Genomic DNA, 72,089 nt, shown 5'->3' on the forward strand with positions numbered 1-72,089 from the left:
CTCGCTTGTCACCAGCTTGAGCAGCTCGAGGGAAGGCAGCCCGGACAAGGCTGCTGCCCCATCGATGCTCTTTGCCAAGCCTGTGAGTTCGTGGATCCCATCAGCCCAGCTGAGGGCAGCTGCTCCCATCTCCATGGCTCACTTGTCTGATTTTGCTGCTTGGAGTGATCCATAGAAGCTTGCTCTATCTTGGTTACATGTAAAGTTTTGCATGAACAAAAAAGGAAAGAAAATTGATGTTGGGGTGGGGAAAAGGTAGCTATAGTAGTAAGATTTTACCTTGTCTCTGCTTTTTTTTTTTTTTTTCCTTCTCTCTTTCATGTCGTTAGTGGATGAAATTAGTGTTGAAATGAAAGACAAGGGTGGGGACCCTTCTCCTGGCTGTAACCCAAGTGTTGGGAATCCTTTTTTTGGTTTTTCTAACTGAACCCTTTTCGCTCATCTTGGGATGAAGGTTTTTCCAAACTAATGGAGGGAATTATAGCTTATGAGGGGATTATTATAATGATTAAGTAAATGCGAAACTGATATTTCTGCCCACATACAATTTATACTTTTAAACATCATATATTGGGAAGTTGGTATTTTTTTTTTTTTTTTTTGAGGCATTGATCTGCATAATTGAATTTGAATGTGCTTTTTACTTGTCTTTCGGGGCCACTGGCAAGTACAAAAACCAGCTCATTGTTTCCCAATATGCAAAAGGGCTTGTTTGTTTGACCGTTCCACCTCATCTCCTGCCCCAATCTGCTCCTCAATCTGCATTACACCATCATTGCAATCTCTTCTTTTTCTCTTCTGAGCTTTACCCAAAGGCAAGAAACATTCCCTCGCCTTATTCAAAAAGGAAGGAGAGGTGGAGAGATTCTTCGCCATTGATGACTTTATTTGGTTTGCTTTTGGACTAAATGGGTCATGAGTAGTTATCGCTTTGCTTGCCCCTTCTTTGTGAGCCCTTTCTGGCTTAAAATCCCTTTAGCTTTCTTTTAAACTCTCCAGTTGTAATCCTGGCCCTAAAAGCAATTCCATGTCTCGGTGTGGACTAATTAATCAATTGCCATTGATTGAGATTTGAGAGCGGGCGAGAGAGAGAGAGAGAGAGAGAGAGAGAGAGAGAGAGAGCTCACACGTACGTTTGTGTTCTCTTCTTCACACGTGGGAGCTCAATAGCAAATCTTGAATTCTCGGACATGCATGCTCCAGCTTGATTGCAATCTTGAATATTATGGCAAGCTTGGAGACAATGACAAAATCGTGCCGGAAAAGCTGGAAGAGATGTACCAAATAAAGGTGAATTAGACCTACGTTTCTCATAGGATTTGTCAAAAAAGTCTATGTTAATTAGCCGCCTAAACTGGTACCATTTGGCTCCAATTGCTCGTTCTGTTCCAGAATTATCATCATCTTATTAGACACAGTAATTCACATGCGTACTCGCCTAGCATCGGGTACCTCATAAAAGGACACTGATAAAAGGGTCGATGGGCTCATCCATGTAAATAAAATTTCAGCCTCACCCTTGTTTTGGCAACAGTTTAATTTAATGAAATTTCCCTAGGTCGGTCCTTATTATTATTATTTATTTCAAAAAATTATATTACGAGAAAAAGCTTCAATGTTCGAGTTTTTTCAATGAATATTTTTTATTGGTTATCAATTATAAAATTATCTCTATTAAAGAATTTAATAAATGTTATCTGTAAAATTTATTAGAGAGTATTTTTTGTGATAACTTTTAAGTATAATACAAGAAAAAAAAAATGCAGAACTATTCAAACTTGACAAATTATAAGATGAGAGGTTAATCTTCCTCATTATATATAGATATTAATAGACAATTGGTATAAGATTTTCATACAACATAATACATAATACCAATAACTTGATTGATTTAGGACAAGAGAGATTAATGTATTATTGGCGATGGCAATCATAGATAGATTTGTTAGGGGAAGCTTATCAGTCTGCAGCAGTGGTGAGGTTGGGTGGAGATGCTGCGCACAAAAAAGGGAATGGCCCTTCAAGTGATTGGACAATGAGGAAACAAAACACATATAAGGGGGAACACCCCAACGGCAGCCATTATATCATGGTTAAAAAGGCCACAGTGGCTGGATTTAATGGTCAAAAAGATTGCTTATTTGGTGGAAAAATACTGCAAATCATGACAGAAAGTTGTGATTAAGCTGATGGGAAATCCTCCATCTTTTTGAGTTTTTAGTCAATGGGCATCATTACATACACCGGTGTTGTTTCCAGCTTGGCTATATATGCCAAATAACATTTGTTTAGGACAACAGTTCACTACCAATAACGGGGTTTAATTAAAGAATTTATATAAAATAATATAATATAATTCATCAGCGTAATTATATGTGTATATATATATATATATTCAAAAAAGAAAATAAAGGATGTAATTTATTTTCTTCAGAAGATGTTAGTATCGCACAATGTGTAGCAGGAATGGTAAGTTACTAAATGATTAGAAGACTAGAGTTACAATAATTAAAAGACATAATCTAGAAAATCTCTAAATAATTTGTACCCAAAGGTTTCAGAAAAGGGAGAACTACATCAAATAACCGAAAGCTTAGGTTTCACGCTCTAATTATTATTATTATTATTATTACTATTATTATTTATTCCAGTACAATAAGTAGCATAGTTGTAGTAGTTATCATATGTCCTTAAGTACTATACAATTAATAATAATGTGACATAAGGGTTGAGGATAATTGCTGAGAAAAGGAGGTCATTAATTAAAACAACGCATAATTAAAGACCTATCACTATGGCATCATATAACATGTAAATTATACTCCAAAATTCTGTAGTATTAATACCATCATTTATCATTTTCCAATATTAAGCACCTGGTGGAGAGCAACAGTACTGGTTAATCCAAAGTGGAAACTTATATTAAAGAATTGAATTAGGGAGGTTATAAAATTGGAAGAAGGTGATCATGTGTGTGTTTGCCATCTTACATGATTTGAGTTGAAGAAATACTCCGTAATTAATAGATAAATGGTTTTAATTAAAGTCCTCCTCGTTTTTGTATAATTATATAATAATATTTTTTTGAAAGTGAGAGTTTTGTAGGTTCTATTTTTCTTACAAGCGGTGCTTGGTACTCCATGTTGATATTATTTAATTTTTTTTTTAAAAAAAAAAATGCAAGTGGCAAGCTTATAATGTGTTGATGATTGTCCTATAGTAGCAGAACGGCCAGAAGAGAGAAGCCATATGGATGTTCCTGCAGAGGAGGCCTGCTTCCTATTTCCATGAGATCAGATGCCACTCTTCCCTCTCTCTCTCTCTCTCCCCCCTACCCTTCCCACTGGGGCACTGGTCCCTCCCCACTTGCCTCTCCTTGTATCATCATGTTTTAATATCTGTTAATTAGTTACATGAATGAATTTTAATTTTGTTATTAATTAATAAAAAATGGTGATATGAGGCATAATGTTCATTTTTTGGGTCCTGAAAAGAGTGTCGAGAGGGACGAAATACTAAACTGAGATTTGAACTCCAACTTGCAGAATCCAGTAATTTAGTGCAGATGAACAGTTTATCTCTTTTAGTTATTTGTTAATATTGCTTCTTATGTAAGCTACATGAGCTAGTAATAACCACTCACTGTTACTACCTAAATTCGTTATGAATGGCTAAGCTGCAGGCTACTGGGTAGCCTCTCCACCCCTTTCAATGTTTTTTCCGTTCATAAAATTAGTTCAGATTATATATATATATATATGAAACTCATATTTTGATAAAAAAAAATTATAAAAAAGAAACAGTTTTCTTCGAAAGAGAGAGAGAGAGAAGGCTTGGGGGGGTGGAGAATCAGATAAAATTTACTCTCTGCGCTGAAGAAGAGAGGACGCCGTACCAAGAAAAAGGAGAAGAGAGTAGAGAGAGAGAGAGAGAGAGAGAGAGAGAGAGTTGTCAACGTAGGAAGATCTAAGCCCAAATCTTGTCGTCTCGTCTTTCTGTCTCTCTCCCCCTCCACTTGGCAGTGTACCACTGAGCTGTCCACTTTCTTTCAGATTTGTTATTTTTAGTTACAATAATATGAGCTGAGCTCGCTCTCTCCGTGTCCCCCCCGCGGCGCTTTCCTACCTAGAAAACATTAACAAAAATCACAATAAATTTAAAAATAATCAATTTTTTTATTGTGCTTTATCATAATCGGGTCATTTTTCTTGTAGATATTTTTATAATTTACTTTTAATATTATAAGGATAACTATACAGTACTTAAATATTTGTGAGATTTAAATAATTACAAAAAAATTAACTTTAATTTGAAAAATTAAAAAAACTTTTCTTAAAATTTGAAACTACTATTAGGTAACACCTTTATCGTTAAACAACACTTAATTTTTTTAAATATTAAAAATGTCCTCATATCTAAATCTCTCTCCATCTGTTTTACTTTCCCCCTTTCTTCCTACCATTTCCTTTTCTTCCAGTCAAAATAAGCCTTACATCGCGAGCCTTACAATGGAGGTGTCTGTAATTTTTCAATTTAGAGAGAAAATCTCTATAATTATATGAAATCTCAGTTATGCCTTTGTGTATTTTACTTTATTAAGAAAATACTCTCAACTTTCTCCTTTAAGTCATCCAAACTTAGTATTTTTCTAAAAAAACAGCAGTTCAATTTTTATTTAGTTTTAATTATAAGCTATCGTTTACTTTTATTATATTTTGTCAAATAATTTATCAACGAGGTGGCAAAACCCAACCAATTTTTGATTGATTAGTAAAACTTTTGCCATCAGTTTAGCATTTGTACGTACAGGCCCTCCTCAACATCTTAAGTGCTCATCAGGTAAGTTAACTAATATATTCATTTATTATGTTAGTAATTAATGATAAAATATAACGACAAAAGATAATCATTTAAAATTTTAACTGAATAAAAAAATAAATTTCCTAACTAATAATAAAATTAAGAATTAAATAGGGCTTCGCAATCCATTTCTATTGGCCCTTCTGCCAAATTCAAGTTTTGGACTCAAAATGAAAAACTACCATAATCTGGAGGCATTTTAGCATACCTCTCTTCTAAAAGTTCTGTAAATTTGAACATTTAAAAAAAAAAAAAAAGGTATTTTAGAATACCTCTCTTCTTCTTTTGTTCCTCTTCCTCCTACCAAGCTTTGAACACTTGACCCCAAGCATGCCATTGCGGCTTGCCAACCAGGAATCAAAGAAGCTCGGTACCAAGTGGCCTAATTTTATTAATTTATAGGGAGTGAGCTGGAATGTAAGCTTTATGGATTAGTCCAACCAAAGGCCCATCAATCACAATCAAGCTTGGTGCTCCATACTGGGCCAGGGCCTAGCTTATTGAAGTTATGGCCCTGTATGATGTTCATATTTTCCTTGACTTTTCTGATAATGAATGGCATTTGCAGGAAGAAGTCATGGTCCATGGGCTTCAACCTTGGGTCCGTCCGACCCACCACTCGTAGCTCGTAAGAGCTTTTGCCCATTTTAATTATGTCCTCCTCCCACATGGTTCACATCTCAGTAAAACATGGCTTGGCTAATATAGTAAATGGAAACCAATTGTCATTATTGGTCATGGAAAATGCTTGATCGGCAACAAAGGGACCTGGAAGATGCTTGCTCATATTCTTGGAGAATGCATCCATCGTAGTAGACCTCCCCAAGTTGAAGTTGTGGGCTTAGAAGAGAAAGTAAAATTAGTGCATGGAAAGACGAAGAAACAAAACTAAAGGAAGAGTTGACACTGTCGTTAGACCTGTCATATGGGTTAACACTGTATACATACTTAAGTGAATGAACGACGTGTTGCAATCTGGATCTGGGTGGAGATGTTCAGGATAAGGATATTTTAGTTGATTTAAACAAGTGACAATTTCTTTTTTTTTTTTTTTTTGGGGGGGGGCGCATGAATCATATTGCATTCAAACTGTTGGTTCACTTGTTTGAGTTTCCCAATTAAGCAACCCCGTCTCTCTCTCTCTCTCTCTCTCTACCATTTCCCTTATCCAACTTCTAAAGGGTTATCCAAAAAATCTGAACCTTTCTTAAAATGATAAACTCACAAATTTTTTTTATGTTTACCTAATCCATATGATTGCTGAGATATCAAGTGTGTTTGATAAATTTGCTTAATATAAATATGATTTATCATTGCTAAAGAATAATAAAATAATTGTATGTGTCTGGGACACCATGTTAGCAACAAATACCAATTATTTTGATGCCCAGCGTTAGTGTAAGGGCAAATTCATAACTGCATCCACATCTTTACTTTCATAGTTACAAAAATATGCATGAATTTCTCTACACATTTAATATATGAGGAACAAATTATTATTTAGGTATCAAGAATTGCAAGACTGATGTGGGCACAAAATAAATTTTATAACAAATAAATAATATTGCCAAAATATATAAATTTGAATGGCAAAATGAGGGGCCAAACCAAAAAAGGAAAAACAAATGTGGTCAGACCTTTGCAACAAGTACAATGAATCAGGGAAAAACTTTTGTCTATGTATTTACACAACCTCAGCTGAGTTGAGGAATAGATTTAATTTATTGGGCCCAGTTATGGCCGTGGTGGCCTTCAACTTTGGGCTCTAGCTGCTAAGGATGGACTGGGAGGCCTACAAAAAGAGGTACTTTAGAATACCTCAGATCATGCTTTGTGCTGCTGCTGTCCGATCGATACCAGTCCTCGAACTTGTGACTTGAGATCCAAGGTGAAGCAAGAGCCAGCCAGCCAGCCACAAAGAAGATTGGTACCGATTTGGCTTAACTTTTTGTATTTACATGTTACTTGGACAGGTAAAATGAAAAACATTTATATTGATACTTAAGACTTCCTATATATAAATTTTTATGGCAATATATAACTTTCTATTGCTGTAAAATGCCTTTATTATCAACTTCTAACTTCTAAAGGTTAGGTTGCTAATAAAAGATTACAATAGTCTTTATGTATAATTATACTATTCTATAAGCACATACTAGGCTTTGGTGTTTTTTTTGTGTGTAAATTACTAGGTTTTGGTGTTATGAAACTCTATCAATAAATTGTTTTTAAAATACCTTTATATATTTTCCTTAAAAAATAAAAATTAACTGTGTAACAAGATTTAAACTCATAACTTCTAAATAATAACTAACTTATCAAATAATTTTACTACTACATTAACACTTATTTTATTAAAAGTAATAAAATTTTAATTAAAAAATAAAATTTAAACAGGTACCCATCCAATGAACTTTCACTTACTTTTTTTTAACTTTTTATTTTATTTTTTTCATGTGCGTAACATGGACTACTCCTCTAGTATATATGTAAAGAAACTATACATAATACAACTATAAAAATAGAGAAAACCCTTGTCTGTTTGTGATTGGGATTAATCTAGTCGTTGCCAAATAAGCCAGTAGATCAGTGGAGGGTTCCAAATTGCCAGATTCTGGCTATGTGCAAGTTAGAAAAATGAGAGAGAGAGAGAGAGAGAGAGAGAGGGTGGTGTTGTTGCTTCTACTTTTTGTAACATTAATATATAGGCAGCTACTGCTTCTCTTTTAGGGAATGGCATGCATGAGGAAGGTGATAGACGACGGAGAACACTGGCGAGAAAAATAGGGACATATGTTAGAAGTTTTTAATGTGTTTTGAGGGTATATTTTCTTTCTCTTAGTCAATTTTATCTTTTTATGTATAACTTTGAACTTTGAAATTAAAAAGTTAGCCCTCACACCCTTTAAAAATGTTAGTGTAAAAACTCTTAAGTAGATAACGTTTTGGCTATTTAAAGCTAGTTAAATTGAATAACTTTTTTAAAAAGCCTAATTCGTAATATTAAAATTGGTATTCAAAATCTATGCTTTTGAAGTGTAAGTATATTAGTGATCAATTTTGCACATGCGTTCGATTTCACACCTGTTGTAACAATTATAATAATTATAATATTTCTTGAATATCTCATTATTTCATCGTACTAAAATTTGCATCATAAACTCAATAAAGTCAACCCACACTCACATAAATAATAAAATCAATTAGGAGATTCACCAAATCTCTAATTTTATTGTTGGAACCTAATGTTGTGCTCTATATCTTCACAGATGATACAATTCGGGCATGGCAGCCGTACTAGAGTTCCCTCTGCCCCTCTAGTAGGTCCGGCTGCCATGGCCGATTGAGAGAGCACAAAAAAATTTAATTAGGATTAAGTCATGATAAGGGAGTTAGTTAGTATAATAAAATTTGTGGAGAAAATCATTATTACTTTTAAAATATCAAAATTACTTGCTTGCATAATAATAATAATAATAATAACAATGAGGCTAAACTAAACCCCAAGGATTCCAAACATAATTAATTAATTTGAATATGTTATACGGCTTCACTATCGTTGGGGTCCATCCACCTCCCAGCAATAATTAAGGTTCCACCATTTAAAAATGCGGATAATAGTCGTAAAGTTTATAATAAATAAAAAGAAGCAAAAAGAGGTATTTTAGAATACCTCATCATCTCTCTGTTTCTCTCTCTCTCTGTACCGGTCTCGAACCCGTGACTTGGCGGTTTCAACCTGAAACCAAATCCAACAAGCCAACGGTGATACTGGTGCTAATGCCACTTAATTTATTATATTTATAGTTATTTGGAAGGTAAAACTTTAAAACACTTTCATTTTTCATTTGTTAATACATGGATAATATATGATGCACGACATCATGCCTTTTTGTTACAATTCCATATAACTTTCTAATACCCAATTAATTAATAATAATAAGTTGCTTGCATGCATGCTAGGACACTTGTGCAGACTTTTATCCTCCACGAGCTGTTATCTTTGAGATATAAACTATCCAATTGAAGAGGCAAATTTTGTGTGGTAGATAGAGACTAGTGATTTTGCAATAGAGGTGGAGCATCTACTTTCTCTTAGTACGATTGAATCAATAGGCACACATCTATACACTATCCCTATCATACATACATATGCATCTTACGCTAAAAATAGATCCATTTCAAAGTATTGGTGACTAGAAATATTGTACATAACCAAATTTATTTTTTCACAACAATCAAAAACACCGATTCTCTCGGCATCCTTTTGTTCTGACCAAATATGATCAAAGTTTATTTCTTTTGGTTGTTCTTCCTTTCAGATTTAAACTAATAGAAAAACATTTCATCGCAAAATATGGATGAAAAGTCTTCCTATTCTATAGAATGGGTGCTATGATTATAATTTTATTCTCAAATTTAGTATGAAAAATCTCTCCAAAGTAGATTTGGTCATTTTTATCTACCACGATTGTTTCTTTTACTACTAACGTCACTGTACTAAACCTTTATATCTTTTTAGTCAGTGTACGTAGACCATTAGAAACGGCCACAACTTTTCCCCTCTTCTTTGACACATCTAGCCAAAATAATTCTTTAACAAATATATGATAATGATATAATTTTTTAGAATTAAACATACTTTTATAATATTTTTTAGTTTTTATAATATAAAAAGTATAAAATCTTGTGAACTAATTTTTTTTTTGCTATTCTATTCCACCAAAATCATATATGACAATGGAATAGAATGTTGATTCCACTCATACCCTAGCAAATATACTGATAAAATGAAATGACTTCCTTTCTCTTTCAAGTTAAAAACATTCAGTCCAACCAAACATGACCTTCGTAAGATGGTTCTGCGGAGACTGGCTAAGAGATATTGTAGTGGCTCCCCTTTTGCCATCCACCACACCCTGGGGCAACCCCCCCCCCCCCCAACATATCTCTACCAATTAATCCTCGAACTTGTAGCCTGAGGTTCAAAAGCAACCCCAAAAGTCAACAAAGCCAAGACGAGGATCGGTAGTTGGTGTTGGTGGGCTTAAGTTTTCATATTTATAGTCAATATGGACATATATATTTACTGGTGATGATCATTAAGAATTATAAATCATTTGAATATTTTTATTTATTATTTAGATAATAATGAAAAATTGATAAAAAAAAATCATAGCATTTCCCTTGTCAACTTGTAAGGCTTAGCTAAAATTTGAATCTTCTTGAAAATAAACTCACACAAAATTTCTTTTATGTTGTTTTATTTTGTTGATGTATTCTTTTATATATTTACCTAAGGTATATATATAGTTTGTGAAATATCATGTGTTTTAAAACTGAAGAATATTCACTACCCTTCGTCGAGGAGGAAGACACAAATCATATTCAAAGGCACAATGAAATAAATGCATCTTTCCTTTCAATCGATCGAGCTACATAGATGATATGTGGAATTGAAGTTGATTACCTATATGGGCGGAATACGATAGTCGAAAATACATTTTTGATGTTTTTTTTTTTAAGAAAAAAGAGTGGGGTAACAGTACAGTTAATAGGGTGGCTGGAGAAATCTATCATAGAGCTAAGAATGGGTGAAGTTTCGAAAAATGCTATTAATTGTATTAAAAAGAGACTGGGAGTAGAAGTAGGGCAAAAGAGATTGATGATAGTTGGCAACAGTAGGAATGGAAGGAAAAAACAATGCCCTCAATGTATAGTTGTAATAGACAATTATAACTATACCAACCACAACATCAACATTCGATAATTCAACTCCTTCCAAATTATGATCAAGGAATGTTATAGCATGATCGTATTCCATTTGCAGTTTCTTTCTTAATGGAGAATAAACTTCACCTGAAAAAACATAAGTTATTTCAACCATTTGAGACAAAAGTCTTAGTCCCCCTAAAATAATGTTTATATCATGTCTAACAATTTGATGTGATTGACTTGGTTGCCTTTGATTCTAACTTTCCCATCGTGAAGTTTCAAGAAATCCGTTTTCTTGAAAGTTCTACGAAAGAATTCTATCATGGTTTGGCCGTTTACAAAGCATTTGTGGGTTACTTAGGTTTTTTTTTTTTTACCAGGTCTCTTTTGAAAAGATGTTTGTGCTTGTCCATGGAGCAATCCCAATCTTGGGTAAGATTTAGTCATTTAAAACTCAATATCCTATACTCTTTTCCATGAGGGTAACTACATCATTATTTTTGTCGAGTTGATCTACCTTTAAGGTGGCTTCTTGAAATAGAGTAAGAAACTTGCACAAAGTTTCACCTTTCTCCTATTTAATGTGCAGTAAGCTTGTGCAAGACTTCTTGACTAGATGATAATAGTTGAATCTAGCAATAAATTTCTTTTGTCAAGCTTCTAATGCTTCAAGGCTCCAAGGAATTAAACCAGTCCTTCAAAACTTTCCCTAGAGTTTGAGGGAAACCTCAATATAACAAAGCCTCAGTTAGCGCTCTACAATCCACTGCGGCTCGGTATCTTGTAATATATATGAGCTACGGAATCATCAATCCCATCATATTGATCTAGGTGCGAAAAATTAAAACAAGAAGGCAACTAAGCTTTCAAGATATCATCTATGAATGGATAATTGAACTAAAACTTCCTTTATCTCCATGGAGCTTTTTTTTCATCATTTTCATAAAATGTAACTTTTCGCCATCTGTTCCAGAAAGATATTAATGTCGCCCTTGACTACATGAATGCTTTCTCTTGTGATGATCCTCACAACCTCCATCTATGTTGATTTTCTTGATCTTGATAACTTGACTCTCTATGATGATCTTCCTTTCTTTTTCTATGAATTTCTTCTTCCATGATGGGATCCACTCTACTATATACCATCTCCAATCACATACTTTCTTTTTCGTATTTCTATTTCTACCAATATTTTATATTGTGTTCTCATCAAGATTTGCATAGCATCTTACATCTCATCCATTCGATCTTGCATAGCTTTCATCTTCTTTTCTTGCATATTGTCAATATATATCTATGATAGGACAAGCTCCACTTACATTGCTCGATCGACTTTGCCATTGAAGCGTATTAAGATAATCAACGGACCAACTCTAAGTAGAGGGCTCGTTCTTTGCTTTAACACAGTTGCTTGATTGCCCTTTACATCAAAACTCAAAAAGGCCCCATGGGTGGGCACCAATAAATGCAAGTGGAGAATTCGCACCAATAGATTTTACTGAATGTGTGTAGTGGTTGACCAAATCTCCTTTATCCTTTGAATTAACCTACACGCACAAGAAGTTAGAGGAATTGTTCAAAGCACTCTTGAAATTGCTCCTAGATATTTAAGTTTAGATGAAAGAAAAAATTTATTTTGCGGAAAGCCTGACCTCTTGCTATTGTACCCAATGTTGTTTTCTTCCTTTTAATTATTGGTGAGATTAATCTTATATATGAATTCCAAGTGGATAACATTCTTTTTTACCATTCTACATCTCATTTTTTGTTATATTACATAACTCCCGTTGATGTAACAAGAGTTTTATCCCGCCCTCATCAAACACTAAACTCTCTCTCTCTCTGTAAACTCATGTAGATCGTCGAGATAAAACAAATTAATAATATTGTTGATGATTTTTAATAATTATAAATATTTTATTTGTTCTTATATAGATAAAATAGATGATGAACAAAATTGTATCGTTTCCTTTGAATTGCTTATATATAAATTTTATGACAATATATGCTTTAGACTTTATCGGATTTATCAATTTCTAAGAGTTAGATTTCTAACAAAAGATTATAATATTCATATATGTATACACACACACACATATATATATATAATTCTATTATATAAATAAATACCTGATTTTTAGTGTTACCAATTTCTTCAACTTTTTTATCTTATTTTAACAAAATACCCCTTTTATGTTTTGTTTAAAAAAATATATGTATAACAATCAAAGAAACTGTTTCCTACTTGAACTATAAGTTCAAAATTATAATAAACAAGATTTTGAGTTTGTAAAAGCATATTTTTCTTACTGACCAAGTCCATTGACTTGCAACGACTGCAACTCATTAAATGCTGAATAGTCCGTCCATTCATAATTAGTGTTAGATAAGTATATTAAAATGTACTTTTAAAATTCTCACGTAAAAGTTTAGGACTTGTGACAGAGAGGGTAACCTTAGTGCCAACATGGCAATGATGATAAGCCCAAAAAAGATTAAAATTGAAGGAAGATAAAAAAACTGAGGTATTCTACGATACTTCTTTCTTTCCCTTTCCGTTCTGCCATTCTCCGCTTTTGACCAAGCTTTGAATCAAAGCATTGAAGCCATACCTACCAAGAGTCAAGAAAGCTCAGCAGCTCGGTGGCAATGGTATCTACTTTTGTTTAGTTATGCGCATGTCTGAGTTGATTGGTTGGTGCTCCGCACTGGGCCTAGTTTACGGCCCTTGTAACCCTTGTTCATATATTTTCTTGGGCTTTCTGACAATGGCACTTGCATGAAGAAGAAGGAATCCAATAACCATGGCCCATGGGGGCTCTCGCAGCTAAAGATGGACTGGGAGGCCTAGTAATGTCTATGGATCGGTCTTCTCTCAGCTTTGGGCTCGCAATCAAAACGTTCAATAATCTTCCAGAATTGGCGTGACAGTATAAAATTACTATAGTCTATACATTTTGTGTAAATTTTTTATATACTTATTTGGTATACGTAAGATATAATTTGTCAATATTACATATTTGTAATATACCAGCTGCGCAGCAGACAAAGACAAATTAATTCCATCCAGGGTTTTAAACAGGATTTAGTGGTCCGACCCGCCATTTGCAGCTGAAAGAGCATTGCCAGCCAGCCAGCCAGCCAGATGCCGTTGGGATTGGGAAGCACCATCTCTTGTCATTTGGTGCGGTGGCACGACATGGCTTGGCTTTGGCTTTGGCTTCCCCCCACTGGGGCCCTCATTTCATTTTCGGCTTCATTACCGCTCGGATCCACCTCTCAACAATTCGGGTCCCACTTCAACCGTGCCTTTTAAACACGCACGCCTGGCCTGGACACTAGTCCTAGTACTACAACATCCACACCAATTGCGCTCACAATTTTCATTATTATAAAATTATAATTTATAACAATAACACGCTACGCTTGCATCCACCAACTTTTAAGCCGCTTTTATAGTAGGTTGTTAGTAAATAATTATAACCACATTTATTATTATTATTATTATTATTTCAATGCATCATGAACACGTTTACTATTTGGCCTCATGATATTAATAAAAAATAAAATATAAATTAGAGAATTCAACGACCAATTCAATCTCTAATCTTGCCGTAAAAGTAAGAATATGATAATTAATTTTTAATTTTCAATATTACTCTAATTATTGAATTTTTCTCCCTTAAGCTTGAACATTTAACCTCGAGACCAAAAAAACATCACCCCAAAATGTAGTTTCTTCACCAGGGCTAGAGCCACCTTTATTATTGGATGATAATCTAGCAGCAAGTTGTTTTGTTACAACTTAGCTAATCCCCCTCCAGCCAGGCTCCACCAAATTTAAAGCTTGCTTTTTATTATTATTATTATTATTATTATTTTATTATTTATTTACCCACAAACTCTTAGCCAAGGCAAATTGTCAAAAATTATTTAAGTTCAACTTAAATGAATACATTTGCTTATATGTCTCATTTGGGTAGGTTAAATAAAAAAAAAAAAACTTTATTAAAAATATTTTATAATTATAAATTATTTTAATAATATATGAATGAATATTAATAAGTAATGGGCAAAATCATACAATTTTCTTTAATAATATATGATAAAATAAAAAACTATTGATAAGCCGTTACATTTAAAGACATGTTCACGTAAAAAAACATAAAGAAGCAAAATCGGATTGATACCTAAAATAGTCAAGTTAGTATCATCACAAGCAAATGAACTTCATTTGTAAAAATAACTAGTAGGTAATCTCATTCCTCATCCCAATCATCCCCATCTTTGATGGTAAAAGCAGTTAATATATCGACCACACCAAATACAATTGAGTGTTACACATCTTCTATCCCTTTCATATTGTTTGTACTTTTCTTAATTTGTGCATTCTTTAATTTAAGGAACCTTCTTGGTCAACTCCCCATTGCACAACTTGCATGTCACTCAATCATCATCACACGACTTAAGGTGTCTTAATTTCCTAAGGCCAGGCAATTAACACCATCTTATTTTTAGGACTACTAACTTTTAAAAAAATAATTAGTGTCTCCTAAGCATCGCTAAGATAATAACTCATTTTTTATAGTAAGTATTAAGTCGTGAATTTAAAACTTTTCATGTCCTATTATGAGCACATTTTATAATTTGTTATGTATGAAAAATAAATGATTACCATAATCCAACTCACTTCAAAATTTAAGCGTAAACGTATTGAGTAAAAGCATTAAATAGTACAATTGAGATAATAACTTATTGATAGGTAATAAGTGTATGTGAGATGAAAATCTCATATTTGAGTCCAATTTACTTCAAAGGTAGTAGTTAAAATCCATATTTTTACTTCTTTTTTTTTTTAATCATCACTCAATTTTTTTGATGTGCTTTTTGAGTTAATTGCGCACTTCACCTAGAGTGTAAAACACACATGCGCTGAAATGCTCAAATTATCCTTCACACGCGTGCAAACCCTTATTGTCAACTATCATTTCTAACACAACTTTTTTCGATAGTCGATAACTATTGATATGCAAAAAATGATGAAGAAAATATGTTAGGACAAAGAAGGTTTGCAAGGGGTGAGAGGTTAGGACGAAGGGATATGCAAAGGATGGAGATGGTTTATTCAATATCATCGACTATCGTCAACCCCTTGTAGTTGTTGTCGACTGCATCAGTTATTGTTTCCAATAATCGTGATTGTTCTTGTGCCTTCTCCGATCATTGCAACTAACCATTAAATCTTCTCTTGTTGGTGAGATATCTTGTTTCGTCTTATTTGATCATAGTCTTTCCAGTAAGTAATGCCTTCAATTGTTAGTCTTTTTCTTCAATCACACCAACTAATTGTTTGTTCGACTGGTTCATCTTCATTGACCAACGGCTCCTTTGCCTCTTCGCCTTCTACCATTGTCGACAATGACCTCTATATTTATTGTTTTTTAAGTTTTGCATTATGTTATATCAAATTTAAGTAAATTAATAATACTATAAAGGAACCTAGTAAGTATTACTTTTCCATAAGTGTAGATAGCACCAAGGTCTTGCCTAACCCTATATATAATACATACATGATATCCTGTGATCATTCAATTATTAATAGAAAAAGATAAAAAAGAAAAAGAAAAAGACGTAAACGTCTGAATTCAAAATTATTATTTTTCTTTCATTAATTGTAACACATTTTCCTAAATCTATGGGTCCAACTCACCTATTTGATGGGTTTGTCCATTGATGACATTATTTTTTAATACACAAAAAAAGCCAAACATATGTACGATCATAGAGGCCTACCCAACCTTATTACAATCATATTATTGGCTTGGAACAGAAATGGAAATTTTTTTTTTTTTTTTCATTTTATGGCGATTATGTATTGATATTACAGTGGGTATACAAATTGAATAAATGCATAAAAAAAATCTTTATGTAAATTAGTCCTAAGAAAATTTAGACACTTATCACATAAAATGCTAATTTAATATAACCTGTTATTTAGCCCCGGACTGGTGCAATTGATTCTTCCTAAATTAACTACATTTGGAAACAAAATTGTGTTGTAAGCTGGCAATCTTAAGTTATAAGTTGGAGAATTAAGTTTATTTAATTTATTATAATTTTATAATAGTATAACAATGATTAAAAAATTGGCTTAACTACTAAAGAAAAAAAAACTCAACTTTAGACCTAATTTTTAATTTTCTAATAAAAATAATAAATTTTCAATTGATTTCAATGGTGGACAAGTATTATTAGTCAATGTTTAATTTTCTAATAGCATCTTAGCAAGAGAGAGGTGGATGATGCCCACGAGCATAACCCAGCACTTGAAGGCGAGCACAAGTTGCTTTCAAAGAGATCTTGCACTGTAAATTGTTATATAGTCAGTTGTAGGTTACGTGTTCGAACCTCGATTCTGGATTATATGATTTAACCTCCCTGCAAAACTCTTAAGACTGAGTTGCGAGGACTCCCGAGACGAGAGATTTTACCTTTGCACCCAAAGAGAGAGGCGGATGATATGGCATCCTAGGAAGATAGAAACAAACAAACCCCATAAAAGAGAGAGAGAGAGAGATCAGTTGAACAAAATCATCTGAGGCACCGATTTGGGAAGGTGCTAGGCTTGCAGCAAACCAGAGCCTGGCCCTGAAGTTTCAATGTAATCTGCTAAAAATTGGACAATAAACTTTTCTGTCTGAGAATAACTCAAGTTTAATTGATCAAAGTTCAAATTTTGTCAAACAAACTCTTCTAAAATGTTTTAAATATTTTTTAGAAAGTCACTTTAATCAATCAAAGTTAGTTTTAATGCAATCGACCAATGTTGGATAGTAAGCTTTTTTTTCTCTTTAGAAATAACTCAAATTCAATCAAATAAAGTTAAACTTTGATCGACTAAACTCTTCCACGATGTTTTAGACATATCTTTTAAAAAGTCACTTTACAAAATCAAGAATCCTCTTAGATTATATGTTTTTCTTAGTTGTTTCTCATTCAAATTAAATCATATGGAACCTATAATTCTTTCTTTCTTTCTTTTTATATGGATCATTTATTGCAAAAATAAATCAAACAAAATTTTGACTCTTTTGGGCAAAACAAACTTGTATTTTTCCTCCTATCTAACTGTGCCTTTGATTAAAATGTTTTCCAATTGATGTCTAGCCTTAATTAGTTTTTGATCTATTGCAATATCTCTTATAAGTTGATATTCAATACGCAAACCGAACAATTTGATTTCTTGTCAGTCATTTCCCTGCAAAACTAAAGCATTCTCTAAGGCTGAAAAGGACATCACTTTAGCTTATAATGTTAAATTTTGATTTCTAAAGTATTTATGCTATAATATTTCCTACAAAATTTTGTACATCTTCAAAATGAAAAAGACAAGGCCCTGGCCTCTATTCATTTTCAATTTCAACTTTGCTGAGATCTTCTCTTTCAAACTTTACAACATTGAAGAGATACTTATTAGCTCTCAGATTTGGGTACTCAAAGAATGTGTTCAAAGCATCTACCTTTTATTAGACAAATTTTGATATATATATATATATATATATATTTATGGCACTACACACCTATGAGGTGAATTGGGTGAATAAAAAAAAAATGTGTTTTGAAAAGATTTGAATGACACAATAAAAGTTTTCAAGTGAAAACATAATGTAATGCTTGAAAAGATAATAAATGAGCGAAAAAAAAATACAAGAGATTTATAGTGGTTTCACTCTTCTCAGTTTACATCCACTACTCTAGTGCCTAATTAGAGATTTTCAATTCATTAGATAAGATTCGAACTTCAAAACTCAATCCAATATCACTAATAGCTATTAGCTAGTCTGTTAGCACTTCTAAACTTGGAAACTCTCAAAACCTATAATGAAATATAAGAGATACAATTCTTAGTACACATGAATCTCGAAATCTTGTTATAACAAGGCTAAAAGGATTTTACAGAACAAGAACAAGGTTGGATAGAATATTAGAAGATGAGAACAATGAAACTCAAAACAAAGAAATCTAAAAATCTATATAGCCCAATCCCTCTCCGGCTACTTTGATTTTTAAAATGTCTTTTATTTATAAGTTTTAACATTGCTTTAAATATTTCTAGCCGTTGGAAATCAAAATGGTAAAAAGATAATATGTAAAAAAATAACAATTTTAATTTTTTTCAAACAGAATCTATCGACAGTTTTCATAAGCAATCAACAATTTTTTCTAGTTTTGTCAAAAACAATCAATAGTTCGATGTAATCGGTAGACAATCTACTAAACTTTAATTGTATGCGGTCACTATCAATAGTTAGATTAGAGAGCATGCAACTTGATTAGTCAACAGTTTAAAAGAACCAGGCGATACATTATTTTGAACTGTTTATAAACTTATTTTTTATTATCAAAAAGACTTATGCATTTTTCTTTCTTTTAAGGTTTATTTTTTTTTTTTTCATTTTAAAACTTTGACCTAACACTTTGGAAGTCATCAAAATCAGATATTGTTCAAAATAGTTTAAGTGCAAGATTGAAGCAATATTTATTAAAGTTTTGTGTAAAATACCCATAATCAAAATCAAACCAACATCTTTGTTGCTCCAACCTTCATCTTTAATCTTTAAAGGATTGCAAAGAATTTGTTATTGTTGTATTTAACTCATCTCTGTATGAGGAGATATCACATTGTTGAAAGATTTATCTTACTATAAAAGTATTCTTGTTAATAAGGATAAATTATCGAGGTTCTAATTTTTGGACAAAAGCTACATTTCTCGTAATTTAATAGTGAAACTTTTAAGTTTTAGTTTGAAAAGAAATTATCTAAACTCTTAAAACCTAACCTTTATAAAAATATATATATATATGTTTGTACTTTAATTGTGTTCTAAAACGTGGTCTACATCTATCAACAAATAACACTCAAAATTAAACTCATTAAAATAAAAAAAATTGAAAAAAAAAAATCTTTGAATTTTCATAAAACTCAGTCATCTCTCCTAAGTTATTTTTCTGAATAACGAGTTTAAAATTGAAAACGTAAGTAAAGTTGAGTTTTTTTTATAATTAACCCTTAAAAATAATATATATATATATATAAGTATGACAATTGTTAGGATAATTGACACTTTTGCAATCAAGAAGCATTAGAGCCCCTCCATGTTTAAATGCTCACTCCATAATATATGTGCATTCACTTTTAATTGAATGTAATTTATGGAAATTGGTTACGCCACCTACCCTCTTCCTTCAATTCTTTCATCAAATCTGACCATTATTGTGTCATGTTTGTAATAACCATTGGAGCTGAGGGGTAGGATCGTCCTTCTAAATTGTAGGGGATTGTATTCAATATTGAATTCTTCCTTCAATCAAATCTATGGCTCCCCTTATTTATTTCTCCATGCAATTTATGTGCCCCCCACAAATGGTAGATAACCCTTCACCTAAATTCATGGGACTTTGAATCCTTCAATTCTAATTTTTAATTTTTTTTTTCCCAAGCAAGAGAACTTGCAGTTATTAATTAAAATTATAAAATTATTATTATATTATTTACATTTTATATATAGACCAAAGTGATGGTCCAATTAGTATAAGAGTTAAAATGCTCAAAAAATATTTCATTATGTCAAATTTAAGGGTAAAAGGTCAATAAAATTAGCTCGCTCACTCTTCCTTTTAAGGGAAAAGAAAAATGTATACAAAATTAAAGAATTATAGCCTCCACGAAGCCCTTGAATGATTAAGGTTCTATGTTTGGAAGGTCCTTTTTTTTTTGACTAAATCAGCCAAACATTACAATTTATAATTAATTTTAATGTCTTTTCTTGGCGTTGTGTCCAAAAGAAGGCGGTCTTAAAGTATGTTAACCTGTCTATTTGTTGATGACCGGTACGGCTGCTTGTTTTTCTCCAGCCCCAGACATTTGTCACCTCATCATTGTAATTTGAAAAAAGAAAAAAAATTATAATTATAATAATAATTTTTAAAAAAATTTCCAGAAACTATAACAATATTTAAATATATATATATATATCAACATTAAAGCCAACACCAACTTGTAGGCAAGATATTAACACTAGACTCTAGTTGCATCAGCTGCAGAATGCAAATTAACTGGGCTGAGATTCGAATTCCTGTTTCTTGGTTCAGTCACCACTCAATGCCTGCCTAATGGGGAATGCCCAGAGCCAGCTATTATCTAGCTAACCAAACACTGTCCAGCGAGAAAATTCCAAGACATACCACACCGTCAACGTCAGATGATACTATCCTCCCCCCCCATGTGTGCCCTGTCTGTTCCTCCAGACTCCAGCAAAATGAATCTCCCACATTCCCTTTGAAAGACATTCAGGTAGAACACACGCTAAGAAGAGATTGAGCGGAAATCCAGCCACCCACTAATCCATATCTCACTAAATTCCTTGTTTGATGTTTGGAAGACAAATTTTTCTTACAAAAAAAATAGAGCCAAAAAACCAAAGAATCCCAGAAAGGAAGATACAAAGAAAGATGAGAAGAAGCAATAAGTTGAATATGGTAATTAGAACATCATCATCACTATTCTTCTGGGTAAGATTTTCCTCCATCTCCAGAAGGAAGCTCATTCTTCTTCTGTCGTGTCAATTCCTCTTTCACCCAGACTCTTATCACAGCCCTCCTCTGAAAATCGCCCTAGCAGAGCAGAGAGTTCAATTTCCATTCAGCGCTGGGCGACGATGTTCCCCGTGCTTCTCCTACAATCCAATATGTACGCGTACGATGCCTGTAATTTTCATTTACTCCACCTGCTCCCCGATCAAGTCCAGCCCAACCAGCAAGAAGGATATACCCTGGAAGAGCAAGAAGTAGAAATGGATACCCTGAGCAGACAAGAGGCTCCTTGCTGAAGCTGTGAGGAGGAGGAATGCCAACGTTAGCTCTTTTGTGTACATCCGGTTGTGCTTCTTTTTCCGGGAAGCATTCTGCTCCTTCTGTTTGATTTCCTCGCGCATTTCCCCCAAATCAGGCTCCGACAAGCCCCTTTGAGGCTTTGGCTCTTTCTCAAGCAAGGAAACAAGGTCACCCTCGGAAGACCGACCTGATTTCTTTGTAACCACCCACTCGTATGCGCTCCCAAGTTGGAACAGGCCGGATATCATGGCGTTGAATTTGGTCACAGACATGGTGTTTTCAAAGAGAAGGTAGGGCACAATGAAAGGGAACGATTTGGGGGCCGGGAGTATGTTGAGAAACGACATGGTGGCCGGGACATAGCAGACCACCCAAGCTGGAAGCTCAGCTTCCGGGATGAACATTGTCATGGGCAGAATTATGCAAAACAGGGTGAAAGAATAAAAGGGCAGTATCAGTTTCCTAAGTAAGAAGAAGAGGAAAATCAAATTGGCTTTCTTCCCAACGCTGATCTGCAAGGGCACCAATGGAAACAGAACAAGTCAGCAATCGAAATCCAGCCAATTTTGTCATATATGGAGAGAATTTACCGGGACAAACGTCAGTAGCTCTATACCTTTGCTCGGATGATGTCAGGCAAACAAAGCCGAAACAGCTGCATTGGCCCGGAATGCCATCTGTGCTGCTGTTTCCGATAAGCCTCATAAGATTCTGGTAATTCGCATTGGCACTGAAAAGGAAGCATAACAAAATCACTGTCATTTTGAAAAAGAACAAGAGCGGCGGCGGCAACAGCAACAGCAGCAGTAGTAGAAAGATACTAAGTTTGTATCCCATTATGTAGAGTCATTTCTATCTATGGTCTATCTTTGTAAAGCCTTTGTAACTAATATCATACACTTATGGTAACAAACTACAATGAAATACCTCAACATCGTTGAGGAAGACGAATTTCCACCCATGGAGGTGAGCCCGAACGGCGATGTCCATGTCCTCAACCGTGGTCCTCTCAAGCCACCCACCAGACTCCTCCAATGTCTTTATCCTCCAAACACCAGCAGTCCCATTGAACCCGAAGAAATTGAGGAAAATTCCATTCACTTGTTGCTCAACTTCGAAATGAAAAGCTAAATTAATGTTCTGCAACCGTGTTAGAAGGTTTTCATCCTTGTTCACAAATGACCATCTCGCCTGAACTAGCCCTAGATCCTCATTATCCTGAAAGTACAACCAAATCAAGGATTGATTCAATTAGCTCGGTCGCAGCCAAGTCCTTAACTATCCGCATAAACACACGTTCAAGCAAGTAGAGAATTATCATAGAAATAAGATTCAATTCGGGAATTGCAACAGAAACCATCTAGTACCTTGAAATGGGGAACTGTTCTTTTGAGAAAATCAGGGTTTGGCTGAAAATCAGCATCGAAAATGGCGACAAACTCATAATCTTTGACATAGCTGCAATTCATGGCGGACTTGAGATTACCAGCTTTATAACCCTCTCGAATCACCCGATGCCTGTAAACAATATTGGCACCCTCTTGCTGCCATTTGTGAACCTCGTCTTTTATCAGCAATTGGGCCGTCGGATCATCCGAATCATCCAGAATTTGTATTAGCAGTTTTGACTTTGGCCAGTCGATATTGCACACAGCCGCAATACTCTGCTGATAAACCTGAGATTTTTCCACTATAAATTGAGAACAAACAATGTTGTAATCAAATGGGTTTTGCTAAATCACTAAATTGCTGAATTTACCTCCTTTTCGTTGCACATGGGGATTTGGACAAGGACCATGGGAAAGAAGCCATTCTCGCCGGATTCTGGATCGGCTGGGCCTTCTTTCGGTACAGGTTTAATCTTTTTTAGTCGGATCCAAAAGCAACCCAAACAGAGAAATAATCTATCCAAGCTCTGGACGAGGAAGAGGAGGATACATACATTGGTGAGGAACTGAAGTGGTGGAGCGAGATACTCGGCCCGGATCAAAACCCACCTCGAATACAGCCAACCAAACGCGCCCTTGACGTCGAATTGGGAGGCTAAAACGGATAGATACTGTAGCTGGAGATTTGGAGCGCCAAAATGCCAGCCCTTGCAATAGGCAGCGACCTCAAACCCTAGCAGAAGAACGGAGAGCCAAAGGAAGACCTTTATGCAAGAGTAGATGCGGGATTTAACGGTCAGGTTCTCAGCGGCGGCGCGGTTGTCGGAGTCGGGGTCGGCATCCGTCTTGCCAGCGGCGACGCGGCGGCGGATGGCAGCGGCGAGGCCGAGCATTGCAGTGGCAATGGAGGTGAGGCAGCCGGCGGCGCGGTGGGCCTTGAGGAGGAGGACCCAGGTGAGCTGCTTGGCGTTCTTGTTCCGGGCCTTGTCGCGGCGGTGGTTGGCGGCCGGAGCGTCGCCGGAGGGGAAGATGAAGTCGTCGTCCGAGGGGGCCTCGAGCTCCACCATGGACCAGTTGTTGGGGTTCTCCATCTTGACCACCACCGGCGTCCCCCTGTGTGTCTCCTTCGCCCACCATCCAAACGACGGAACCATTTCCGGCAATGATCTCCGACTCCTACGAAACCAAATCCGCAATACCTGCTCCCAGATCCAATGTTGAACGCCGGGAAACGGAAAAGGCTAAGATTCTGACACCATTTCGGGGATAAAGAAAATCAGCAATGGAAGAAGAAAAGCAGGCGTAGGGTTTGGGTTGGAGCTTATGGGGCATCAAACCATGGCGCAACGTTCAGATATATGGGGAAGGTAGTTAGAGAGAGAAGACGAGGGATGACTTGTAAGACGAGTCCAAAGGGCTTTCCAATTCAATTACAGCTCGCAAAGAAACACAAATCACAACTGTGAGAATGGGGGGAGAGAGAGAGAGAGAGAGAGAGAATAGAATACAGATTATGGAAACAGCTCAACGCGCCTTTGGACGTTTGATTCCCGGGGGAAGAGAGAGAGAGAGAGAGAGAGAGAGAGAAAATCAAAAACCAAAACTCATATAATAGACAGCACGTTCTGCGTCAACGTCATACATCAACCCACCTTCCATTACACCTCTCATCTCTTCTTTCTTATTTTCAATTTTCATTTCCCCCAACATAAACTCCTAATTAATCGAAATAAATAATCAATCAATCCCCAAATTAATTACTTCCTTCTTAACCAAAGGGTAGAGGTAGAGGTACAGGTAGAGATAGAGGTAGGGGGCAGAGGTAGAGGCAAACAGATATACACTTCTGCACAAAATAGCCTCAATCTGCGCTCCTCTCTCTCTCTCTCTTTCTTTCTTTCTTTCTTTCCCTGTTTTTTCACCAACTTCGCCTCTTTTTTAATCATGAACAGGCATGTCCTATTACGTCAGCCCTACCCCTCCATAATTGTTTCTTATTTGAACCAAATAATAATAATAATAATTTCAAAACCCAGAAAATAACTTCCAGAGATACAACGCACGCAGGCCTGCGTTAACAGAAAGCAATGAACATTTACTCGAGAATGAGAACTATTACAAGGTCATGGAAGTCGACATTTCAAGGTGCAAGATTGAATCTTTGATTTCCTTCTGCTCCTCCTAAATCAGCTGTATTTCCTATTCCACAGAATGAAAAATGAAAAAATGACAAAGAAAGAAAAAGGGACCAAATGGAAAGAATTGCATCTGCATTTGCATTTGCATTTGCATTTTCCCTTTTCCCCTTTCCCTGCAAAATAACACCCCCCCCCCCCCCCCCCCCAACACACACACACACACACACACACTTTTTAATAAATCAAAGAAATTAATCCAGCTTTAGTCTGTTCTCTCAATTCATGCGTACGCGTTAACTTCAGCTAGAATTACTCTAAATTTGTTATAAATTATGTCATCTTCGATTTCAATGCAAAATCTATAATAAATCTGGATGCCTGTTATTGGGATAAAATATTATTTGCCCTTTCGGTTAGTTTCATTTTGTTTCTTCTCCTTTTAAACTATGAAATTCCATTTTTATTCCTTTCGGAGGGACAGATTTGGAACCCGAAGCTTCAAGAGAAAACCACAAGTGTCGGTGGCTTCACGACCAGGTCCACCCATACCATACATCCAAAAACAAAAAAAAATAAAATTAGATAAATAAATAATTACTATTCAATTTAAATTACCCAATAAACGTTTGACATCATCCATCATATGACCGCCGTATCAAATAAATAATCGCTCATAACTTATGTTACTACCGAATTTCCCGCATCAATGACTCAACCGCGATGGGACCTCGAGGGACAGAAACGTAATTCCATAATTATATAAACAAATATCATTATATTATTAATATTTTTTTCATTCTGTTATTTCATGGGGCGTCTAAGTTCCACGCGCCGAGTACGAGCGTGGAGTATTGAGTCTGGGTGCAATTATATCAGTGGCAGTGGACAGTCTTTAAATTGTCAAAAATACCCCTGGAGCGAATCGCCGAACCATGGCCACCGACAGCTTCTCTGTCGGGGAGCGCTACAATTAACGAAAGGAGGGAGTGTTTGGGGAAATCGCACGAAGAGGATAAGGTTTAGGTTTACTCCTTACTTCTTTCTTTCGAAAGAAAGAATAAAAATATGGTAATAACAGTGGGGCCGAGCTATGGTAAGTAGCCGTGCGATGTGAAGGTTTCTGGGGCGCAGGATGGAGGATGATGAAGGGTGAGTACGAAGCTGGTGGTATCACGCCACGCCCTGGTCACGTGACGTGCAATGGAAGCGGTAAAAGTGGTACCGTTTCAAAATTCAAAACGGGGCTCATGAAAAAGCAGTGACCTTCCCTGCCTGCCTGCGCTTTCTGTTCCAACACCGCGTGAAAACAACAATTAATAATAAATAAAAATAAACTATCAAGCTGGTGAGTCTGAGGAGGACCATAAAAGTTTTCGTACGGGTAATTTAAATCATGTCACGCGTTGTAAACAATCACAATTTAATAACACTTTTCTTTTTCTTTTTTTTTTAAATTCCATTACCCTAATGTTTTCAATATTTACTAAGATGTTATATCAAAATTAAGAGTGACACTTTTAAGTTATTTGAGTAAAAATGACAAGATATTGTTAATTTTTTATTAAATATTTACATATTTAATTTGAAAAATATGTTTGTTTAATTTTTAATTAAATTATAGATAACTGTCTTTTTAAGTCATAATTATTATTGAATATTTATTTTTATTAGCTACATTCTGAGGTATCCCATCAAAAGTGGCCAACAAGAAGACGTTTGTGTGACGACCAATACCCAAGAATTTAATAAGTAAGCGGTTAGACTTGGAGGTGTTTTGCTTTTAGTTTACATGTGAATTGAGTTAAGGTTTGAATACTCTAATTATGTATTTTTTTTGGTAAATCAAAGAACAATTGTTAAAGTGATTTGAGTTAGGTGAGTTCGTTCAGCCCTCTTAGTAAACTCAATCTCACCAAATTCTCAGGAGTTGGCTTGAAGGCTCTTGAATTTAGACCCAAAAAAAACTTTCAAATTCCAATATTATTATCCTTATAAAACAAACAGTTTACACAGAATTTTTAAATCCTAATTTTAGTCATTTTACCAACTTAATTTACCCCCAACTCAAATTTTTACTAAAACACTAATTTTTAATCTCGCCTCGATTTAATTAATTTATCAAATACTTTTTATATCAAATTTATTTCACTTCAACACATTAAACTTAGCTCAACTCATCTCGCGTCAAAATTCATCTTTTTTTTTTTTCACTCTTAATATTACCGTAATAAAATAATATATAATTAAAATGAGAAGAAATTAAAAAATTATACAAACCACCACCCAGTTCATCTTTAAATTAATTAATTAAAATGGATTTTTAAGATTGACCCAGAAAAATAGACAAAACAATTATTCAGGCACGTTTCCAAACCTAGTTAAATTATCACACCCATTCAATAGGTCAACAGTTTGACCGGGTGAATTGGTTTGCAATTGCAATGCAATCGAACACGAACCGGTGGTTCGGAGATTCCTGCAGGGAGATGCCAAAGTCCAAGTGGATGGCGGAGCGGTTCATTCCCGAGACCGAAACGATGATTGAGAAAAAGGCACGTGAGCAGCAGGGCACGCCCTGGCTCCATGACGCTATTGTCACGCTAGACACGTGGAACCGGACTGTCCAAATACGGCGAGCTGTCGGAGAGTGGGGCCCAATTTAGAGAACGAACAGGCTGTCCACCACCACCGCCGGCTGCACCGCCACGTCGTGCCTCCGGGAGTCCTGCCCCGTAATATTCGGTGCCACGCCACGTCGTCGCGCCCAGTAGCATTTTGGGTGCCTTTTTATTTTCCATTTTATGAATTTATTCGGAGCGGTGAATTTTTATTACTTGGTGCATTTATATTTTACCAAGTAAAAATAAATACAAAAAATATCTTTTATGTTTAAAAATTATAGTAATTAATATAAAAAATTAAAAAACCTACAAAAAAAACAAATATATATGAATACTGTACATAAAATTTATATTTGCAAAAGCATTATTGGTTGATGGTTTTATTATGTTGTATTGAAATTGGTGAGTGGCTTCAGCAAAGCAAAGTGGAAGAGTCTTTGGAAAACAGTGTTGTTTTAATAAGATTTGCAATCTTGACAGCTATCCACATCCATGGCTTTTTTCTTTACTTTTTTTTTTTTTTCATGGAAATGCAGAGAATTTTAAAGAAGTTTCTTGCCACGTCACGGTTAGGAATGGAGGAGGAGGGTATACATACATATATATATATATAGATAGATAGACAGACAGACGTGTGGTGTGGTGTGGTGTGGTGTAGGACCCCTCCAAGCCAAGCCTTTTACTTCTTTTTTTTTTTTTTTTTTTGTAATTAATATATAATAATAATGGAGTAGGTTTGTTGGAAGAACATTGGTCCAAATGTTTCTTTAATCAATATATAGTATTGCTGGCTGGCTGGCTGGCTGCTCTGAAGGTTTTATATTATGGTCATGCTTGGACAGTCCATTTTTAAAATTGCCTTTTTAAGAGTAATTTTAATTAATTATTACTACTCCAGCAGCAATGATTAATGAATGTCGAATCCGTGGGCATGGCCGTGGTTATATCCATCCATCCCCGTAGCCCCGTATGGTTAGTAGCAACTAATCATACGCTTCTTAATTGGGCGGGGGGGGGGAGACTGTTGCGGCCAAAAACTAAATATTCTATTTGTAGTTTCTTTCTGAAATTGATTTGGTATGAGTGTGATTTTGTCATTCCCTTAACGGTGTGATCATCACCCTCAATACTTTTGAGGATGAAAAATAACGGAATAGTTGCATAAAATTTAATTATTTGACTGTTCGTTTCGTTATAAGACTTTTGCGGCCAAAAAATAAATACTCTATTTGTAGTTTTTTTCTGGAATTGGTTTGGTATGAGTACGATTTTGTTCATCCCTTTAACGAGATGACCATCACCCTTAATGTTTTTGAGGATAAAAAATAACGAAACGACAGTCAAATAACTAAATCTTACGTAGTCGTTTCATTATTTTTCACCCTCAAAAGCACTGAGGTGATGATTACCCCATTAAAGGGGCGAACAAAATCGCACTCATTTGGTATGGCATGGGTGGATATATATATATATATACATATAGTTAACTCAATTAGCTAACTTCTAAGGATGTTTTGACTTTTATTATTAGTAGTAGTAGTAGTATTAGTATTTTCTTTTCTTTTAATAGGAAAGAAGTCGTCTTTTTGGCTTTTTTTTAAATTTGAAATAGATGAATAGTTGAAATGTCTGTCTAGATCAATTGCATTTGCAATGCATGTGTAGTGTAGAAGATGGAATGGAAGGAAGGCGGTGGCTTCCAAGGCTTATTGACGATATGGGTGGGGTTATTAACCTAATCAACCAATCAAATTAATCTTAGAATTAAGTATTCTTGATCGTGTCGGAGACATTCTTTAGATTACTTAACTTGTGTTTTATTTTTATTATTATTTTGTGTGTGTGTGTGTGTGTGTGAATCGTGAAAAAGTTGATGCTTTTACAAGAAGAATAATTGCAACATATATATACTTGAGGGAAAAGGTATTGAAGAAGAAGATTAGTATGAGCACCCTTTTTGAAGTTATTAATCATTGTTCTTTAGTTCATTAATTGAGAATGTGGGGGCCAATTCAATTGGTTGATGAAGTGAGATTGTGCAATCAATTAGGCAACTTAGTATGGTAATTTGAAACCACCCAAAATTAATAGCACCATCCCATATGATGATTGTATTGTATTGTATTTGTATTAGCTACTCTCTATTTTGTATTACGGCTTTACTAAATGTTTAGAATCTATCAAATTTTTAGTTTTACTTCACTTCAAGAGAATAATTTTTTTTTTTTTTTTTGTGTGTGGCTAAAAAAGAGCACAATATATCAATATATCGTTATATCATTTAAATATTTTAATATTTTTTTATACAAATATTAGTATATATAATTTCTTTTAGGTAAGGTAAATTATTTGTATAGAATAGAAGGGTACGATTCATTAATATCTCATATACATTTTGAGAAGGGATTTATTTATTTTTCTAAAAATACTAATACATCATTTAATTTATGGATTTTATTTTTCATTTTGAGTGTATTGTGCCCACTGCTTCTTCTATACTTGTAATGAGAATGTGCGGTCTTCCATGTTGTGTTCTCCGCCGTGTGTTTCACTTCTTTGACCAAACCCTATAGAAAGAATTATTGGCAATTTTTTTGTTGCTTCCCTAAGCGGGGTCTCCGTCAAACACATGAACGGAATCCACATTATGAGCCAGGTGGAGATGGGTGCCACATCTTTTTGAAATTCCACATTTTCTAGTTATCAAGATTGACCTCCCAACGGGGAAAAACCCCCAACTACTACTCTCTCTTTTTTTTTCTTTTCTTTTCTCTATTTTAAAGCAATTTTGAGAGAAGAAAAAGCAGAAAAAGGAAGAATGAATGTGAAAACTGCGGAAGAAAATAAGGTTAAAAAAGGGGGCCTACCCACAAATCTCCATCAGCCCAGACAGATGGTGACAAAAGCAGAGAGGCTTGTTTTGTTGTTTTGGTTTTCTTTTTCAAAAGGGTTAAACTAATATTAAAGCACACTCGTGTATAAAAATAGACCTTACTCATGAGACCTCGATTCGTGACACTATTTGACAGCCCATTGCCCACGATCCATGTAGAGGCCATCAAAGCCACTATTCCCTGCCTAAATTTCATGCAAGACACAATAGTCGAACTCGAGATGTTTGGTCTCTATTCAAAGTCTGATTCCAGTCCGGTTGTCACCTCCAGAGCAAAGAGGCTCGGTTTCAGCAGTTTAAAAAAAAAGAAAAAATGCTGAAATCCAAAGCCTAACTTCAACAATATACGGAATCACGGAGCCTAACAACATATAACCTCTAGGGCAAAGCATATACAGTTTTCAAGCTTGACAGTTCAGTTGTGAAAGAGAAAGGACAACCTCCCTTGCTCTCAGAATATTGTATTCTTCTCATGGTTGATTGAGTATTTGCATTGTGGGAACAATTGACAAATGGGTGTTTAGTCTTAGTAAGCCAAATATTTAAGAGATGATTTCGTCAACGGGTGACATTAGTTCTATACATGTACAGACCATTCATTAAGTTATTAAACTGACTGTCCCAATACGATATCACCAAACTTGATTTTCAAAAGGAAAATGATAATCACATTAAGTCTGAAAAGATACATAAGTTGTGTTATACTTCAAAAACATGTATGGGTGGGATAGGAGGCAGCAACAATCTGGCTGGCAACCTCAGCCATGATTGCAACCAGAATTTTTTTAAGACACCGAAATAAAAGAAAACATTATTTATGTATTTATATTCTTATACGCACATAATTAAGTTTCTTTTCCCTTGTTGGCTTTTTCTTTCATAAATGCTCTTTACCTTTAGTACTTTACTGATGGTTTATAGATTGTAAAGTTAAAGTAGAAAATCCGATCCACCACACATATTCAACTTTCAAGGTGGTTGTTTGTGTACATAAAGAATGACATCTAAAACAGGGGCCCCCCATCAGCAACACTATTATGCATAATATCAGCATAGTAACCATCAAATTATTGTCACGTAATCTGGTCAAATGGATACAAGCAGAACCTGTCAGAATTTCAGGTTCATTTGGCACACATTCCAAAATTTTAGGTTGGTTTAAGATCCCCCCGAAAATAATGATGACAGACAATAAGAAAGGTAAATGTATATGAACTAGCATGAAATAGTTTCTTAATGTCTATGCATTTTCATGGTTGAGGAACGAGGTTACTGGAAAACAGAAAAATAGAAAGAAAGAATAGCAGATATCCAACTGTTATGAAGCAAAATTGAAAAGGAATTTTGCTTGCTTAATAATGGAACACTTCAATCTTCCAACATCAGGAATCTTTACAAGGTGCCTTTCACTGTAGCACAAGACGACGGAGTAAAAGGAGAAATGGGTAAAAACATTGATCAGAGACAGCCAGACATAAAATAAAATATTTGAATGATGAAAATAACTGCCTCAAGGACTTCATTCTGTAGTCCAAAGTTGAACTTTTCCACTGTCATGGACCAAGAATATTCATCCAGCAAACAAAAAAGTAAAGAAGAAACTATCAGCCAAATAAAAAAGTAAAGAAGAAATAGAGAAAGAACAAAAACAGAAAATAAGACAAGCTCAAAATAGAGAAAATAGCGAAATGGAAAATGAAGAACCAAATAAATCCAGGTACGTGCACCCATGAGTTCTCCTGATTGGCTTAATGGTTGGTTAATCTTTAAGTTCAGCCCAGGATAAACGCCATTTAACTGGCCTAATATGGATATTTGAAGAAACTCTATAGCTTTATCAGAGAATTATAATTTAGTAACCACCTTGGATCTCCATTACACAATCGGAGCAAAGATCTTCTTTCATGAAGATGTAAATCCAGAGAATAAGAAATGTGACGAGTCATATTTTATTTTGTGTTTAATGTGTCTATGAACATTAACAAATAACGTAAATGTGACTGGGAATTACCATGGTGGCTGATGACACAGTGGGCATCATCATCCGACATGCTTGTCAATCTTTCTTGCTGGAAACCCCAGCTATCCCCATAGAGTAGCCAAAAGAAAAGTTAATTAGCATTGATAAACTTGTGAAGAGTATAGATAAAAAAGAACATGGCCACCCGTATTAAAGTCATTGAAACGAGCCAAAGAATGAAGGTAAGTTAGCAAAACGTACAACCATGCTGCTCATCAGCTGCTAAGCTTTTGCTTTCATAACTAATTTGCAGTTAACAGAAGTAGGTGGATAAGTAGATTAATGTAACAAGGAATATGTAAGAAAAGAGGCCTGCTTAAATGGATTACACATAAAAAGCATACAGGACTTGACATCCCCATAGACAGGGTACATGCTTGTACGACGCATTCTGGAGGTAGAAGCCAAACAAACTGCCTTACAAAGTAAACTAAAACTCTGAGGAGACACCCTACTTTGATTAAAGATACTACACCTCCAGAATGCAGCAAAGCGTCTCCTATTTACCGATGAACAATGTTAGCGGAATTGCTATCAACTAGCAGGAACAATCACGGTTTTCTCTTTCTTTTGGACTTCTTGTTTGAGTTAACCTTGAGATCAGGTTGTGCAAAAGAATCTGACAACTTGGCCCCTACAGCAGAACTCCACAGAGCCCTTTCAACATCTGATGGTGTGAATACATCCCCTTCTAAGCTCAATTCCTACAAATGGTATCACAAAACGACATGATTCCATCAATAGCAAAGCCACGAAGAAAGAAACATAAAGGGGAATCTCAGATAAGAAGATAGTATGTGCAAATATGCATGTGCCAGATACTTTTGATAGAATGCTACCAGTTTGGATATTTCTTTAGGGTAAGTCATAAAAGCTCTTAGGATTTTAATATTGGCAAATCCTGTGACTAGAAGACTTGAGCTGTAATTTTAATTTGGGCCATAGATATAATTCTCAAGGGGGTAAAGTCATGATAAAAGTCTTGAAGTATATTTGGGGCCAAATACATATTTTAGCCCCTATATTTGCATTTTTTTTTTATTTAGACACTCAAATTTGTTGTTGTTTCAATTACACTTTTAAACTATATAATTTTGAGTTAATTACACACCTAGACAAATTTGTTGAGCACAATAAATTAAGCATAGTTCAGTGGTGTAATTAAAACACCAAAAAGTTCAAGGGTGCAACTGACTTGAAATTGCATAGTTCAATGGTGTAATTGAAACAATAAAAAGTTCGAGTGTACAAATGGAAAAAACGTGCAAGTACAGGCGCTAAAATATGAATTTTGCCGATATTTGGTGCAAGCTGAAAGCCTGAAACAAGGTGGAGTGCAAATCAGGAAAACTTGACTGTTGACTTGACATTTCTCTAGTATTTCGGCCACAAGCTTTTAATTTGGAATCCAATTGAAAAGATTATTATGCCATTGGAAAGAAGACTTTGTGTCTAATGCAAATTTTCTATTCAAACTGTTTGGTTAGACTCCTCACTATTGGGGTCCCAATCCCATGATGATACTCTGAAGAGAAATTGCAAGGGAAGTCAAAACTAATTTTATTTTCATAGCTAGAGTTTTACCATTCATGAAGTTGACCTCCCTTATTGGGATTAAGACTTGTGATTGTTGTTTGTAGTTATTCTAAATATCACTCCTTGCTTTCTGCACATAATATTTTCACATCATATGAGTTCCATTTATTCAACATGTTAATTAATCTCCCTTGACAGAGAACTTATACTATATAGACCAACGCACATGCATTAATCATAGTTCTGAAAGGCGATAGGCACATCGAGGCACAAAGGGTCCTGGAGTCTGAGGTGCGGGGTGCAGTATTATTAAAGGTGCAAGGTGCACTAAGGCGCACAAGGGTCTTGGTGTAATACCCTAAATTTTATAAATAAATTTAATTAAGTTATGTTAAATGATTTATTAGGTGTATGTAATTAAATTAGTTAATTAAATTTACCTAAAGTGTGATTATGAAAAATATAAATAAATATATAAATATGAATAAAAGGATTAAATGAAATCATAATATGATTTAAAATTAATGAAAATCATAATTTTCCTTTCGTATGTATGTCGTGTATATGTAAATATATATATATATATATTAAAAAAAAAAAATTCCGAAAATCGGATTTTGCAGAGCAGTGCGCGGCCAGAGCATGGCCGCGCCTGCAAATTGTTTCTTGAGGGCAAAGGAGAGGATTTAAATGCTGATATGACCGAGGAATGGCCTCTGGGACGCGTGGCCGTCGATGGGGAAGCAAAGCACGTCGAAAATGGGCTATAAATAGCCAAGTTCGCGCTGCCCAATCCATTCGAAAATTTCGAGGCCTAGATCAGTCGATTGGGAGTGATTTTGTGAGATTGGAGAGTGGGGTTCTGATCTTCAAGACGTGGGCTTCGTTTCTGGAGAATTTGGAGGCCAACGGAGCAAAGGAGAAGGCAAATCGAAGCGTCGCCAGAAAACGCGCGACTCGCCGGAACCGAGGGATATTCGGCCGATTCGAGGTAAGTTCGATCCTATTTTTTTGTAATTTTTGTATCAATGTGTTCGTAATGTCGAGATCTAGAGATTAAGAGTAGAAAAATCGAGTTTAGAGATTAAATGGCCGGCCGGCGGCGAAGCTCTCACCGGAGAAGAAGAACCAGTCGGGCGCGTGAGCTGCACGCGCCCGCGAGTGGGAAGAAGGCGCGTGCGGCTCACACGCCCGCCAGGAAAATTAAGAAAAAAAAAAAAAAAGAGTAAAATTCTGAAAATTTTTATTAAATTTGAAATGTTGTTTGTGGTATATTGGTAAAGCAATTTTCTGAAATTATGGTATATTGGTAAAGCAATTTTCTGAAAATGCCAAAATTATTAATTATTTAAGTGAATTTTTCTATTATAGAAATAAAGAAAAATAGAATTTTGATTCTGAAAATTCCAAGAAAAATTTCAGAATGTTATAAGTGATATTTAAGAAATATTAGTGAAAAGAAATTGAATAAAATGAAATATTAGGTAATTATTATGTAATTTTAGTAGATTTTTCTATTATAGAAATAAAGAAAAATAGAATTTTGATTCTAAAAATTCCAAGAAAAATTTCAGAATGTTATAAGTGATATTTAAGAAATATTAGTGAAAAGAAATTGAATAAAATGAAATATTAGGTAATTATTATGTAATTTTAGTAGATTTTTCTATTATAGAAATAAAGAAAAATAGAATTTTAATTTTGAAAATTCCAAGAAAATTTCAGAATGCTAAGAATATATTTAAGGAAAAATAAATCTATGTTGTAGGTGTCCTTGTGAGCAAGGAGATTAAGAGATAGCCGCTTGGCACGTAGTTCGAGACAAATTAGCTGTAAGTATGTTGCCAGAATTTAATACAGTTATAAATGTAAATGCTCTTATCATATTGGCATGCTATGATATGAAACCATCATGTAGGCTGCATCAATGGCATGACTATGAAATGCATACATGCACAATGATACTGTTGATCACATGCATATGAGGCCGTAGGGAGTACGAACTGACACCGCTGGCCTATCAAGGGTGTACCCATACACCCCGGCTTCGAAGAGGTGGTCGCTAAAATGATAGACAGCATGAGGGGTGTAGTTGACACCTACGATGAAAGACATTGCATACACTCATAGCATTGCATTTGATATCCTTACTTAGATGATTCATCATCTAACATGGGTTCGCCCCTGGAACATTCAACGTTCCAGCCGGGACTTGCAGAGATGATTCAGAGAGTGGTGATGTGTAGTGGCACGATGTATCAAAATGCGAATAAATGTACCATGTTATAATATGATTAGTTTAAGATTTATGTATATTGTTCCATCATCAAACGCTTTATGTATTAACTTGTATTAAATGCCATGTACGATTATTAAATTATGCATGAGCAGGTTCGATTCAGCTTCCGCTTTGCATTTATTTCTAGTCTAGATATCTCATCTGGCACTAGACACGGTCTTAGGGAATTTTAAAATAATGTTCAAAAAAAATTTTTTAACCAAATTTCCTAAGGCATAACATGTCCAAGAAGGCGGGCTGTTACACTTGGAGCCTGAGGCGCAAGGCGAGGCGCGAGCCTGGTGGAACTAGGCGCAACTTAATAAAAAAAATAAAATATATATATGTCCTAGTTAAAAAAAAATGTATAAAATAAGTCTTAACTTCTAATAATATTTTAACAAGCATGTTATAAAAAAAATAAAAAATTCAACATATGCTAACTACTAAGAGAAATAAATATTAAAACAAGTTACATACCTGTGAATTCCAGCATAACAAATCCAAACATATTTCAGCAACCAAAATATATAAGTATCACAGAAGTTAAAAATATTTGTAAGAAAAGTCTTTAACTAAAATTAGATTAAATTCAAAAGAGGTTTGTAGATCTTAAATCCTAATTAAGATTAGATAATCTAAAAATCATCCTCGTTGTCAACATCAAGATCTAACATTTCCATATTCCCATCATCAGAAACATCATCTCCAATATCCTCTTCTTCCACATCATATCTCTCTTCCTCTTCATCTTTATCAGGTTCAATTGGAGCATTTGAAGTAGTAGCCCTTCTTCTACCCTTTGTCAAATTTAGAGTTGGAGCATTTAATCTAGTTGCATAGTGAGCTTTTTCAACACCGGAAGCTCTAGAAACATCAGCCCATGTTAAATCATCGCCCTCATGTACAAGTTCATTATCTAAATCATCAAGTTGGTCAATTGTCCCAAGCAACCACTCATTACTTTCATCAATTTCATTCCAAGGAAATGGGATCTATTGATTTACGTAAATTGAAGCGACGTCTCAAAGCTCTATTATACTTCACAAATACCAAATCATTAAGACGTTGTTGCTCCAATCGATTTCTCTTTTTATTATGAAGCTTCCATAATAATTAAATTAGAATTAGAGTAAGTTAAAAGATATAAGAAATCATCAAATTAATACTTAATATTACTAATAAGATTGAAATGCTTACATGCTCAAAGATACTCCAATTTCTTTCATAACCTGAAGAGCTATAAGTGAGACTACAAATCTTCATGGCAAACTTTTCCAAATTAGGGGTTCCAAAACCAAATTGAGACCACCATTCAACTGACAAAAACACATACAAATTAGCAATTAAAAATATAGATTATTGATCTAATCTAAATTAGATAATTTAGAAAACCGTGTTACCCGGTGATAATTAATTCCTTCCTCTAATACATATTTGTTTGCCAAATAACCCTTCAGAATTCTTATAAAAGCTCAACTCCTTCGAAAGTTTGTCTTGCACTTCTGCAGTGGGAACCAACCTCTCTATGCAAGCATACAACCATTCAATAACCTCGTTGTCTTCTCTAATACTTTCATTTTAGTAAAAAAATTATGGATTCAAATAATATCCAGCTGCATGTAAAGGACGATGCAACTAAACATTCCATCTCTCATCAATGATTTCAAATATTTTCTCGTATTTGCTCTCATCATCAAAAGATTTTGCAATGGCTTCTTTTGCCCTATCCATAGCAATATAAATATAAGGCATAGCAGGTTTGTCCTCATTATCCACCACTCTAAGCACCTTGACAAGAGGCCCAGACACCTTGAGAGCAAAAAGAATATTTTTCCAAAATTATTCCTGAAGCACTGTTTGAGCTGCTTGCTTACCTCGTGTTTCCTTTGCAAATCTAGAGTTAGTCCACTCTTCTGAAGTGAACATCTTCCTCAAATTAGCTTTTTGTTTATGAAATCTTGAAAGGGTGAGGAAAGCTGTGGCAAACCTTATTTTTCCAGGTCTTAGCATCTCTCTTTTTTGTGTAAATGATCTCATCATATTTAATACTTGTGCAGAGCTATATAGGTACCCATTGACTGAACATGCCTTCTGAAATGTGCTCTTAAGTCTAGGAATTTTAAAAATGTCCTCCAACATCAAGTCCAAACAATGGGCAACACACAGCGTCCAAGACATTAATTCAAGGAAAAAAATCATCCTTAATTTCAGTAAAAGTTAAAAAGAAAAAAATAAATTAGTAAAAGTAAAACTTACCAGCTAGAACATTAGCTGAAGCATTATCAGTTACAACTTGAACAACATTTGTTTTTCCTATCTCCTCCATAAATCGGTCAAGCAATTGATAAAGTTTCATTCCATCTTTAGCATAGGAAGATGTATCAATAGATTCAATAAACACACTCCATTTTGGACTATTTACCAAAAAGTTGAGCAAAGACCTATCTCGCTTATCTTTCCAACCATCACACATGATTGTACATCCATATCTTGCCCATTCCTCCCTATGACTCTTCATAATTTCTTTTGTGTGTTCCACCTCCTTCTTAAGATAAGGTACTCTAACCTCATGAAAACTTGGGGGTTTCATTCCCGGACCAGCTCGCCCAACAGCCTCCATCATTGGCTTAAAACTAGGGTAATTGACTGCATTAAATGATATACCAGCTTCATACATCCATCTACTGAACCAAACACATGCATTCTCTCTCAACTCTTTGTTGACATGACTTTCTATTGTAGTTTGCTTTTCTTTTGCATCCTTTTGATTACTCACTTTAGGTTTAGCAGATAAAAACAAATCAAGAGGCCATTTTTGCTGTTGCCTTTGTTTTTTTTGTTGCATAGATGATGCTTGTCCTTGCATAGGCCTTTTACCATGGTTTTGCTGTTGCCTTTGTTGCATAGTGTGTCTATATTATCAAAATCTGGCATATCATCAAAGTCATTCTTCCCTTTCTTTTTTGACATAAACTCTATAATTTCGTCTCTAACATGAGGAGGACATTTTGAACAAATTTCAACATTCCTATAACCTCCAACAAGGTGTTGTTTGGCTCGGTATACACCTCCTTTAATTAATTTCCCACAAAAATTACATTTGAAAGTGTTAAGGTCTTTGGGATTTACCAAACTATGATATTTTCATGCTGGATCTTTTCTTCTACCAACAGAGCTACTATCAGGATTAGGATCAATAGTGTTGGATGACATTTTAAATTTTTAATTCCTGCAAAATTCACAACATGTCAACAACAATACCACTCTAAAGACCATCTTAAGAAAAAAAAAAAAAATACCGAAAAGGGTCATTTGTCATTGCAGCTATGCAGCTCATGGGGCTGATTGCTGATGCAGTTGACCACTGTTATATTTATGAACAGTATTGAATTGGCATAATTGCTAAGGCCTAAGGGTCATTGGAGCCATGCAACTCATGCTAGTAAGAGCTGTTGACCACTATTTTATTTATAGAATAGTAATAAACTGTTAGGAGTAATAAAATAACTCCTCCAAGAACAAACAAATATCCAACAACAATAAGAAATCAATAGTTGCTGGCAGCTAGTTTACATACAACAAATCAACAGTTGCTGGCAGCTAGCTTGCTGCCTTTTTTGTTGAAACTTGTAACTCAAAACTAGAAAAAAAATAAAGAGAGGAAACAACAATGAACATACCTGGAAACCGTTGAAGAAGGGAGAGGAGAGCCGTTTGAAGAAGGGAGAGGAGAGCCGAGAAGGTAGATGATGCAGTAGGTTGTAGCTATGCTGTCCGTTTGAACTTTGAAGAAGAGAAAGGAGAGTCGAGAAGGGAGATAAGTTGTGAAGTGAAGCTGTGTTGTCCGTTTGAAGAGAGCAAGAAAAGCCGAGATGGGTGTTGTCCGTTTGAAGAGGGAGAGGAGAGCCAAGAAAGGTGGTTGTGCAACCGGTCCTATCTGTTTGAATAAGGAGAGGAGAGCCGAGCGAGAAGGGAGGGCTGTGCCGTTGCAGCCGTCCGTTTGAAGAGGGAGAGGAGAGCCAAGAAAGGTGGTTGTGCAACCGGTCCTATCTGTTTGAACAAGGAGAGGAGAGCCGAGCGAGAAGGGAGGGCTGTGCCGTTGCAGCCGTCCGTTTGAAGGGGGAGAGGAAAGCCGAGAAGGAGGAGGAGTTCTGGTTGTCTTGGAGCTGTGCCGTGACTGCTATGGAGAGGAGAGTCGAGAATAACCAAGAAGGGAGAGGAGAGGACAACTGCAAACTTGACTTTTGAGATTTCTTCTATCATAAGTCTCTTTGAATTCAGCTTTTTAGAATATCTTGCTTTCTTTTATTTAGGTTTAATTTGAATTAGGATTAGATTTGATTAAATATAGCAAGAAATACTAAAATTAAACTACATTAAACTGAAATTCAATTAAAACCAACCAAGCGCAGCCTTGGCACGCCTAAGCCGAAGGCTGCGCCTGAGGGCCTGGATGCGCCCAGGCGTGCCTGGGCAGATGTCGCACGCCTAGTTCGATTCTAGGCGCGCGGCTTGCGCCTGGTATCAAGGCGCGCCTAGGCGCGCCTTTAATAACACTGGCGAGGGGCGCCTTTGAGAAACAAGGCACACCTTTTAGAAAAAAAACTCAAAATCTTGTAAAATCATAATCAACTATCAAATTATCAATAATAACACATGCATATCATTTATGATTCATCATTTTCAAATTCTAAACTAACAACATCAAAGTTGATTCATTCATCATGTAAATTCTAAACTAGAAATATCGTCAAAGTTCAAACTCAAAGTCTCAAACTCAAACTCAAACAAGTACTAATCATCATACAAAGTTCTAAACAAACACACAAACACTACAAGTCCACAATCAAGAAAATGTTTTCATTTTGAAAAATGCTATTTTTCTAAGTCTGGAAGATTAGTGCATTATAAGGAGACATATAAGAAAATGTTTTCATTTTGAAAAATTATCTTCCGGTATTTTGATAGCTAATATTCACTATTGTTAAAATGATTTTTAATGAATTTTTCAAGAAATAGTAGGTATATATTTTGAGGGTGGTAAAATCACTAAATCCCGAGTTTGTATTAAAACCAAAATTCTATTTTCTTATTGTTATGGATTTTGATTTTTTAAATATTTTTATTGAATCCAAATAAAGGGTACTTTCTTATTTACATTTATATATTAAAGTAAATAGAAGATAAAATATAAATTAAAGAAAATGTGGACACTTACTGTAAATATGTTGTAATGTATACGTGCTGAAACTGAGAAGAGGGGAGGGCTGGAGAGGAGAGGAAGAGAGGATGCAGGCGCAGCTGGAGTCGGGAGGAAGATGGAGTGAGGAGCGAATTGGGTTGCCTAGGTTTTAAAACCTAGGTTTCATGAGGCGCGCCTCTCGCCCCAGGGCCTCACTGTGCAAGGCGAGGGCCTTGCTGAAATCGCCTCGCCTCGCCTCGCCTCGGCCCAGGTAAGGCACTAAACTGGCACCTTGCGCCTAGGCGCGCCTTTAACAACTATGATTAATCCCAAATATAAACAATCTAAAGATCCTCATATAAAACTTTATGAATTGCATACATACAAATCCAGTTGCATATGACTTATCTGTAGCTCCTCAAGTACAACATAATTTGTTAATACAAAATACATCATGCCACAGCAGTGATGCCCGAATTCCATGCATGTATCAGTCAAGTACATACAACCCAAGTATCAAATACAACATGGATACATAATCACAAGATATCATAATATAGCATGTCACAATATATAATGTCTTATAATCTTTGGGTCCTTACATAAATCACTATGATCAATTGCATCTTATCCTAACCAAATTCAATTGGTGACACCACATTTATAATGCCAATCAACTTTTAAAAGTCATATTGACAGTACAAATTCATGCAAAAGAATGTAGCAAAATTTTATGCCAAATGCACTTCCTAACGCAACACTCTAACTAGGGAATGATGGGATAATGTTTTAAAAGCATCTTCATATGAAAAAGTTTCATGAGATGGTAGTGAGTGAAGATTATTGATATGTAACCCAAATCTGATAGTCCAAAAATAAAATTCAATCCCAAATATAACCCTATAGCCCATTTATAATGCATAATTATGTAAGCCCCTCTATTAGAAATTAATATTATATTTATTTTGGATTTTCAATAACCACAACCATAAAAGGGGTGTAAAATCAAAAATGACCACTTTACCCCTATGATCACTTTATTTTTTACTTTACCCCACTTATTTCATATTTGAGTCACCAATTCAACCCAAATACACTAAATTTCAGCTTTGAAACTTTGGAGTGTCATAGTTTGGGGTTCACCCAAATCCACTAGTATTTGTTAGCTTGTGGTGAGGGTAAGATTTCAATTTGCACGCCCAAACAAGGCAGAAGAAAGGGAAGTTTTGAGACTATTTGGTTCCTTACTGAGTTTGGACTTCTTTAGTAATAAATTGAAAGCCAATGGATGCCTCTGTATGAAACCTTGGAAAGTTGTAGGAGGTACATTTATGAGATGTTACTGAGGGATTTTATTTTTTGAGTCCTTCAAGCAATGCAACATTTTCTCTAACAAAAAATTATGAGGCAGCAGGATTGCAAGACCACGTGGTTCACAATACAATGAACTAAATAAAGAAAGAAATTCAGATAACCTGACCTTTGCTTTATTCTGTAGCTTATCCACAAACACGAGATATTGCTTCAATGTATAATCTTTAGAGTTACCAATAGCTGCCACCATTGCCTTTTCACGATTTTTGTTCATGAACCAATTATTTATCAGTTTAAACCCAAACCAACAAAAGTACTAGACAAATAAAGTACAACGGCAACCTCACCTCATCAGACATGAAAGGTGCCACATCAGGGGCGTACGCAGCTAGAATAGAAGATGCAGTGGCTGGACCAACACCTTTCAGGATTGTGAGCTCTGTCACAGCTTTAGAGATGTCAGGTAGGGACTTGAAAGCCTTCTCTGATGCAGATTTCACTAGGGCCTCATCCAGTGACGAAACAAAGTCTAGTAACCTAGGCCTGAAATTCACTGATAATTCAGCAAATGAACACACAAATATCCAAACTAGACAAAATCTACATTTCAAAGCTTTCTCTCTTTTTTTTTTTTTTTTGTTCAAATATAAACTAGAGATATAAATGGGACGTATATAGAAGGTTAGGTGGTGAATTAGATACATAAATTGGAAGTTTCCAAGATTATATTCATATACCTAAGTAAGTTTAAAGGGGAGTGAGAATTGAAAGGTTGTATTCATGAATGATTAGGTGAATGCATTGCCATTAAGATGAAGTATACATGGTTCTATTGAGTAGTATAAATGGATCCTTGTAGCAAGGCTACGGCCAAGCTGCCAAAGTTACCTAATTCAGCTGAAATATAAAATAGCAATAGGCGAATACACTTGGCATTCCTCTAATAACCCAATTTTACTCCAAAGTTTTGCAAAACAAACAAAATTTCATACAAAATTCATTATTTTAAAACACCAACAAGCTCTGTAAAGCTAAACAACGTAAATCTCATTAAAGCAGCTCCAGTACTGAATTTGAGAAATTGTTTTCAGAACCGAGGAAAAGGAAACTCTATTTTACAGAATTTGAAAGAGAAGAGGTGTGAGGCTACCTCCATTTGCCACGGGTGAGCTTCCATTGCATGAGCTTGGAGAGCTCAGAGGTAGTGATGTAGGGATTAGGGTTTCGTTGGTGGATGAGAAGAGGAAGCTCATTGGTGTAGAACTCATCGAGCGAAACGAGGTTGGGTTTGTTGAGAGATTCAATGCGAGTTCTATAAGAAGAGAGGGCTTCCCTCCACAGGCCAACGTCGGCGCATTTGAACTCCATTTCTCCCTGCCGGGTACCAGCTCACTAGGGGTAGGGGTTCGTCTGCTTTTAGATAATTTTTGGGGGGTGATTCTGAAATGTACCATTTTGGTTTGTTTGAACTTAAATTGCTAGTGCTACTTTGCATAAAATGGGCCTGGCCGCCCAATAGGTGGGCCGGAGGGTTCAAGGTCCACAACACCGTTGGGCAAGGATGTAAATACATTTTATCCCAAAATATAGGCCGAACAATCGAGTAAATGATATATTGAATTCGTATTGATCGATCATGAATTTGATTCTCGCACTGTGCAGTAAGGTAAAGCCTCACACCTGCGATTTATTTCTTCTGTCGGAATTGAGGGCACGAGCGGTAAAGACTACACAAGGGCGATCATTCTAAGAATATAAATATATTTTTATTAATTTTATTTAAAATTAAATAAATGTAAAACAAAAATCTATGTATAAAACTTTCTTTAAAAATGACATAGGATTTTTTCGGCATTGAGAAACACTATTTTTTATATAATTATCTTGACTACTGGAATAACAATATTCAAAACAATATAGGAAATTATTCTCCGTACTTATGTCTATCATCTCTCCTTGATTAACTTGTAGCCTAAAATTTACTGGTTAAAACCTCTTGTTTATGGATGTTTTGAGAAACTAATTGAGCCAACTTAATTAGATTGTAATGATGGGGTTACACTAATCCTAATAAGGGCTAATTTTTTTAAATATCGTAACACATTATAGATTTAATTAACTAATTGTTAATGTTAAGGGTGCAATTTATGACTTTTGGCAATATCAAAAAAGAGATAAAATTGTTTTAATCTTTCATGTGGTATTTCAATAAATTAAAATGCCTTAATAGTTTTTTATTAAAAAAAACCCAAGAGTTTCATCTATTTTTTATTAAAATTAACTAATATTTGATCGACCAATGTTCTAGTTTGATTGATCAAAGATGTCCAAAATACTACTCTTTGAAAATTTGGTCTACTGCAATCAAAAGTTAGTCAACCGAAGTAAACTATTTTTGTTTATAAATAATTTAATTTTAATCGACTAAAGTCCAAGTTTGATCAAACAAATTCTTTCTAAAAATTTTAGATTTTCTTTTCAAACACCAAATCTAGTTGATTAGATGTAAGTCATAGTCGATCAAATAACTCTAGTGTACCCCTTATGATCATCTAACAAATCCAGATTAGTCAACCAAAATCACTCTTAGTTAACCAAATCTTAACAAAAAGCATTTTATTTCCTTTAAGTAGGTTAGTCAACCAAACTCACTAAGTATTATCTATCTAAATGATTTTCTTCAAAAAAAACTCTAGCTATTTTTTCTCTTTTACCCATTTGTGTTCTCAATCACCTTACTAATCTTTTGAAGGGCCTTTTATCTCTTTTTTACTTGAGGTCAAAGCATATTTCCTCTTTTGTAACGCAAAACAAAAAAAGTGATTTTTCTCTCTATCATTAATGTCTTTCACTAAAGTATAATAAGACAGTATGCTCTTTTCTCTTTGTTCAAAATATTGTTAATTTTTACAGATACTCCTTTCCATTCTGATGCTTCTTTATGGTCTTCCAAATACCATATCTTCTATGACCAATCATCTTTTATTAGATAGTATTGTTTTGTTTGTAGAGTGTTCTGCTCCTATCTATTGATATTTATCTCTTAAATACTACATATTTTCTCTTACAAATTCGCATTTTTTTTTTTTTACTAATGTTTTTTAGTTAATGCAGCAGCATGGTTGTCTATTTTAATTAATTCTTTTGAGTTATGTTTCTGATAAAGAAAAGACAAAAGATCTAGTCTAGTAAGATCATGTTTATATTCCAAACCAATAAGTCGTGTTCTCCAACAATTGTGTGTGGAGATTGTGCTTGTTTGTTAATATTATTAAAGCTATCTATTGAGTAGCAAAATCAAACACCAAATCTGCTTTAAAAATTAATAATTTAATAAAAATCATTTTAAAATTAAAAATCGAATTCACTCCTCCTTCGATTATGTTTCTAGGCAACACTAACTAAAGTGTTTTCTATATTATACCCTACCAATTGTCAAAAACAAATAAAAGGTACTGATTTTAATATTACGGCAATATTTTTTTGATAAAAATTATAATGAATAGATTAACAAAGTCTCTTTTGCAAGTAGATTCTAAGTAAGTTATTATAGATATTTAGATAATAATCCCTCAAAAATTTAATCTTTAATCAAAGATCAGCAGAAAATCAACAGATCCCAAAAAATATCTTATTTTAAAACGATTGCATGTATATATTTATATTTATTTTTATTGTAGTTCTAAACATTTTAAAAATAATTCACAATTTTTTCCCTTTTTTTTGTTAAAAATAAAGCATTAAAATATCCTATCCTTATAAACTCTATGAGATTTCTCTCAACTGAGGGAACAAACCATTATAATACCTAATAAACATACACAACCACAAATTAAAAAGCTAATGGGTCTTAACAAATAGACCCAACCCAAAAGAAAAAAGACCCACTAAGGTCTCCACTCTGCTATACACCAAAGGGGTTCTCAAATTGTGTCAAATTTTGATCAATTTATTAAATTTAATTAATTAACATATTAACATTATATTAAAGGCGAATGTGAGAAACCCAATGATTCTCTATACTTTGTCCCAACAAAGAAACGCAGGCAACCCAAAACTGGGACTCTCGCCGTCAAACGCTGCCACCTTCTTCCATCACTGGCCTGACTCCGTCGCCAACCAAAGCCGACCGACTGCCGTTCAACCGATCCGCAGCCTAGACATCCACAACAACACACCCATCCGTTTTTAAATATTATACCGTATGTGCAATGTTTCCAAACTTGTCGGCCGCCCTTATTGGGTGGCTTTGATTCAACTGTTTCAGGTATGCTTGCACTTGATTAACGTACCAGATTGATTGATTAAGTATATAAATCCAATCTCACCCTACTAATATCTATGTTGCACGGAAACGGAAACGGGAAACGGGGAAACGCGGAAACGGTATTTTTCAAAAAAGTTAGGAAACGGAAACGCGGGATAAAATGTAATTTTAAAAAATATAGGGGTGTATGTGAAATTAATATATCATTTATATACTATAAATAATATTAAATTATAATTTTACAAACTAGATATAATATTACAGTATTACCCTATACCACAAGCTCTCAAAGATGAGAGACCCATGCCCTTGCTGTCAATGGCCGATTGCGCCGCTTTCTTCGCCTGCCACCGTCGCCGACTCGCCGCCTCTCTTGCCGTCGACGCGTTTGTTGCCCTCGCCGTCGATCTCGCCTCTCTCACAGTCGATCTCTGCCATCGTTGCTGTCTCTCTCGGTCGCCATCGATGAGTCTCTTGCCCTCAGCTTCGCCTTCGTCTCGCCTCTCTCGCAGTCGAAGTCTGCCACTGTCGTTCGTCTTTCTCGCCATCGACGAGTCTCTTGCCCTCACCATCGCGTTTGATCTCGCCTCTCTCACAATCGAAGCGTTTCTGCCACCGTCGCTCGCTTCTCACCCTCGTTGCCGCCCACCGCCGTACACCATTTCTCGCCTCGACCTTCGCTACATACTCCATATCTCGCCTCGCCGCCGCCCGCCGTCGCCTCGCCTCTCAGTGACGATCGTCCTCCTCGCTGCAGGTGAGTGACTGGTCGCTGGAAACGCGTTTCAAGTGTGAAACGCGTTTCCCAGATTTTCTGTAAATTGCGAAACGGCCCCCAAAACGTTTCGCAATTTACAGAAACGTTTCGAAGGCCGTTTCAGGCCGTCTTCACGTTTCCGAAACGGGAAACGGTTCGGAAACGCCGAAACGGCACTTCCGAGCCGTTTCCGTGCTTCATAGACTAATATAAAGTCCATTTTTTTCTAAATTTTGCATTTATTTTCTAGTTTCTATTTGATTAAATTTATTTGATTTATACATATGATTGCTTCTTTTCATAATTTATGTAAAAATAAATTATATAAATCTTAATGTCATGCTTAGAAAAAATGCTAAAAGTGGAGAATGGTGTGATCGCCTTGTGGCAACCCGAAGGAGCACCACATGGCAAGCCACCATGGGTGACCAGGGGAGGGCACCCAGGGGGGACGCCACCCTCGAGTGAGGGTCACTCGGGGGTGGCAGAAAGGCGCACCCCCAAGAGACACTTGGCGGGCGCCCCCCCCCCGGCGTGCGCGGGCAGGCAGCACGCGGCTGCTTGGTGGGGGCAACCTTCCCCTCGAGTGAGGGTCACTCGGGGGGAGCCGCGCCTTAGAGTGCTCAACCGCCCATGAGTGCCCCTCCGCGCACGACCACCTTTTCGCACCCAGCCCGGTGCACCCGCGCGCCCGGCCCCTCGTGCTCTCCTCGCCCGCACTCGCACATACCCCCGAGTGAGGGTCACCCGGGGCACTACGCCCACGTCCGCGTGTCTCCTGTTCTTGTGCCAACGCCTCCAAGAGAATCAGCCTATAACTACTCCCGCAAGACTCGATCAAAGCCTCTTTGAGATTCTTGCCGTGAAACTCGAGACACGCGACACATGGATGCCCCTCTCGCTGCTATAAATAAGAGGTCTCTTTCCCTCATTCAGTATGCGATCTCTATCTCTCTTATTTACACTCTTTCTTTTAAGTACTTTACTTCTACGGTGATCTGACTTAAGCGTCGGAGGGTTCACGCGGGGACTCTCGCTCGCGCCCTTAATCGATTCTTTTTCCAGCACCCATCGTTCTCAACCTAACCGACTCACCCATCGCTGTTTCCACCCCCAAAAGACTGATCCATTGCTCAGATACGCCACAAGAGGGTCACCCATCACTCGGATCGTCCATAAGAGAGTCATCCATCGACAGTTTCCCTTATTTTATAAATTTATTGTTGTAACCGGGTAACAACAATTACGTGCGCTCCCCTGCACGCGCGGCCACCTCTTCGCTCCCAGCCCCATGCACCCACGCGCCCCGCCCCTCGTGCTCTCCTCGCCCTCGCTCACACATACCCCCGAGTGAAGGTCACCCGGGATACCATGCCCACGTCCGCGTGTCCCCTGTTCTTGCGCCAACGCCTCCAGGAGAATCGGCCTATAACTACTCCTGTGAGACTTGGTCAAAGCCTCTATGAGATTCTTGCCGTGAAACTCAGGACACGGGACACATGGATGCCCCCATCGCTGCTATAAATATGAGGTATGTTTCCCTCATTCGGTATGCAATCTTTGGCTCTCATATTTACACTCTTGCTTTCAAGTACTTTACTTCTACGGCAATCTGACTTAAGCATCGGAGGGTCCACGCAGGGACTCTCACCCGCGCCCCTAACCGATTCTTTTTCCAGCAGGTCACCCATCGTTCTCAACCTGACCATAGGGCTCACCCATCGATGTTTCCACCCCCAGAAGACTCATTCATCGCTCAGATACGTCACAAGAGGGTCACCCATCGCTCAGATGGTCCATAAGAGAGTCATCCATCAGTAGTTTCCCTTCTTTAAATTTATTATTGTAAGCGGGTAACAACAATTGGTGTCGTCTCTGGGAAACACAAACAAAAAGCTACAGAACTATCCCCTTATTATGGCTCAAACCTGAAGTAATCGCCAGACCCTCTCCCGTGGTGCCCAATTATCTCGACAAGAGACCCTTGCTCAAGCAGAAGATCAACATCAATCTACTCATAAGGGCCCTCTACCCCTCATCCATGGAGGCCATCCGCCCCTCACCCATGGGGGCCAGCCGTCCCTCACCCATCAATCCCCTCATGAGGGTCACCCATCCCTGACTCACCAACAGCCGCCTCCTCCAGAGCCTTTTCACCCATTGGGGGTGCAACTTCAGGTGTCGCCTCTTACTGCCTCACATGTTCTCTCAGGACCCTACCCAAGGATACACATCCCATCTGTCGTTCTTTGGGCGGAGTACGAGGCCCTATGACAACAACATGCTGAAGGAATACAAGCTCTTCGGGAGATGGCTGGTATTTTGCAAAGTTTGGTTCCTCACAGGTCAATCCCATACGCATTAAGAAAATTTATACCAGAGACAGTTTAGTCCCACAGGGCTCGTCAGGAGGTACCGAGGGACGGCTCCTACCGAAAAGTGAGCCCTGAAACTCATACTCAACCTATCCCTATTTGAAACAATCAACCAAGATCTCCTTTAAGAAGAGTTCATAGCCAGACTTCTCCCCAGCGAGAAAAACATGGAGGAACTAACCGTCGAAAGACCGAAAGGTGGAGTCCACAAAGAGGAAGATATTCTGAAACGGTAGCTAGCACTCCTGTGGAAAGAGATTGGGATTCTAAACCCGCAAACCAACAGAATGATGGGCTTGATGACAACCCTACTGCATTTAGTGCATAGGAGGCAGCTGACATGAAAAAAATGATAGAGCAAGTGTTGCAACAGAATAAGTTATTACCTACTTTCGAGGAACAATCTCGAGGAAAACTACCATTCGTGGCAAAAGTAATGGAAAAACCCTTGTCGAGAAAGTTCAAAATGCCCTAGATAAACCCTTATTCAAGCAAGGATGACCCTTATGATCACGTGCAAAATTATGAATCTTTAATGATGCTTCATGGATGGGACGATAAAATAATGTGTAGGGCATTCCCATTAACCTTAACTGGGCACGCTCGGGCCTGGTTTAACAGTTTACTCGAAGCATCCATTTCTTCGTTCAGGTAGTTAAAAATGGAGTTCATTAAGGCATTCATCATTAACATTCAGAGGAAGAAGGACACAACATACCTTCTTAGCATTCGACAAGGGCATAAGGAAACCCTACGTCACTACGTGGACAGGTTTCAGAACGCCACGCTTGAGATTTGCAATTTACCTATTGAAATGGCAGTGTCTGCTATATTCCAAGGGACACGACTAACCCCTTTGCAAGAATCATTGTCTCTAGACCCTCCGAAATCTCCGACAAACCTTTTTGTTAGAGCTAATAAGTACATACTCCATACGGAGATGATGAGAACGGTATGAGGAAATGAAGATAGAGAGAGAAAGAGAAAAGAGCGAGATAATAAAGAAGAAGCAAACCAACGAAAGGAACGGACCAGGAGATCGGATACAGTTGAACCAGAATTTCATCACTACACTAGACTCAATTAACCCCGATCAACTATACTAGCGGTAGTAAAGGGGTCGGGCCTTCTTCAGCTTCCGAAGAAGGCAGACCGCCCCACGGGGAGAAATCAAGAAGAATACTGCAAGTATCACCGAACTCGGGGACACTCTACTGATCAGTGTAGGGAGTTAAAAAACCAAATTGAAGCACTCATTCGTGAAGGACACTTGCAAAGGTATGTAAGGACTGAAGGAAGAAATGATCGAGAGCGTTAAAGAATGGAAAAAAGACCCGAGGGACAAGACAGACGAAATTTCTGGTAAAATGAAGGGATAAGGGATGACAGAATAGTGCCCCCCCTGACAATGAGCCAACACATAAATCCATTCATGTTATCTCTGGGGGCGAGACTCTAGCTGGGAATACTTCTTTTTCTCGAAAAGCCTATGCACATCAGGCCTACCAGGTCAATTCAGTGATAGAGGCAAGAAAAGATGAGGAGTCAATCACATTCACCCTTGCTGATAGAGGTGATATAATACTCCCGCATGATAATCCAATGGTAATTTCTACAATTGTCGCTAAACACCCTATCAGTAGAATCTTGGTGGATAGCGGTAGCTCTGTTAATCTGATCTATTGGAATTGTTTCGAGCAAATGCATATATCCCAAGACTGATTGAGAAAAGTGTCATTTCCCTTATAAAGCTTCACTGGGGAGGCTGTCCCAGTGGTGGGATCTGTTCAACTACCAGTCACATTGGGCGCCGACCCTCAAAATGTGACTCGATAGGCAAATTTTATGGTGGTCAAAGCCCCTTCTGCAGCGTACAACATGATTTTGGGCCGACTGCTCCTTAATGATATGAGGGCTGTAATGTCCTCTTGCTACTTATTAATGAAATTCCCCACGCTCTCAAGAGTGGGGCAAGTTCGTGGAGATCAGAGGAAGACAAGATCCTGTTATGTGTCGTCTACAAAAGGAAAAAGAACAAAAGAGACTTTGTCTATTACTGAGAAAGCCATACACAAATCCTTGGCGGAAGAGATTGCTCACAAGCCCCAACCAGTAGAAGAGTTAGAAGCAGTATACTTAAGCGATACAGATCCCAAAAAGTTGGCATATGTTGGCACACAGCTTCCGAAACTAGTAAAAGAAGAAATTGTGGGGTGCCTTAAAGAAAATTTGGATGTTTTTGCTTGGACACCAAAGGATATGCCAGGGATCAATCCAGACATGACATGTCACCATCTGAATGTGGATTCTCAGTTCAAGCATGTTCGACAGAAGAAGAGGAATATTGCCCCTGATAGACTGTCAGCGTTAGAAGAGGAAGTTGATAAGCTACTAAAAGTAGGTTTCATTTGAGAGGTGTTATATCCAGAGTGGCTGTCAAATGTCATCATGGTTAAAAAATCTAATGGAAAATGGCGCGTGTGTATAAACTTCATCAGCCTCAACAAGGCGTGTCCTAAAGATTCCTACCCGTTACCTCGGATTGACCGTCTGGTGGATGAAACATCTAGGTATCAACTGCTGAGTTTTTTAGATGCTTTCTTAGGGTATCATCAAATAATGATGTATCCTCCGGATCATGAGAAAACATCGTTCATTACAGAGAAAGGGACATATTGTTACCAAGTTATGCCCTTCGGACTCAAGAACGCTAGGGCCACTTATAAGCGCATGGTGAATAAAGTCTTTAAGGAATTATTGGGTGATACAATGGAAGCATATGTTGATGATATGATCGTGAAAATTTGGGAGAGAGAATCGCATGTAAAAAAGTTGGCACAAGTGCTTGAAGTCTTTAGGCAATACAAAATACGCCTAAACCCAGCAAAATGTGCATTTGGAGTTCAATCTGGAAAATTCTTGGGGTATATGATCACACAAAGAGGCATCAAGGCGAACCCCGAAAAAATTCAAGCGATACTGGATATGGAACCCCCAACATCAATTAAGGAGGTGCAATGGCTGATAGGTCGGATGGCGGCTCTTGGACGTTTCATCTCCAAGTCAACCGAGAGAGAACTCTCGTTTCTTCAGACGTTAAGGGCGGGGAAAAAGTTTAAGTGGACGGAGCAATGCCAGAAATCATTTGAGGCATTAAAGGAATACTTGAAAAAAGTTCCCTATTGACCCGACCCGAAATTGGGAAAATGTTATATTTATACTTGGGCTTAAGTGACAAAGCAGTAAGTGCAATGCTAATTAAAAAGGAATGACAGGTGGACTGACCGGTATACTACGTCAGTAAGGTTTTACAAGGTCTAGAAACACGTTATCCCTTCACTGAAAAGGTGGCGCTGGCCCTACTGAATGCCTCCAGAAAATTGAAGTCATACTTCCAAGCCTATTTTATCAGCGTACTGACGGATCAGCCACTACAGAGCATCTTACAAAAGCCTGAATGTTCCAGTCGTCTCACCAAATGGTCCACTGAGTTGAGCGAGTATGACATACAATTTCATCCTAAGCAGGTCATAAAAGGGCAAATGTTGGTAGATTTTATTATTGAATGTACTCCCTTTAAGGAAGCCAAAGAATAGAGCATAATAGAATGGTTACTGTTTGTAGATGGGGCCGCCAGTTCCCAAGGAAGTGGAGCTAGAGTAGTGATTATCCCGCCAGAAGGAGAATCCCTTGAATACTCTTTGAGATTCGCCTTTCCAAGCTCGAATAATATGGCTAAGTATGAGGCGCTAATTGCTGGTCTGAGGTTAGCCTGAAAACTTGAAGTAGCGCAACTGATAGCCCACAATGATTCTTAGTTTATTGTTTAGCAATACTACAAGCAATACGAGACTAGAGAGCCGATCATGGGACAGTATCTGCAAAAAGTCAGGACACTTGCACAATTGTTCGAAAGTTTCCAGCTAGTGCAGATCAACAGATCCCTTAATGGTCATGTGGATGCTTTGTCCAAATTAGCATCCACTAAAGAAACCACTGGAAGAACAATGTATGTGGAAGTCCTTCAGTGACCAAGTATAGAAGAACCTGAGGTAGCATGTATTGAGAATAGTAGTGAGTAGAGAACCCTTTTTTACAAATATTTGACCACGGGAGAATTGCCAGCAGACCCAAAGGAGGCCATAAAAGTTAAAATTAGAGAGGCTCGTTTCACAGTGATAGATGGAATGCTTTACAAGCGAGCTTACACTATGCCGCTTCTCAAATGTTTAGGTCCTCAGGAGACCGATTATGCCTTAACTGAAGTTCACAGTGGAGTATACAGTGAGCATCTAGGAGGAAGGGCCCTTGCAGCCAAAATTCTAAGGGTAGGTTTCTTTTGGCCCACATTACAACAGGACGCCCAAACGAAGGTCATGGAGTGTGATAAATGTCAGAGGCACGTTCCGATTCATTCTGCTCCGATATCGCAATTACAGCCCACATTCCAGCCTATTCCCTTTGCTCAATGGGGCTTGGATATTCTCGGCCCATTTCCACAAGCTGGGTAAAGGAAATTTCTTTTGGTGGCAACAGATTATTTCACCAAGTGGATTGAAGCCAAAGCCCTAACCACTATCAGTGCGAGGAAAGTAGAAGCCATGGTGTGGAAAGACATTATATGCCGGTTTGGAATCCCACGAATCATTAACATTGATCATGGAAAGCAGTTTGATTGTGATTCTTTCAGAAGTTTCTACAAAGGCCTAGATATTCAGTTAAGGATTTCTTCGGTAGCATATCCCCAAGCTAATGGACAGGCCGAAATTAGCAACAGAACAATCTTACATGGTTTGAAAACTTGGCTAGAAGGCGCAAATGGGGCATGGGTGGATGAATTACCTACCGTCTTGTGGGTCTACTGAACAACCAGCTGGGTCTCAACGGGTGAAACACCCTTTAACTTGGTGTATGGAACATAAGCTTTGATTCCAGTAGAAATCTCATGCAGATTACCCCGATTGGATACTTTTGATAAATGTGACAGCTCAAATAACTCTGATTCACTGAGAGAAAGTCTTGATCTCATCGAGGAACAGAGAGATAGGGCGACTGTACAAATCGCTGCCTATCATAAAAGGATCGCCAACTATTACAACTCTCGAGTAAAGAACCGACCTTTTAAAGAAGGCGATTTGATCCTTAGAAAGTCAGTCATCACCAATGCACTCCGAGAGGATGGAAAAATTATGGCAAATTGGGAAGGGCCATATCGCATCCAAGAAATGATAGGCCCTAGTATATGTATTCTCCAAATGCTCCAGGGTGAAACCATGGGCAAGACTTGGAGCACAAATCACCTGAAATTGTACTCACTTCCTGACATGTAATGCAATAATAATATAAACCCGATAAGGGATCGTGGACGTAGGCACATTTTGCCGAACCACGTAAACTGTTTATGTTTTCCTTTTTTCATTTTATTTAAGGAAAAGAATAAAGAGGACAACCCGCCAGGGGCCACCTCTCACAAAAAAAAAAAAAAAGAGGAGAAGAGAGCTTTTTGCTTCCCCCCAAAGTATGGCAAGCCTTGCCCGAAAGTAAAAAAATCAAATAACATTGACAAGTGAATTAATGTCCCGCTAGTAAGATACTCTACTAGGCCCGATAGTAATACAAAAGGCCCTGCCACATAATACGCTATGAGAAAACCACGGCACAATAGGCCCGACGAGTGTGATAATCATCTTGCCTCAAAGCCAAGTGGCCTGGTCCAGTGAAATGACAAATATGTCCATCACAACTCACCAATATTGAAATCAAGAGCTATCCTGCCACCCTATTCAATTGGTCTGGCTTGATAACGAGAGGTCAAGGAATGACCAAAGGACCACGAAGGGCCTAAACGCCCATAGTCCACCTTATGGCATGAAAAACCTAAAATCCTAAGGTCGAAACTAGACCTTCGATGGGCAATAATAGTAAAGAAAACCAGTAAGATGAAGCTATTGCTAAGGAAAAAAGGCAAATCTTATTTATGCAAATGAAAACTACTACACTCAACAAAGAAAGAGTTACTACCAAAAAAAAAAAAAATGTTCTTTAAGTCCGCTTCCTCCTGCCAGAGCTGGGAGCACTGCTACTTGATTAGTGGTTAATTTTGTAAAAATTTTGTTATAATTATACTCTTCTTTTGATCTTAAAAATGGTTTAAATTAGATATTAATATATATTTTATGGTTATATGCAAGTTTAAATTGAAAAATGAATGAAATGAAATTTTAAAGTAAAATTTAATAATAATAATAATAATATATAAAATTATATATAATACATATACATCATTATATGCATGCATGTAATATATATATATAATATAATCTAATATATATATGTGCCATGTGTAATACATATATATAATATATAATTTATTAATAACATTAAATTGTTATTTTTTTTAGGCATGAAGAATTCAAATCCATGAAGACTTAAAGTCCATGAAGAATTCAAATCCATGAAGAATTCAAGCCCATGAAGAAATCAAGCCCATGAAAAATTAAAGTCCATGAAAAATTCAAGCCCATGAAGAATTAAGACCCAATTTGAGCAACCCATGAAAGATATTATTTGGAGAAGGCCCAAGGATTATTTTTAATCCTAATGAAAATTAAAAACCAATTTATAGAAATCTATTTTTATTTTTTATGTGAGAGCTTTATTAGGTGTGTTTTTTAGCTAAAATCCATTTAACTATTAGGTGGATATTATAGCTAAAATCCATTTAACTTTATGAGTGGTTTATTAGGTATGTATTTTAGCTAAAATCCATTTAATATTAGGTGTGTATTATAGCTAAAATCCATTTAACTTTAAGTGTGTGAGTGCCCATTAGATATAATTATATCTAGTTGAATAATTGAAATTGTGTGGTTTGTATTGCATCTTGTGGCCTATAAATAGATCACTTGATTGCATTTGTAAGTGTGATTATTATTCTTGAATAAAAGTTTAGTTGTTTCCTTATAATTCTCTCTTTGAGAATTATTCTTGTTCCTTCTCCTTTTCTTTAGTACTTTCTCTTATAATCTTACTTCTTTTTTTTCTTTTTTTAAATTCTTATGTCATTTATTGTCTTTTAATTATTCACCGCCTAAATGGCCGGTTAATTTATGCCTTTAAATTCCTACAATTTTAATTCTTGTCTTTTAATTATCCACCGCCTAAATGGCCGGTTAGTTTTTACTATTTTAATTCTTGTCATTTAAATTCTGTTATTTAAATTACGTCATTTAAATTTCTGTCAATTAACTTTCAAATAAAAATGAGTAGCTAAATCTAATCTTGGGTTAAGGCAATGACAGTATCCAACGCCAATGATTCCCAAAGAAAGCTGCGCTTTAAATAAGTAACATTAATTTAAATTTCAGTATGAGTGTGTATTAATTATTGAAAAATCACTAGGTTTGGATTGGAGCGTAAGCCTAACTTAGAGCTTTCATGCCATGTATGAGAGTTACTAGAACTGGAAACGCTATCATACCCAAACTCGGATGATTAATTTAGTTGTTTTGTGTATTAATTGCAATTGGATTTATGGTGGTTGCTTAAATTAGAATCCCGCATATCATGTATGGGGATTGCTTAACCTAGAACTATCATCATCTCTAATTGCATTTAATAACAAACCCTCAAATCTGAAATTAAATTAATGTTGCTAATCTTTTATGTTAAAATTTGGGAATCAACGGGTTGGTACTGAAATTGTCTTAACTCAAGCACTATCCAACTTCATATTTTTACGTTTAATGTTTATTTCAATTTCTTCCTTACTTTATTTTCTAGTATCTGTTGTCTAAAAAAACCCATAAAAAACCTTGTTGCCAATTTGTCCAAATGCGTGTGCGTGTGTGTGACATTCTTTTTCTTTTGTCATAAATAAATCTCTCAGTGGACGACCTGGATTCATCCAGAAAATATAAATTTAAATTTGAACTACAACTGCACTCGTACACTGGCGAGTATAAACCTCTCACCAAAATTAAAAAAAAATATAAAAATTTTATTATGATTTGTTTTTATTGTGTTTTAATTGCAGGGTGAGAGTGCAGTCACTACTCGGGGCAGATGAGGCCTCACCTTTCTCCTGGCCCGAAGATGGAATAATTGTGTCATTAGTCGTAGAGAGGGCGTCAGTCATCTCCACTTCCTCTGAGGCAAAGGCGTACGACTCTCATGAACCTGACAAGTTCTCTAGATTATCAGCCAAGTTGGCATTCAAATAAGTCCTGGGACTCGTGGGGTCAGGATCGTTATATCCTTGCCAGTCGGGGATCTCAGACTCCTCTACCTTATCCATATAGACCAACTCAGGGAATTGTTCTCCTGGGCGCTTGGATTCCAGGTACGAGCATGCAAGGTAGAATCCATACTTAGTAAAGCAACCCCCATAACGAATTTTCCTCTCTTGGCAATCCGTATAAAGGCGATAGTCCTTCACAGCCTCCTCCCGCGCTGCCGAAATTTCCTCATTTCTTCAATTCTTGAGCGACCTGTATTGTTTCTTTTAACGAGTAAGGTTATCTACCTTCAAGGAATGTTCTTGCAAAAGATTCTCATGAACATCCTGGACTCCTATGAGCTCTCTCGTCAGTGATTCTTTATTCTTCCGGAGCTCCTCTATCACCCCCTTTATGTTTGAAGATTCACCATGAGCTTCCGCCAGCTTAGAGCGCATGTCCTCTGCCTTTCGATTCAACTTTATGATATCTGCTTGGTAGGAACGCTCATGATCCTTCCACCTTACCATATTCTCTCTCGCCTCCGCCTTCTCTTGCTCTGCCCGATGATGATAAGCTCTCTTGATGGCATTGGATATCACCAACCCTTGGACCCCCTGGGTGCAAACAGTGCATTAGAAGACCAACAACCAAGTCAGACGACAAATACGACAAAGGGGCACAACAGAAATGACTTACCTCAATAATCTTTTGCTCGGGAGAGTTGGCAACGCTATTCCAAATGCCAAAAAAATCCTGCTCATCCTGAGGGAGCATGGTAGCATACATCATCTTAGCACCGACCCCTGGGTCTCTTATAGAATTTGTATCAATTAGCCCAGGCTACACATGGAAGTGGTCGCCGCTCACCCTAGTGCTGTTGGGGATTTGCACAGAATTTCGTCTAGCCTCAGCAATGGGAGGAAGAATTAGCCAAAAATCTGGGAGCTCAGCTTTTAATTTTTGTCGGTCCCTGCGAAAGGGAACAAAAGGTTGACGACTTTCTTCCCTGATTCGATCAAGCTCACCGCCAAAAGACGAATAAGAGCTACCAACCCCCTTCTTCGCGAGCCAGATGCATCAGTTGGATTTGGTTCCACAAGAGCGCCTTCGAGGGTAGGGGGTCTAACATGGATATGTTCGATATGGGAACCAAGGGTTCGGGGCAAGGAAGACTGGATAAGGCACCTGCCTCAGACCTCTTCATTTTTAGGCATCTTCAAGACGAGCTAGGAGCTGTCGGGGGAAGAAGGCTAGGATCTAGTAAGGGTGGCAATTCGTGTTGGCGGGTCGTAATCGTGTCATGTTGAGACACACGTATAACACGTGTCAGGCTAACCCAAACACGACCCGTTTAATAATCGTGTCAAATTTGTAATATCCTAGTATTTTGAAAATAATAGTAATTAATTTTTGTATTTAAAATATTTCTTTTAACATCCATTAGAGATTATAATTGAGGAAACTAATGGGATTAGAGTTAGTGGGCTATCTTGAAAAAATAAAATATTAAGTAAATGGGCTTAGAGTTAGGAGGTTAAGTTAAAAAAAAAAAAAAAGAAATGTTAGGTAAATAAGCTTAAAATTAGTGGGCTAAATTGAAAAAAAAAAGGCTAAGTAAATGGGCTTATAGTTAGTGGGCTAAGTTGAGAAATGAAAGGCTAAGTAAATGGGCATAGAGTTAGTAGGCTAAGAAAGTGGGCTTAAATTTATGGACTAAATGAAAGAATAGTCTATTCAAAATAAGATTTAGTTGAAAAAATAATTAAAGTAAAAAATAATTAAAGATAGTGGGTGAAATAATGGAGAAATGTGGAAACAAAGTAGAGTGTGGACAAATAATCAAAGATAATGGGTAAATTAATGGAGAAATGTGAGAGACAAAATATGGTGTGAACAAATAATCAAAGATAATGGGTGAATTAATGGAGAAATGTGTGAGACAAAATATGGTGTGGACAAATAATAAAAAATAAAGGATGAATTAATGGAGAAATGTGGGAGACAAAGTAGAGTGTGGCCAAATAATCAAAGATAATGGGTGAATTAATGGAGAGATGTGGAAGATAAAGTAGTGTATGGATATTAAAGATTATAAGTGAGATTTAGTGAAAAATAATTTTAAAAAATAATAAAATAATAAAAGATAGTGGATCACTACAATTATACTAAACTTAATTCAACCTCTATAAACATAGGAAACTTGAAAGGTTGGAGGACTTGAATTAGAAAGAGAAAGGTTGTAAGAAAGAAGAATTTAAGAGTAAGAGAGAGATTTGAGAAAGAGAAAGAAAGAATATAGAGAAAAATACCAAGAATTTTTAGAAAAATCCTATAGGTTGGATTTAGTAGTTCGTGTGAAAATTTGTGGCAAAAGGCGTTGTTGGATACGCAAATCGAGACTTCATCGCAATATAGAAGAATACCGAATCACTCCGTGGGAAAGTAAGTTATCTTCAAAAATTTCTTTAAAAATTTCAAAAATATTAGAATGATATTCTAGAATTTTTGATGGTGAAATTGGAAGAGAAATATATGATTAGTATTTATTATGGATTTTTGAGGCAATAGATGCTTGAAAATCAAAGGGAAAATGAGAAATAAATAGAACATGAATTTTAAAATTAGGAGAAAATTTTTGGAGCTTAGGAATATTGTTTTAGGAATTATTGTGAAGAGAAATTGAGAAAATTTTATGAAAATGTATTTATTTCATAATCTTGAGGAAATAATATGAGGAAATTGGAGAAATTAGAAAAATTAGAGAAAAATTAGAAATCTGATTTTCTTAAGTAATTATGATGTCAGGGTACGTCAAGATTCATAATTGAGTATAATTGAAAGTCCGACGCGAATTTTGAAGCAAAATTACGCTAGGGACAAAATTATCTTTTTACAAGGTAAGTAGTACTATTCAACTAGATTTAGTTTATGAAAATGACATTGTAAGTGGTTCCACCAAAATCTGATTTTATGTAAATATTTTCATCATGTTGTCATGTCTTGATGTGAACATGTCATGTGGATTGCATTTACATGTATTGATGACAAAGTATGCATATGAGCATGATGAGATTCACGGTCATACGTTGCATGGGTTTGGGATTAGGTACTGGCGTCGTTGCTTTGCCAAGGGTGCACCCATACACCCCGGTCTGGTAGGGAGACTGGAAAAATGACGGGTAATCTTAAGGTGCAGTCGACCCAAACATGAGAGTTATGATGTTATGTGCATTGTATTTATACATATGCATTATGATGTACTTTTACTTAGATGATTCATCATCTAATGTGGGCCTTGCCCCTGGAATATTCAAACGTTCCAGATGAGATTTGTAGCGAAGACATAGAAGCGGATAAATTGTAAAGACGCAAGGCACTATATGAAGTTAATTTCTGCATTTAGTTCTTGTATAAGGACCCGATCATGTATCAGTCGTGCTATTTTATGCTTTAAGTTATGATATGTTATGTTTTCAAGTTATGTTGGAAAAAAAAATATAAAAAAACTGATGTCATGTTTCATGTTATGATGAAAGACTTAAGTACTATTGTCGAGTAATCTTGTGTTACTAATTTCGTTGAGACGATCATGTAATATTATTAATGTTTGAAGTATGTTGAGGATCGATTCTTGCTTCTGCTATTGATGATTACCTAGCCTAACATATACAGAGTAAGTAAGCTAATGATAGGCATATAGTAGAGAAATTTTGAAATTATATCATGATGAGTTATTAAAAAAATAATAATAATAAATAGTCAAAATTTCCTAAGTTATAACATGCCCGTGGTAGTGAGGTATTACAAAATTTCTTAAACCCGAACATGACACGTTTATTAAACGTGTAACACGACACAACCCGTTTAACTAAATGTGTCGTGTCACGTGTTAACCTATTTAACTCGTTTAATTTAAATGAGTCGTGCTGTGTCACATGTTAAATGTGTTATTTAGTTTTAAATGTGTATAATCATGTTAACATGTTCAAATCAACCCACTAACCCTTTTAATTAAACGTGTCATTTCGTATATAATCGTGTTAACGTGTTCGGGTCAACCCGTTAACACATTTAATCAAACGTGTCATTTCGTATCTAAACAGGTTAGATGGGTTGACCTGCCTAAGACACGAAAATAATCGTGTCATAAACGGGTTGACCCATTTATGACCCGAACCCGATTAACCTCAACCCTAACTCGCTTAACTCCATGTCGTGTCGTATCGTGTTGTGTAATCGGGTCATGTCCAAAATTGCCAGCCTTAGGATCTGGTGTGTCAGATGGAGGCCTCTGTAACAGGCCATAAGGTGCTTGAGGAGGAGGCTATGGGTCTAGCTCGCTAGGCTGGTGTGAATTCCTACCACGTCGTTTAAACGTTTGTTCCCTAAATAAATTCATGTCTGCAAAATAAGAGATGAAAGTAAAAGTCAACCACTGACATGGGAAATTAAAAGGCAATCTCTGCAATTCTGGGGGTCTACCCTCAGAAGAAAGACAACCAAGAAAGACCATACTCCCTATAGATTTCCCCTCATCTTCTTTCTCGGGGCCCTCGTCCTCTTCATTGCTGCCCTCTTCCTCCTCAACTTGTAAGGTGTCCTCGGGCACAGCCGATAGTGGCACAAAAGTGAGAGTGGAGGTCACGGGCATGTCTTCGACCCGAATGCCCCACCCTGCAGCGGTAATGTTTTCTGAGGTAAGCAGGCCGGGTAGATTACAAGTGCAAGGGCACATAATCTCTCAATTACTTGGCGATGGACAGCCCGAGAAATCCCGATGTCATCAAGCTTCTCCGACCAGAAGTCCCACTCGTTATCCCAACACTAACGAAGCAGCGCTTTCCAGCTGGGGGAAGGCTCAATCACAATCCATTGGGACTTGAAATCCATCTTATTTTGGAGTTTTTGAAAGATGAGAGATAGACCCACAATCCTTTGAAGTGTGAAAAAGACACCCCTCCGTTCAACCTTTCTCAACCTATAGAAGCAACCAAACAACTCTACGGAATGAGGTACTTGGATCATATGACAGAGAATGGTGAAACCAACTAACTGAGCCCAACCATTAAGATGTAGCTACGCTGGGACAATATAATGGTAATTGAGCCACTCCATGCCAAAACTAGGCAGGGGAAAACGAAGACTTGCTCTTAAAGAAGCCAAGTATAACCCGAAACCACGTCCTCTTACCATGGCGGTACTTGTCTATTCAGGTGTAGGGAGTCTAATATGGTGATCGATGGGAATTTGAAAACGAGACTGGATCCCGGCTAACTCTCTCCCCTTCACCGAAGACCATCGTCCCAGAGATATATATACATTGGGAGCAGGAGAAGGAGGTGGTAAAGCATTCTTAAAACGGCCCATGTTGAGCGCTTAAGTCCTAAGGCAAAGAGACAAGCACGTATGCTTCAAGCAGTGGTAAGGACAAGACCCATGGATGAGGGTCACACAAAGGTAAGGACAAAACCCATGGATGAGGGTCACACAAAGGTAGGAATGAGACCCATGAATGGGCTCACACAAGGATAAGGCTAATGGCAAGACCCATGGATGAGGGTCACAGGAGGTAACAACCAGCAATTGGACTAATGGATGAGGGTCACAGGAGGTAACGACCAACAATTGGACCCATGGGTGAAGGTCACTCGGGGGGAGAAAGTATCTAAACGTCTCTATGGGTGAGGGTCTCTTAGGGAAGATACAAGACCATGGATGAGGAAGTATACCGTGTAGAAGTCTGGAATGCTGAGAGAATTCTTACGGAAGAGTGGTTGAGCAATGGCAAAATGAAAGGCCAAGTCTTCCTTTTATAGTGGTCCTGGGAGACACTATGGAAAATATAACCACGGGAGACTTGAAGATGGAAGAGATAGATACAGAAAAAATCTTCTCAAAATGAAAGTGGTCTCCTAAAAATAGAGTTGCAACATAAGCAAAATACTCTTCCTCCTAGGACTCCCAACAAAAAGAATAGGGAGCAATTGTTATGCATAGAAAAAATGTTGAAAGTGGAGAATGGTATGATCGCCACGTGGCAACCCGAAGGAACGCCATGTGGCAACTCGAATGAGCGCTACATGGCAAGCCCCCATGAGTGACCAGGGGAGGGCACCCAGGGGGACGCCACCCCCGAGTGAGGGTCACTCGGGGCTGGCAGAAAGGTGCGTCCCCAAGCGACACTTGGCAGGTGCGCCAGGCGCGGCCCCCTCCACGTGTGCGGCCAGGCAACACGCAACTACCTGACGAGGGCTGTAATATCCCAAAATTTGAAAATAAATAATAATTAGTCAAATTGGTGTTTGAGGACATTATTAAATATTTGAGAATTTAAGAGGAAGTATGTATTTATGTGGTTTTAAGGAAAATAAGGAATTCATGGTTGATAATTATTAATTATTGTATTGGTTGGGAACAATTGATAATTGTTAAATATTTTTGGGTTTAAGAGAAATATTAATTAATAATTATTATGTTTGTGAAGATTATTGAATATTTGTGGGTTTAAATAAAAAAAAATGATTTAACTTATATTTTGGTGATTATTGAGTGTTTAAGGTTTAAAGAAAATAATTAATTATTGGGGATTATCTAGGAAAATAATAAATTAATTTAGTGATTTTGGGGGTAAAAGTGAAATATAGAATAAAAGATATGTGGGGGTGTGTGTGTGAATAAAGGAAACTGTGGGGGTTCAAAGGAGATCTGTGAAATTGAGCTGGAATGGGTTTAAAATTAATATGAGGCATATATATGTTAAAAGCAGCGTGTGGTGTGGTGGTCGCGCGCGAGGAATGCCAGCGGGGAGGCGCGGGTTCGAGCCCCGCGGGTGCGCGCGCGCTGTGGAGGAATTTTTGGCTGATTTTCAGCCAAAACCCTTGCCCAAAATGACGTTGTTTTGGGTAAGACGGTGGCAGCCATGTACAGCTGCTGGGCGCGCCACATGGCGCGCTGTGGGCCGCCCATTTGCCTCGCGTTAAAGCAGCATTTTTGCTGCGATTTTAAGGCCGATTTCGGCCAAATTTGAGACAGAACCAGAGGAAGAAAAATGAAGAAGCAGCGCGCGCGAGGGTCATTTTTTTAGAGAAAAATTGGAGATTAAACTACGTTTAATCGTGATTTAATTAATCAGGTAAGTAAATAATTATGTGTTATACATTCTCTACGGTTGAAATTTAATTTTGGGCCCAATTTTATTAATTTTGGGAGTTTAATCTAATTTACAGCGTGTATTAATTTGGTGATGTTTAAGCATGGAAACGCTGTAATCAGCTTAAGCGAGACAAGTTCTCCTCTACCCTTGCGATCTATTTCCATTTGGTGAATCCCTTGTCTTCCCTTAATTCGGTTTGGTTTTGCGTATTAATTATACGAATTAGGGATGTTTTGGGCATGATTTAATTTAAAAGAAATATGAGATTTATTGGGATTTTATTTACGAGGTGCCTATGTGGGATTTAGATGGCTAAATTAATTATATTATACGGTTAGATTTAATTAATGTGAGCCTCAGGTTTTATTAATTGTTATCAAACGTTTTTAAACGTTTTACTTCGCAACGGGTGCGTAAGAAAAGCAAAGAACGACCGTGTAAAGGCAAGCTCTTAACCCTATCTTCCTAATCTTTACTTCCCGTGAAAGACCCCGTGATTTCCTGTACTTTAACCTCTCGCTTACTTTAATTCGGCACCTAACTTTATTTGTTAAATTATTATTCATTTGTTTTAATTTAAATCTGAGACTTCTAGAGTTTTGTTTGTTATGAGCTTATGGGGGTTTGTACCGCCCCCACTCCTTTCGGGAATGATGCTGAACCAGTTTGGGGACTAGGTTTCTAGATATGAGGGTTTATTTACGATTTTATTGGGTTTACTTACAGTTTTTCTCAGATTTATTTATGGTTCGGTTAGAGCTATCGAGCAGTGGGGCAGGGGTCGGTTGTTGGTGACGTTGGGGTAGACTATGGTACGGCCCTGATGTGGACCGTCGGGTGGACACCCCTAGTCACTGGCCGTTGACCGGTGCCGGGCATTGCTGACTAGCTCTGCCGGTATGTGATTTACTGCATGGTTAGATACATTGTATTACTGTTCATGATTTGATATGCACATGGGTACGGGATGCATGTTGGGATATTCATTTATTGAGTATGCTTGGACACGGACATTCTAGATTCGTTAGGTTGCATCCAGCGCGGCATATGCATGGCGTGTGGTTTACTATGTGGGCGGAGCATAGCCTGATGCCTGGATGTATGGGCGTCTTGTATCACGTTGATGCTCACTACGCCATTGCATTTTTATGTGCATTGCATGGATACTGGTAGTATTTAGTTCTCGGACGGGAGTACCTTTCCGAGGGAGCCTATGGCTCGGTTGTCGGGAGTACCGACGGATACAGGTGACGGGAGTACCGACCTGGGACAACGCGCGCAGGTTTGTGGAGACATTTGTTGCCTTTCAGGGCAGCGGCAGGTTGGTATGGGACTTGGGTGCCAAGTGTCTTATGTGGGCCCCAAGGACCGATATGTGCTTTTATTTTGTTATGCTATTGAGCTGTTGTGTTGTAGCGTCTCATGGCTTGTGTGTACCTGGGGGTTTATTCTGGGGTGAGATTTCTGGTTTTGTGTAGCCTTCAGCCTTTTCTTCCTTATGCTTGCTGAGTCTCTCGACTCACCTTGCTTTCCATCATTCCAGGTAGTGGCGGCGTGGGCCATGGCAAGAGAGTCAGCTTTAACGGCAGAGTCGGTGTGGTGTACAGGCAATCTCGTCAATCCCTATCCACTCTGATGTCTAAGTAGAATTTACTCTATTATTTCGTACTGTGCCAGGTGTTTTCTCGAGTCTTGTGTATGTCGGCACAAGAGTTTGTGTCTATTTATTTATCTTGTGACCGCTGTGTTAGCGGGGTACCCGTAGTGCATGCATGTCTTGAGCTTTGCTTCCGCTGTTCTTATTTTCGTGTATGCATGCCAGGGTGGTCTTTGTCTCGTGTTTCTTTATTTTTCTCCTCCCGTTGGCGCTCTCGTTCGGATAGTCCGGGCGGCTGGGATATCCGAGCGGGGGTGCTTACAAGAGCCGAGCCCTTGGCCTACCCCCGAGTGAGGTCACTCAGGGGTAGCCTTCCCCCCAAGTGACCCCACTCGGGGGGAGCTGCGCCTTAGCGCTCACGGCTTAGTCGCACGCGCAGCTGCCCGAGCGCCCGGCCGCCGATGTGTGCCCCCTCGCTCGACTGCCCGTGCGTGCCCCTGCGCGCGCGACCACCTTTTCGCACCCAGCCCCATGCACCCTCGCACTCGACCCCTCGTGGTCTCATCGCCCACGCTCGCACATACCCTCGAGTGAGGGTCACCCGGGGTACCACGCCCACGTCTGCATGTCCCCTGTTCTTACGCCAACGCCTCCAGGAGAATCAGCCTATAACTACTCCAGCGAGACTCGATCAAATCCTCTCCGAGATTTTTGCCATGAAACTCGGGACACGCGACACATGGATGCCTCTCTCGCTGCTATAAATAGGAGGTCTTTTTCCCTCATTCGATATGTAATCTTTGGCTCTCGTATTTACACTCTTGCTTTCAAGTACTTTACTTCTACGACGATTTGACTTAAGCGTCGGAGGGTCCACGCAGGGACTCTCGCCCGCACCCCTAACCGATTCTTTTTCTAACAGGTCACCCATCGTTTTCAACTTGACCACGGGGCTCAACCATCGCTGTTTCCACCCTCGGAAGACTCATCCATCACTCAGATACGCCACAAAATGGTCACCTATCGCTCGGATCGTCCATAACAAAGTCATCCATCGGCAGTTTCCCTTCTTTTACAAATTTATTGTTGTAACCGGGTAACAACACTTAATATTTTGATATTGACTAGGTTTAGAAAATTGATCCCCACCCAGTCTGTAATGTTTTTTTGCTATCTTCAGGTTTTTCTCAACTCTAAGATTGTCCTAGTAATTTTTCAACTCGAGTGGTGTCTTGAATTGGCTCTTTTGGTAAGAAAATTGGATGAGGTTTCGTCTCATAACAAATTCTCCGATACTAAAGTCAGTCATTAAGTTAAAAAATGATACAATAGTGATGCAAGGAATATCATAACTAAATCTTTAGCTATTGTACTTTTATATAGATGGTTTGTGCAATAAAAGTGACCACAATGAGATTACATGGATAGTTGGATGTGATCCTTAGAATGAATAGTGGATAGATTATGGGCCCAACTTGGTTCTCAACCTCTTTTGAATTAACTTTTTTGGTCTTGGATCGATTATTAAAGTCAAGCTATTTTGACCTTTTCAATAATATCTCGTATAAGAGAGATTATAATTTTAAATTATAAATTTTTCTAATATAATTTTATTCACTTCAAAATTAATATACAACTCAAATCAAATCATAATTAATTTAAATATAAATTTATATAAAATCTAAACCAATCCAGTTAATGGCCCTTGTGCATATATACACCTTTGAGAGCTTCATAGATTAAAGTGCGCTTTGCATTAATTAGCAAGCCACTTCTTCAAATTATACCGAACTTAGTCTTTCTTTCAATAAACAATATTTTTTTATCTTATATTTTTTTTATGTTTGGCTCAGATTTTGAAAAATCTCAAAAACAAAATTAAATTTACCCTCAAATACAAATAAATACTGAGTATTCGTATATTTTTACATGTTGATATAAGAGATATTTGTGCTTATTTTCTTTACTTCTTTTTACCATCCAAATATTAAAAATAAGTAAAAAAAAATTGTATGAATGAACTTCTCCCTCTTGTTTGAAGAGCTTTATATAGGTGGGAGTGGGATTTGGAAAGTCTGGTTTAGGTCTCTCACCCTTTTAACAACATTAACATTAATTATTGTCAGTGTTAATATCTATCATCATAGACTTAATATCTGTATATTGACGTATAAATAATTTTTTTATTTGTTTTCGAGTAATATATCAGTACATTAGGAATAATATTAAAGCAATCAATGATGTGCACACGATCAAAAGATATGATCAGTGGCAGCGAAATCTTCTATATATCAATTCACTCACCTCTTTACAAATTCTTATCAATCTGGGAATATTTTTTGTATTTTTTACATAACTTTTGGCGTGTGAGTACTTTTCTAAATTTGCTATTCTATGTGTGACCGTAGAGATGCCCAATTTTGCATGCATATGTTGTGATTTTTAAGAAAGTTTCCCTCAACAGGCAACAAAGCCTATTATTGATTCCTTGATTTCATTGACCCGGAAAGTAGGTACAAGTAACATGCGTCGCGCGCCTCCTCTTTTTGCTTGACTTAGAAAGTAGAAGAAGCACTTGCGAGTTGTGACAGGAGAGGAGAGGAGTGGAGTGGAGTGGAGGGGGTTCACTGAAAAAGAAAGCTTTTGGACAACGCCAATTAATATAGCCCACCACGTACAATAGAAAATGCTTCTTTAGACTGCCGAAATTAATAATAATTTAATTATGGTTACTTTTTGGGATGTCCCCAGAAATTCCCATCTTTGATCCTACGATTTTGACCCCCCCCCCCCCCAAAAAAAAAAAAAAAAAAATTAAATCTGATTCACAATAATTATACAAAAAAATAAATTTAAATTTAAGAATTCAGACTGTACATCAATCTTTGTTGACTATTAAGACGATCCATCACTCTTTGTTAACTACGGGGACAACCCAGTAAAGACTGATGACTGTTTCAATGTCTTGTTTGGGTCTTTAATTCTTTTATTATTTGTATATAATATTAATAATAATATGGTTGGATACCAATTAAGCACATGATGCCTCGTTCCTTTCCATTGCTACATGATTCCCGTTTGGCGCACTCCCAATATCCCAACCACCATTCATTTATGTTCTGTTCTTAATCGGTACTATTTGTTTGGTTATTAAAATAATATATAGTCTATGGCCCGTAGCTTGACTTCGTCAACTTACCCTCACAACCAACCTCATCAGCCGTTTGGGAAAGCAGCCACCAAAATGATACTTGTACAAAAAATTATGAGCTGTATTTATTTATTTTAATAAATAATTATTGATGAACAAAAAAATTTTAGTGTTGGAAAGTACTTTTCTGATTCACAGTCAGTTTCAAACCTAAATAAGAAAGAGGATTATGTTAAATAATTAAATAATGCATAATTATTATAAAGATTATCCAATTATGTATCATAAATTCTAAATAAAAGGTAAATCCCTAAATATATCACATATATGACTATGAATAGAAGATGAATTAAAAAATTAACCCTCACTAATTAGTTGACTATAAAATTAAGACTTAAAGTTATTATTGCTATTTTATTTAGCAATATATAAAGGGTCAAAATAAGTGCATATTGGTTTACCCCATTTTTGCTTGAATTTGACTTAAAATCATATTTGTGACACTCCAACATTTATAAAAATTAAAAGAGGAATGATATTTATCTAGGAGCAAATCTAAGGGGGCAGGCATGAGCTGCAAGCTGTGCCAGCCTCAACGCTCCCAATAAATTTGTCCTGAAATTTGGACCATTTGAAAGGGGAGAGGGCTATAATGAATGATGAATCTGAGGCTAGCTCTCCCCCAGATCTATCTCTAGATTCGTCTCTGGAGATGAATTTCTAATTTAATTGATACATTTTCATTGAAAAATAAAAAGATATAAGTGTTAATGTTTACATTGCATCTATTTATTTTTAAATGAAAATATGCTAATTAGACTGAATATAGGTAAATAATATTACTCAAAATAAAAATATGAAACTAGTTAGATTTAATTAGCTATTTGAAAGATTAGATCCACTATAATTTTGTCATTTAATATGATAAATAGCATTAATAGTGACTAAATTTTGCATTAAGATATAAAAAAAATCACCAAAATTTCAATTTGTAATCAAAAGGTCACTAAACTTCAATTTAATATATGATTTCATAATTATTGTTAAAAAAGATTAATGCAATGTTGATTTGGTTAATAACATAGACAAGTAAATAGTATAAATAATTACTTAACTTTACACAAAAGTTAAAAAATATTAGTATTTTATTAGACTATTTTAATTATAATTAATGATAGTTATGAAATTATATATTAAATTGAAGTTTAATAATTTTTAATTATAAATTAAAGTGACATTTTTATACTTATAAATTGAAGTATTTATAGTAGAGAGTTTATTGTTGAGGATGCTATATTAAAAACAAGAAAACTATGAAGTCATAATCCGAAAGATACTATTATCACGTGAATTTGATGGTAAATTTTTATTAAAAATATCATATTTTATGTTATTAATAATAATATATTTAACGTCAGCACACCGATTATTCAATGGCGCCCCTGATTTATTTAATACCAGTGATTGAGCTCTTGAGTCTTCACTTCCACTATAAAAATCCCGTAAGAAATACATACAGGAACACAAATTTGATTGACCATCATCCCACCCACCTTAGAAGTCAACACATCCACACTCACAGCCTCCCACCAACTTTGAATTTCAGAACCAACCTTTGTTATTATTGCTATTGCCAAGAAACTCTCTCTCTCTCTCTCCCTATTAAGTCTTAATGCACTGCTAAACATCAGCATCTCCGCTACGTCTTTCTTTTTGTCACGTTAGAAAT

General features: G+C 36.8%; 3 protein-coding genes across 3 annotated transcripts in view; 1 reads left to right on the forward strand and 2 right to left on the reverse strand.

The window, feature by feature from the left end:
• Positions 1-528, forward strand: part of LOC127800647 (AP2-like ethylene-responsive transcription factor ANT) — a 4,220-nt gene extending 3,692 nt beyond the window's left edge. Inside the window, exon 10 of the mRNA XM_052335377.1 lies at positions 1-528. This exon is cut by the window's left edge and continues 418 nt beyond it. Within this exon, the coding sequence (XP_052191337.1) occupies positions 1-175 (175 nt within the window). The 3' untranslated portion in view covers positions 176-528.
• Positions 529-20,946: 20,418 nt separating this feature from the next.
• Positions 20,947-24,742, reverse strand: LOC127800253 (probable xyloglucan glycosyltransferase 12). Its single transcript, XM_052334763.1, has 5 exons — positions 23,228-24,742; positions 22,836-23,144; positions 22,396-22,686; positions 22,085-22,198; positions 20,947-21,980 (listed from the first exon to the last, which is right to left on the reverse strand). The coding sequence occupies exons 1-5, from the start codon at positions 24,008-24,010 to the stop codon at positions 21,354-21,356; spliced, it is 2,124 nt and encodes a 707-aa protein (XP_052190723.1). The 5' UTR covers positions 24,011-24,742; the 3' UTR covers positions 20,947-21,353.
• An 8,085-nt stretch (positions 24,743-32,827) lies between these two features.
• On the reverse strand, positions 32,828-44,280 carry LOC127800608 (uncharacterized). Its single transcript, XM_052335318.1, has 4 exons — positions 43,992-44,280; positions 43,189-43,384; positions 43,008-43,094; positions 32,828-33,232 (listed from the first exon to the last, which is right to left on the reverse strand). Exons 1-4 carry the CDS (start codon positions 44,207-44,209, stop codon positions 33,080-33,082), a joined length of 654 nt encoding a protein of 217 aa, XP_052191278.1. The 5' UTR covers positions 44,210-44,280; the 3' UTR covers positions 32,828-33,079.
• Positions 44,281-72,089: the final 27,809 nt, after the last annotated feature.

Source organism: Diospyros lotus, chromosome 4, assembly GCF_014633365.1.
Source record: "Diospyros lotus cultivar Yz01 chromosome 4, ASM1463336v1, whole genome shotgun sequence".
In the NCBI taxonomy this organism is placed as follows: Eukaryota; Viridiplantae; Streptophyta; class Magnoliopsida; order Ericales; family Ebenaceae; genus Diospyros; species Diospyros lotus.

Coding starts and splice junctions, on each gene's coding strand:
- LOC127800253 (XM_052334763.1), bottom strand. CDS start 24,010: ATGGTTCCGTCGTTTGGATGGTGGGCGAAGGAGACACACAGGGGGACG. Junction 23,145..23,227: donor CCATGTGCAACGAAAAGGAG/GTAAATTCAGCA, acceptor GAAAAATCTCAG/GTTTATCAGCAGAGTATTGC. Junction 22,199..22,395: donor TCTTCCTCAACGATGTTGAG/GTATTTCATTGT, acceptor CTTCCTTTTCAG/TGCCAATGCGAATTACCAGA.
- LOC127800608 (XM_052335318.1), bottom strand. CDS start 44,209: ATGGAGTTCAAATGCGCCGACGTTGGCCTGTGGAGGGAAGCCCTCTCT. Junction 43,385..43,991: donor CTCACCCGTGGCAAATGGAG/GTAGCCTCACAC, acceptor AGTGAATTTCAG/GCCTAGGTTACTAGACTTTG. Junction 33,233..43,007: donor AGCTACAGAATAAAGCAAAG/GTCAGGTTATCT, acceptor TACCATTTGTAG/GAATTGAGCTTAGAAGGGGA.